The sequence below is a fragment of the Ictalurus furcatus genome, chromosome 14 (assembly GCF_023375685.1).
Source record: "Ictalurus furcatus strain D&B chromosome 14, Billie_1.0, whole genome shotgun sequence".
Classification (NCBI taxonomy): domain Eukaryota; kingdom Metazoa; phylum Chordata; class Actinopteri; order Siluriformes; family Ictaluridae; genus Ictalurus; species Ictalurus furcatus.
Genome location: NC_071268.1, coordinates 22,686,108 through 22,738,397, shown reverse-complemented (window position 1 = coordinate 22,738,397; position 52,290 = coordinate 22,686,108). Strand labels below are relative to the sequence as shown.

At 38.2% G+C, this 52,290-nt stretch overlaps 1 protein-coding gene across 3 annotated transcripts; it reads right to left on the bottom strand.

Annotated features, from left to right (window-relative positions):
• Positions 1-16,557: 16,557 nt before the first annotated feature.
• fbln1 (fibulin 1) lies at positions 16,558-46,619 on the bottom strand. Of its 3 annotated transcripts, none has more exons than XM_053641793.1 (17): positions 46,375-46,606; positions 43,025-43,136; positions 41,511-41,643; positions 40,252-40,396; positions 39,748-39,798; positions 39,498-39,593; positions 38,754-38,891; positions 38,447-38,584; positions 37,348-37,491; positions 37,002-37,127; positions 36,079-36,204; positions 35,708-35,827; positions 35,499-35,630; positions 35,077-35,200; positions 31,064-31,206; positions 30,782-30,919; positions 16,558-18,777 (listed from the first exon to the last, which is right to left on the bottom strand). In XM_053641793.1, the coding sequence occupies exons 1-17, from the start codon at positions 46,427-46,429 to the stop codon at positions 18,638-18,640; spliced, it is 2,061 nt and encodes a 686-aa protein (XP_053497768.1). In that variant the 5' UTR covers positions 46,430-46,606; the 3' UTR covers positions 16,558-18,637. The 3 variants fall into 3 exon arrangements, with proteins under 3 accessions (XP_053497768.1, XP_053497767.1, XP_053497769.1); XM_053641792.1 differs by having other exon boundaries at positions 31,064-31,209; positions 46,375-46,604; XM_053641794.1 differs by lacking the exons at positions 16,558-18,777; positions 30,782-30,919; positions 31,064-31,206 and adding an exon at positions 34,056-34,525 and having other exon boundaries at positions 46,375-46,619.
• Positions 46,620-52,290: the final 5,671 nt, after the last annotated feature.

Here is a 52,290-nt window from a genome sequence, read left to right as displayed (position 1 = left end):
AGCTTCTCCTTTCTAAACATGGCTTAAAATCCACACCATTGCCCCACACACACACCCGTGAGCTTGGTAGAAGCAGAAAAAATTGACAAGGAGGTACATGCTACATGCTTTTTTTTTACCCTGGTGTGTCTATGCCTCGTTGAGAAGTCTTGTTGATTGTGTCATTCTTTTTCGTGCCCTGTTTTCCTAATATCTTGGATTCTCATGCATTCCAGTTTTGACACCTGCTTGTGTTATCTTTGTTTACATGAACTGTTTGCCTGTGACAAATAAAAGGGATTTTGGCAGGGGATTTGCAATGTTGCACCCCTTCTTGCGGTGCTCCACTCGCATTGGTTGCATTCAGAAGTAACTGAGTGCAATTTTTTTTAAATGTCTTAGGCCCAACCAAAACAGCAATACACCAGAATTATTACATTTGCATCTGCAGAAAAACAGAACTCTATGTGTGTAACTTTCTCAAAGACATAAAGAGCTCTATTATGGTAGACTTAGCATTTACCATTGATAAAGCTGTGAATGCAGAAAATAAGAATACCTAAATAAGGGTGCTATTTGTTAATACTACTACTACTACTACTACTACTAATAATAATAATAATAATAATAATAATCATCATCATCATCATCAAAACATTAATACATTCCATTTCATCACACCTAACTATCAGGGCAGGTGTTTCAACACCATGTATACAGTGTCCACCATTAATATTGGCACCCTTGGTAAATATGAGCAAAGAAGGCTGTGAAAAAAATAGCTCTGCTCTCATTGATCTCAAACAATTGCAAACAAAATACAGGATTATTGAAAAATATATATATATATATATATATCTTTGTTAACTATAGGTGTGCTACAATTATTGACACCCTTTAAGTCAATAGTTTGTGCTACCTCCCTTTGCCAAGATAACAGCTTAGAGTCTTCTCCTGATGAGGTTGGAGAATATAGGGCAAGGGATGTGAGACCGTTCCTCCATACAGAATCTCCCCAGATCCTTCAAATTTTGAGGTCCATGCTGGTGATCTCTCCTCTTCAGTTCACGCCGCAGGTTTTCTATGGGGTTCATGTCAGGGGACTGGGATGGCCATTGCAAGACCTTGATTTTTTTGTCAGTAAACCATTTTTGTGTTGTTTTTGATGTATGTTTTGGATCATTGTCCTGCTGGAAGATCCGACCACAGCCCATGTTAAGCTTTCTGGCAGAGGCAGTCAGGTTTTCATTTAATATCTGTTGATATTTGATAGAGTCCATGACGCCATGTATCCTAACAAAATGTCCAGGTCCTCTGGCAGTAAAACAGCCCCAAAACGTTAAAAAGCCACCATATTACACTCTCCGTTTGCACCAAAACCACCTCTGGTGTTTATTGCCAAAAAGCTCTATTTTGGTTTCATCTGACCATAGAACCCGATCCCATTTGAAGTTCCAGTAGTGTCTGGCAAACTGAGGATGCTCAAGTTTGTTTCTGGATGAGAGTATAGGCTTTTATCTTAAAATGTTCCAAACAACTTGTGGTGATGTAGAACTAACTTCTGCAGTATTGCAAGTAATGCCCTGATGGTGGAAATGGGCATTTTCAATGCTTGTGCTATTTTCTTATAGCCACTTCCCATTTTGTAAAGCTCGACAACCTTTTGCTGCATATCGCACCTATATTCCTTGGTCTTACTTATTGTTATGAATGACTAAGGGTATTTTGGCCTAAATTTTCACAGCCTTCTTTGCTCATATTTACCAAGGGTGCCAATATTAGTGGAGGGCTCTGTACCTTCTTTGTGCACATCTAGTGTGAACACTCAGGCAGTTAGTACCTTGCACTCGTTGAAAGTATCTAGCACTCGGGCAGTTAGTATCTAGCACTCGTTGAAAGTATCTAGCACTTGTTGGAATTATCTAGCACTCGGGCAGTTAGTATCTAGCACTCGTTGAAAGTATCTAGCACTTGTTAGAATTATCTAGCACTCGGGCAGTTAGTATCTAGCACTCGTTGGAAGTATCTAGCACTCGGGCAGTTAGTATCTAGCACTCAGGCAGTTAGTATCTAGCACTCATGCAGTTAGTACCTTGCACTCGTTGAAAGTATCTAGCACTCGGGCAGTTAGTATCTAGCACTCGTTGAAAGTATCTAGCACTCATTCAGTTAGTACCCTGCACTCGCTGAAAGTATCTAGCACTCGGGCAGTTAGTATCTAGCACTCGCTGAAAGTATCTAGCACTCGGGCCATTAGTATCTAACACTCGTTGAAAGTATCTAGCACTCACGCAGTTAGTATCTAGCACTCGTTGAAAGTATCTAGCACTCGGGCAGTTAGTATCTAGCACTCGCTGAAAGTATCTAGCACTCGGGCAGTTAGTATCTAGCACTCGCTGAAAGTATCTAGCACTCGGGCAGTTAGTATATAGCACTCGTTGGAAGTATCTAGCACTCGGGCAGTTAGTATCTAGCACTCGTTGAAAGTATCTAGCACTCGGGCAGTTAGTATCTATCACTCATTGGAAGTATCTAGGAGAAGGTGAATGTGCGCCAAACAAAGAAAAAGTCTTTAATGGCTGACGCCGCAAAGTGTGCTAAAATAGTTGATTTATTTAAGCAGTCTGCAGGTGGTGATGAGGACAGTGGTAAAGAGGTAGAAACATCAAAGTGGAGTGAGCAGAGAGCAGGTGCTTCGTCATGCTTACATGCTATTTGCTGTGAACTAGCTAAACGAACTATCGAAAGACCAAAATATTTTTGTTAACCTTGGGGTTTCAATGCTTATGCTAGAGTTCCACAGTGCTGCAGGTTTGACCATTTCCAAACCTTAACTAGTCAGACACAGTGCAGAAATGTTTAGAAAAGTTTATTCTAAATCTGTGTATATAAAAAAAAAATGGTCATCAACTTTGAATGTAAATTACATTTACATTACATTATTTAAATTACTCAAATGGGTAAAATAAACATGTAAATTTGATAATTTTCTCCTAGACTACTCATTAGGTTAATTCAACTTTAATTTTTGCTTTCTTTACACACAAACACGGAGAGGAAAACAATTAGAAAAAAATTGTTTAACCGCTTTACATATTAGCTTAACACAAACAATACAAATGAACAGATTATGTTTTTTGCTTGACAGCAAATTCCAAGGCTGCTTTTTGTTGCCAGTCCTCCCCTGCTAGATGTGCACACATGACAGGAAGACTGAAAGTAAGTGCTTTAAACATTTTAAATGTAAGTTAATTCTTATATGGCACTTAATTTTTTTTTATTTTGCACCTGTTTTTTTTGTTTGTTTGTTTGTTTGTTTGTTTGTTTTTTAATAGGAGCCAATGGCTCCTTAATAGATTTTTTTTGTCTGGATCCCTGCGTTTGACATAACACAATATAAACAGCTGTATGCCTATAGTTCTGGTTCTCTCTTGCCAGTAGTGATTCACATGAGCAACAAATTTATTTATTTTATTAAAACAAATCCAAATATTGAACATGTTTTTAAGCTCTAAAATAAGCTCTAATTAAAAAGTAATTTAGACCATATTGCATTTCTCTTGACTTTATTTATATATGTGACCTTGAAGTAATCCAAAAGTAATCAGATTACAATAATTTCATATTGTGATACTTGGATTATGTTACTGAGAAAATTTTTTATGAAGTAATTTGTAACTGTAAAGGAATAAATTTTTAAAGTAAACCTCCTAACCCTGGTGGTATGATATGGCCCGACTTGAAGCAGAGGGACATTACCACCCTGAAGTGGATTATTCTTACATAACAGCACAGACCAAAGTGTGTTATACCACTTATATCAAAGCAACTTGCCAACAATTACAATTTCTATTGAATTAATGAACAATTTATTAATGCGGCAGGAAACTGACAGAGAAATGTCCTTATTATTCATGGTGTTGTTGTAGATAGTGGTTCACCCCTCTTGATTTTGTGACATTACTATATGTTCATAAGGTCACTGGGTCATTACCAGGTTTCTTTGATCGGGAGCATGAAGAAATACTTCTTTGTAAATTAAATTGTTTGTTGTTTAATTTGTTGTTGATCCACTGCACATCAGAAGATGAATTTGATTTCCTCTTGGAATCTCCTTGGCTGTTTCTCCTAACTGTGAGAGGGGCACATACTACAGAATTCATTGCTGAGAATATCATACAAGCTTGAACATATCACAGCATAAGCCATTGTTCTGTCCATAGAATGGCCTAATCATTGCCTGTTGTGTTGCTTAGCAACCAAAGTTTACCGTGAATAGATTACACTGTGTGGCAGACAAATTGGTGATTGTGAATATTACTTATAATACTTTTTATATGTCATAATAATAATTATTATTAAACACTGGATTTTATCATATTGGTTATGTCACCATTTTATTTAAAAAAAAAAAAAAAAAAAAAAAAAAAGGCAATAAGCCGTGTGCTACAGTGATTTTATCATGGGAAGGGATTTAGGATTCCTGGATTTAGGTTCATACACACAGTTCAAACCAGAACATTATGATGGTTACTATTGCTTCAATGGCCCCTGGATCAGCTAATAAAGATGGTATCCCAAAGTAATCTCTCTTGTGGCAAATATCTGTCTTGGATTAATTAAATTAATGGTCATGGTTCTATTAAATTAAAACTTGCTTATGTCTACAAATTTAACTCATTGATCTAAAATAATTGGAACTGGAAAATGTATCTTGTTTACTTATGTTGTCTGAAACATAACCAAAAAAGATAAATAAACCAAAGAAAAAAAACTACATGCACTACAATCTAAATGATACCCTCTCACATTGAAACTCATCCCTCCATAGGTATTCTTAAGCTGATGAAGTTCCCACCTGCTCACTTTTAATGTGTATAAATTAATCACTTCCTATGCTTGGTATCACCTATGCTAAGCACACCGAGTGCTTGGTGTGGATCTTCAAATAAAAAAAAAAAGAAAAGTGAAAATGTAGGAGCAAAATGGAGGAAAAAGTGGTGGGCTGGATGGCCAAACAGACCAGAGCAGGATTGTCTTGTGCTTTGGCTCTTATGTTACAATACTAATTTGTTTTGTCTGTAGTTGTTCCTCGTTGTTTGTATGAGGTAATGCTCCAACTCCTGAGGTTTTCACATTCCTGAAAACCAAAAGTATGCCTACTTGGTGTACCTCAAGAAGAAGTATTCCTTAACTTTATTTCTAAAGGTCACCACATTTAAATATCTTTCAGATCCTGTTATCATCTTGACAACAAAACATAGGGAGACCTCAAGAACCATACTCCAGTGAGTTCCATTGTTAACCCAAGTTCATTTGGACGGGTTATATATGGTTAATGTATAAACATGAATTTATAGGCTGTTTTGAAGCCAGAAAAATAAACTGCCTGTATTAAGTTTAACTGACCTGTTTAGATATGACCATAAGCTGATTTAGTGTTCCAAAAAAGTTATTATTTAGGAGGTGAAATATTATAATTTAAACATTTAATGGATGATTACCACATTCCCAAATAAATGGATAGCAGTTTATCTGTCAGTATAGATGTCATTAGAGCCCATTAAGGGAAACCATCCATTCTTGTCAACTGTCAGAATGTACGATTAATGCTTCAACAATTTTCTCAACTTACACACTTGATCAAAATTCCTGGCACAGAATATAGTGCAAAAGTCTGTTTACATGGCCATAATAATAGAACAGAATGGATATATTATATCTCATACATAATATGTGTGGTACTGACTTGGATTGGTTTCATAGGAAAGATATTAGCTGTTCTGTTTTTCTTTCAAACAATGCACCACCAAAATGCTGAGGACACACAGTTACTTAGCTGTGTTCTGGGAACATAAAGTATTACCCTAAACATTTGGTCTAAGATTTATGGGGACATCTCACAGAAAAACCCTGAGTTTGCTTGGGTTTCCTCTGGGGTCTCTAGTTTTCTCCCACAGTCCAAAAGCATGCAGAAAGGTGGATAGGCTATGCTAAATTGCCCCCTAGGTGTTAGAGTTTGTGAATAGTGCCCTACGATGAAATGGGGCTCCATCCAGGATGAATTCTCCCACCCCATGCCCAGGATCACATGGATTGGCTTTGAACCCATTGTAACCCTGACCATAATAAAGTAGTTAATGAAGATGAATAAATGAATGAATGATAAATAGTTTGTCAAATTTACAAATTGTTACAAACAGTAATAAACTGTAAGCAACCAGATCTATGTAATCATTTCTTTGGGCAGTAGAGTCCACCAATTACAGCTTATTTTAAAAGCTAATTTTTTTTTTCTGTAGGGGAAAACAAATAAAACACAGATGTAATTCCATCAGTGGCATTTCTGTCAAACTGGAGATAACATCTGTTTTCTTTGACTTAGAGGTATACAATGCCACTAGTGAGCTGAACACTTCTACACTAATGGATTGCAACAAAAGAGTATTATGCCCTCACATATTGTATTGCCAAGAGAGAGACAATGGCACTGCTGAAACACTGTTGAGGGGGAGCAGGTGTCTAGGTATGATTTGTTTCTCTTTGAGTGGTCTGTTAAAAGTCTAAGCCAGTGCAGAGAGTATATTTTAGCTCTGTGCTTTGGTTTTAGCTACAGTATATGTATATATCTTTTTAGTTATTTTAATACAAAATGTTTGAAGCTATCAGAATATTTGAAGTGATGAAAGTTCACAGAGTATTGGGATGGAGGAACAGCTGTGGGATACTAAAACTGTGGATCCCAGATACTGTATCTTGCTCAAGACCTCTGACCAGAAGGACTGGATATGTGGACACATAAGAAAATGATTCAGTGGTTCAGTAAATATGATAAAAACAAATCTGTGATTTTTACTCAAAAATGTAAACTATAAGAATTACTTAAATACTTTAAGTTCTGTACTAAACCAATTCAAGCAAATATGTGGCTAAAACCCACATATTTTGTTGAGTTACATTTTATTATTTTGCAAGTGCAAAACTAGAAAAAAAGAAGCAATGTTTACTTGAACTGATTGTATACTAATTTAGGGGGCATGTTTTATTTATTTATTTTATTTGTTTGTTTTTTGTTTTTCTATATGCTTGAGTTTTCAGTATTTCTTTATTTGGTGTTGGTTTTATAGCCTAAGGTTATTGTATTAGGAAATGTTTTTAAAGATCAGGTTTTTTTGGTAAGGGTTTCTTGCTTCACCCTCTTTCCATTTCTCAGTCAAGTGTAGGTTTTGTATTTGTGCAGGCAAGTTAGTTAAGAAGTCATGTTGTTTTTTGGCAGCTAAGTCTTTATGAAGGCTGATGTAAATGCATAAACCCATGGGGGTATTATTTCTAGTTGGAATTATTGGGTGTTATTGGCCATTATTTAATAATAATGATAAACGATTTGCAAAATTGATGTAATTCATATTGATTTAAAAGTTAACAATTAAAACCATACAGTAACGTTTATGTGTGGTGGTAAAGTGACTATGTAAAATCTTATATTGTATTAATGAGACTTAGGGTTAGATGTGCATATACAAAAAAAGCACAGCACAAAACAGAATTTTATGCAGTCAAATGTAAATGTGCTTGCATTGTTCCTATAATTAACACTCAATTTAAAGTACTTATGCTAATGCTCAACTTGTGCTCTCCTTTCCTACCTCAGATCTGTTTCTGCACAGATCTCAGTAAGTCTGATGGACATCTTGCCATGGATGGCAGCTCATCACCTGAAGCTAAATCCTGGCAGCTGCTGCTGACTGAATTGTAGTATATCCCTTGTGATGCATCCCCATGTCAAGATCATGTGATCTCCTTGGAGAACTTTTGGATCACACCATCTGACAATGCACACAATTAACCACCAATTACACAGATCTAAGCACAGTATTCTGCAGAAAAGAGATAAATTATTTACATTGTACATGAATTTACTTGACATTTATTGTTTCATTACAGCAGTTGAATATTTATTTTTTCTTCCAATGAAAAGACATCCCAGTAGGTAGATTGGCTATGTTAATTAGCCACAGGATGTTAATGACTGGCATTGTATCCAGAGTGTATTGCTGCCTTATACCAAGTGTTCCTGGAGTAGGCTTCAGATACACTGCAACCCTGACCAGGATGAAAAGGTGAGGGTCCATTTACCTGCTTTATGACAGAATTTTCTGAGCTGAGACTGCTGTTGCTGCTGTCAGAAATCACATCAGTAAAAAAAGCATAAATTGGGTAATAGAATTAAATACATTTTAAATCAATGATTAAATCTATATTTAGAAATACCTTTGAACTCTAACTATGTAATTTTCTTACTCATTATTTAATTTTGTCTAACACCCTGAAATGCCTTTCCATTTCTTTGTTCCCATTTCTCCTAACATTTCCAGTGGTGCTTAGGGTTTTATAATTTGGCCATGTCAGAAACAAAAGCAAAATTATGGGTCTGGTTTGGCTTGGTGTGAGGGGAGTGACCCTGGCATGTGGTTGCCTGAGCCAGACCAGGGAGAGGTGAGGTGGGGAACGGAATTTGTGTGCATCTACTAAGTATTTGAAGAAAGCCCAACCACAGCAAAATTTAATGTGTTATTAACAGAAGGCTGATCTAAACTGGTTTAGGCAAGGAAATGGAATAAAGCCATATCTCTTAAAAGCATCTCACATTTATCTCCTTGGACACAAAGATTAAAGGAGTAAATATAAGAAAATGTGTTAAGAAAACCAACAATCTTACAGGCCAAAATTAGATATTTGCATCCTCTGCCCTAGAACAAGTAATTAAAGGGGTGGCATTTTCTAAAGCTATATGATAACACATAAAATAAGGTTCCTTAATAACCCAGTAACTATGCAATAGAAAATCCAAAGAATGCACTAACTGCAAAATTAAATAATGTGTTGTGCTTTATTACTAAATAATGTACATAAAAAGGAATTGTTTGTTCCCTCTGTAGTTAAAAAAAAAAGGAAGAAGAACAAGAAAAACAATGTTGCCAATTTGGGGAGTCCAAGGGTGTGCTTCTCTTTGGTCCACGGTCAATGGATGCCTTGGGGAGGACGGTTCCCAATTTTTAACCAGTTTATATAAAAAGGACTTCAAACTATAAGAATCCAGGCCTGTGTTTGTGTCTTGATCCACCCTATCCAGACATCATCTGACATTATGTCTTAAATATTACTGCTTGTTGGACCTGACAAAAGACCTAAATGTCTGGCACCAATAAATTAAATGTTGTTTTCATAGGCTGTAGATCATACAACTTTCATCAGATACAGAAGAATATTATTGAGAAGGCTTAATAGCTAAACTGCATATATCTTGGTATATCTAAGTTTATGGTTAGTACTTACATAATCACTTAACCATGCTATGAGGCATCCCTCAGGATGTCATCAACTTGTACAGTCTGTGAGACAAAACCAGCCTGCGCTCAGTTGTGGTGAAAAGGGGCTGGTCTGAGTTTCTTTCTACTGAAACAAAAAGAGCTAGAAGTTTAGGCATACATGATTTTCCAGCCACAGAACAAAGGCTGCATACCAAAAGAACTGTCCTGGAATTTGAGAAATACCAAAAAGTCTGAATTGTGTTAGGGGACTCGCCTACATGAATAAACAGATGTTGAAAAACAGACCTTGTGTTTAATTGAAATTGCAGAGGTTTCTTCTAGACATGAGAATTAAGAATAGTTATAAACGATCTGAAAGGCTAAATCAATATTCTCATGTGTTAGGGTCCTTATTTTAAAGTAGAGGTCTGATATCAGTATAGCACATATATAGAACAAAAAAGGCATAACAATACTGCTATCAGTTCCCTTGCCTGGCCAATAAAATACCAATAGTCAATACCTCATTAAAAAATATTACTTTGCACATTGTTCAAAAACAGTAGTCCTTAATTGTCACGTCCACATTACCCCATTGCCATATCGCAGCATGTTAGGAAGTTGGGATCAGAGTGCATGGTCAGCCATCAATCAGCACCCCAGGAGGATAGAGAGTTAAGGGCTTTGATCAAGAGCCCAACGGTGGTGACTTGGTGGTGGGGCTTGACCCCCAGAGCTTCTGATCAGTAAGCTGGTGCCTTAACTGTTGAACCACCACTTTCCCACAACCATAAATTCCCCCTGAGGTACCTGTTGATGAAGCAAAACATCATCTTCATGTACTGTTTCCACTGCTGAAAGAACAAATAGACATCATTTAGAAGGTGTCATTATTTATTCTTGGAGACCTGCTTCATGAGCCAAATGATGCCATCTCACTTTCAGACCTTGCAAGCAGAGCATTAATATTATGTGGTCTTATCACTCTTCTACTGATACCACTATATCTATAGTAAAACTGTGATATTGTGGGAGTATAACTAGAATGGGCTCTCTACTCCTGCTTTCTCTACAATATCAGGCACAATTGAGAAATATAATTTCCATTACTATTGCAAGGCTGATAAACCACTGTAAAATTACATATGGCCAGCTAAAGCATTTAAGTATGCTGCCGATCCCACAGGATCGCAAAGGCTTCCTACTCCAGTGTTCACTCTACTTCTCAGGCCAAGGAGTTCCTGAGTGCACCAAGATTGCCCAGTTTGTCAACTTACTGACTAGTACACTAGCATGGTCAGTGCTAGCATGGACAACAGCTGTATAGTCCCAAGCTGACTATATACACATGGCTTCATACAAGCACTTCCTTCAGCTCTTCCAAAAGGTATTTGATCACTCTCATGAGGTCAAGGAGATTGGTGAGAGACTCCTTAGTAGGAGAGCCTAAGCACTACTGAATATGCATTGACCTTTCCACATTAGCCACTGGAACCGGCTGGAATGAACCAGCTCTTAAGGCAGAGTATTGTCAAGGGCTCAACACCGATATCCTCGCTGAGTTGGCCTAGTGGGATGACCAAGTCACCCTCAATTTTCTTACGGACATGTCTATTCATCTCTGTGTCATGCTTTGGAACCAGGGAAGAATCAAAGCCACAACCATCCTGATTCCTGAAATCCACCCCACAGAACCCACACAACTTGGCTAAGCCAAGCTAACCCATATGGAACAGCCATATGGGGGCCATCCCCCACTGCACCAAACCCATAACCCTCCATGTCAGCGCCATGCACCAGGAACAGACCTCAGTCCTCATCACAGTCACTAACAAGTTCCCCATGGTGCTCAGGTTCTCCTGGATGCAGACCCATGACCTTCAATTTTCCTGGAAGGAGGAGATCACACACTGGTCATTGCATTGTCATGAGAAGTGTCTCCAAGTTCCTTTGATCTGTATTGCCTCCACAACCATTGAAATCCCAGAGTCTCACTCCCAAGTGGAAATTCCCCATGAATACCATGAATTCAAGGAGGTTTTCAGCAAGGGCAAATCTAGTGGACTACCATCACACTGTCCCTATGACCGTCCCATTGAGCTTCTGGCCAGAGCCACACCACTTCATAACCATATTTACCCTTTGTCAATCAAGGAAACTCAAGTCATGAGTGATTACATCAAGGAGGCTCTTCAACAGGGATACATTGCCCCTTGATATCACCAGCATCCACCAGCTTCTATTTCATGGAGAAGAAATGGGGCTGTCTACTCCCATGTATCGACTATCAAGGCCATAACCAAGTCACAGTAAAATACTGATATCCTCTGCCTCGAGTCATGCCATATGGACACATGCATACTGTGTCATGCCATATGGGCTGTTATCAGCACCCACAGTATTTCAGTGTCTGATTAACGATGTCCTGCTAGATATTCTGGGAAAATTTGTTGACAACATCCTTACTAGATGTCACTTACATTGACGACATCTACTTCCCAGATAAAGAGACACACATCGCTCATGTCAAACAGGTGCTAGCCAAATTTCTCACCAATCAGCTCTACGTCAAAGGAGAAAAATGTGAGTTCCATGTGGCAGGAGTTGCTTTCCTGGGTTACATCATTGGACCAGAGCAGGTGCTCATGGATCAAGACAAGGTAACGGCTATTGCAAACTGGCCTGCACCGCAAACTATCAAAGAACTGCAACGTTTCCTTGGATTTGCAAACTTCCATAGGAGGTTCATCAGAGGGTTCAGCATTATAGCATTATCTCTTACAGCTCTACTGAAGAAGGCACCCAAGATTCTGCAGTGGAATTTTGCTGTAGTCCAAGTTTTTGAACACCTCAAGGCAACATTGACTTCCCTCCCCATTCTGTAGCACCGTGATCCCTCAAAGCCTTTCACAGTGGAGGTAGATGCCTCTGAGACAGGGGTGGAGGCTGTCCTCTCACAGTGGTTTGGGGAAAAGCCCAAGCTACATCTAGTGGCCTTCTTCTCTCGGAAGCTCTCCCCAGTAGAACGCAATTATGTCATCGGCAACCAGGAGCCTCAGTAGCCTGCAGTTGCTTGTTCAAAGGAGCAATTCACCCATTCGCCATCTTCATGGACCATAAAAACTTTGAGTATATCAAACAGCCAAAAGATTAAACTCATGCCAATCATGCTGGGCTCTGTTCTTCACCAGGTTCACATTCACAATCTTATATCGGCCTGGATTGAAGGTCATCAAGGCAGACACCGGACAGCCCAGCACTCACCAGACACATGGGGGTTCAATTACAATACCCAGAACACAATACTGCCTACAAACATGGCTGCCATGGTCTACAGCACCCAGAAATCACAGAGACTGTCATGTTCACGTTCACTGGCTTACTGATCACACACACCTGAACTCTCCTGAATCGCCCAATCATAGCCATACAGTATATAAGGACTCTCACACCCACCATTCATTGCGCAGTATATGCTCTGTGTTTCATACCAGTTCACACCAAGCCTTACGATTGTCGTTGTCTGTCTGGTTTTCTAATCCCATTCTGTCTTGTCTAGTCTAGTTCAAGTTGTTAATTCATTGCCTGTTTTTTGACCACGATCGTGTCTCATGTTTTGGATTATCCTGCACATTTGTTAAATAAAGCCAATGTTTACTTGCATCTGTGTCTGTATCTGCCTCAGTTAGGAATGTCATTTATTTTATTTATTTAAGTATTTACAGGTATTTTATATGTTTATTTCACAGGCACTTTAAGCATCAGTCTATTCTTCTGTAAATAGTTTTAATATAAACCACTCAAAATTTACACTATCACACTATATACGTTACATGACAAGACTTCAGAAAGATATAGGTGCTGATAAAATTTCAAGACACAATGTATGCAAGATTCACAAAAAGTAATCATTTAAACATGCACAAGATAGATAGTTTTACTGTTTGTGATTATGTCTAGAGCCCTGATTTTGTAATAACCAGAGAAGAGAAGTCCAATACTTTGAGACTTATGACACACTACTCATGGGAAAACGACTGGGTGTGTATATACCACCTCAGACAAAACAACACTATGACATGGCTGAGTGTTCTTTTCCGACAAGAAAAATTAAAACTGTAGGGTCAAAAGGTTTGGTTATGTCAATATAGCAGAGAAGGATCATGACCAGTGGGTGGATCGCCATCTCATTGCTGAAATCCTTCAGCGTCTTCTTATTTTTCACCATTTACAGTCATACTATCATTACAATATACTGATGATACGTTCTCCTTAAACAAACACCTGTTTACTATTTACTACTCTGTGTATTAGATTTTGCTAGTCACTAAGTATTTTTGTGCCATTTTTGCCTTGCATTTCAAAGCCTTTTTTTAACCAGTTTTCTTTTATTGTTTATCATATCAACTGTATATCTTTCATTTTAACCTCCCATCATCTTGTCAACATCTTGTCAAACTCAAACTATACACTTACAACTGTGTAAGGACCACCTCAGCACATCAAAATGTATCCTGTGAAATTCTAGGGTACCATTCTAGCTTTTCCAATTCAGCAGCTGCAAGAACATAAAAAGAAAGCCACTTGTTTAAATCATGAATTTTCATGAGTGTGGGCTATACCCCAGTAAACCATGCCACTATTCTTGATGGATCTAGTGTGTACTCTGGCCTGGGTTTCTGTCATGAAAATAACTAGAAGTTGGAGTTAGTTAGACTTGGAGCTGTAAGTTATGTAAACTCACGCATCTTATTCAAGCGCATTGCTTTTGGGTTAAGGTAGAACCTTGGGTTAATATTCTCACTTGAAATCCTAGAACCCTCTGTGAATCTCACTCATCACATAATTGGGAGTGTGTGTAACGTGATAAGTGATGGCAAAGGCATGCCTAGCGTTGTGTGTGTCTGCCACCTGTTGGACTGCTATACAATCAGCACTCATCCAAACTTTTTTATGTGATATGGTGTGTATGTAAGTAAATAATGTCAAATGATACTACAGTTATGTAATTTTAGTGCTGGCATAAATAATAATAAAAAAATGAAAGCACTGCACTTTAAAATCAGCATCAAACATTCTGATTGGTGTCTGTACATACCATTTTAATAGCATATTTAATCATTATGGTTCGGTCGTTGTCTAAGTTTCCAGGCATGGGCTACATAATTTACATCAGAGCATCATTTTGGCAGGAGACAGGAATATAAATCTGACATTGTGATCTTGAGGATTGTAAACAGATGATGATTAGATATTTTAAGAAATGTTGAGCCGATTAGTGAGAAATCCCTGACTCAGGACAGACTATTCACAGATGGGATTTTTGTGGAACAAGTTAATAGATGCTCAGTCCAGTAGTTCAATTAGTTTATGCTGCTAGTCCAGTCCCTCGTAAGTTGCTTTGGATAAAACCATCTTCCACACACTCATTCCTCATACATTTATCTAAAAAAAAAAAAAAATTGCAAATCGCATCTAAATTTAAATACAGTTCATAACACAAAAAAAGGTGCAATTTAATAAAGTGTTTTAATGTTTGAAGGATGTCAGTAAATGTTTGGGGGGGGGGGGGGAGACGAGCAGGCGCAACAGGGCCGCCTGTTTATGAAGCATTCTCTTCAAAGTAGCATTTTTGTGTTCAACATAATGAGCAACAATGGTTAGAAAAACCAGAGGAGAAATACCCTCACATTTTTATTAAAAGAACTCACTTATATCTTAAAACATGTGTTGCGGTGGAGGACAGGGGTTCTGGCCAGGAAAAAAGCACAGGGTAAGGACTGTGTGTGTGTGTGTGTGTGTGTGTGTGTGTGTGTATGTGAGTGTGTGCACGCACAGGCTGTGTGTGCCTGCACTGTGCAAATGTGCGCACATCGTGTGTGTGTGTGTGTGTGTGTGTGTTTTTGTGGTATATGTGTGTGTGTGTGTGTCTGTGTGTGTGTGTGTGCGTGTGTGTGTGTGTGACTGGGATGACCCTATATAGTCTGCTTGCCCAGAACTGGGCCTTCTCCCAATCGACCCTGGAAAGACTGGACTTCACCCCCCCTCATCCCTCTTTCCCGCTCTCTCTTTTCACTCTCCTTGCCATCTTTCTTTTTTCACCTCTCTCCATAGCCAAACAAACCCTCTTTCCTCCTGTGCTCTGACCACTACTCAAGCAGACACATATACATCTACATACGCATGCCCAGACCACCACGTGGCCACAACAACAGTATATCAATATACACGAGCACACACACACACACACACACACACACACACACACTTTCAACAGGTTTGCTGCCCTGCAATAATTCAGTGACAATTTGATTCCTCCTGTGGCGGCTACCAGCTACTCTACGCATAGCGGAATAAAGGCTCTACACATGCTCTCTTTTCTTCTTGCGGGGTGGGGAGTGTTCTTTCATTTTTGGTTCATTGTTCTGACACTTCTTGGGCATTTATATAGATTTGGATAATGAGAAAATGCCGTAGTTCCTGCATAATGACTAAATGTATTTAATTAAAGCTAACAACTTTGTAATAAATTATATTTGCATGGCAAAACCACCTGCCACCCCAATAAGTTAACTTTAACAAACATTTGTAACATTTAAGTTAAACCATATGCAAAAATTTATCCTCATTTACCAGCTAAAGTTTATGAGAAAACTGTATTTTCTGGAATGCTTACTTGTCGAGGACATTATGCTTCTTCATTGAAGTGCTGGTCAGCAATGTTTTTGTCCCAACCACAGTGATGATTAACCAGCCATGGTTCAGACTAGTCCCTCCATCTGCTCAAATGAGCTAGAGCTGCTTGCCTCATGTCCCCTGACATTGAGAAAAGACAGTCTCGGTTCAGTGGCCCCCGCTGGCAGGGATGTGGTCACACATAAGCTTTCTGAGCCTTCTGTACTATATGTATTTTCCAGTGCAGAATTGAACTTCATAATATGAGTTTGCATAGCATATCATGATTGCAGTCAGTTTGTGAACAACAGGATTGTGGAACTTGCGGACATTTTTGGCATTTATGCATGTCTTAAATTGACCAATGAGAAAAAAACAGAGGGCTTTTATTTGTGCAGGCAACCAAGCCAAGTTACATGGAAAGTTTGATTTAGTAATGATTTCAAACAACCCAACTAAATTATGGTCAAATCGTAAGCCTGTGTAATAATTGAATTACTCATTTATACCAAGAAAACTATTAGTATGTGGGAACATTTGGGTTTGAGTATGTTTTAGATTACGTAGCTTAGGCATATTTTAGGAAAACACCTTGAAATAACATTTGTTTTAATTATACATTCATAGTGAAACGAACAGTTGTATACAGAAGTGTACAGTTAGTGAATGAACAGTCAACTATTTGTTCATACAATAGCATTATGGGTCCACCTGCCTCAAAAACAAGCTTTAACTTCCAATGTCTCAGTCTAATTCCCCAAAACAGATGCAAAAAATGGATGCATTATGAATTTAATACTACTACTACTACTACTACTACTACTACTACTAATAATAATAATAATAATAATAATAATAATTATAGGGTGACAGTTTGATCCTGAGCTCTGGTTACTATCTGTGCAAAGTTTCACATCTTCTCCCCATATCCATGTACATATCCTCTGGTTTCTCTGGCAGTGAATTCGCTATGTTAAATTGCCCCTCGGCGTGAATGAGTTTGTGAAAGTTTGTGCATAGTGACCTGCAGTGGACTGGTGTGCCATTCAGTGTGCTGCCTTGCACTCAGTGTTCCTGGGATAGGCTCTGTATCTACAATGGTGCTTGAAAGTTTGTGAACCCTTTAGAATGTTCTACATATCTGCATAAATATGACCTAAAACATCATCAGATTTTCATACCTAAAAAGTCCTAAAAGTAGATCAAGAGAACCCAATTAAACGAAAGAGACAAAAATGTGATATTTGGTCATTTATATATTGAGGAAAATCTTAAAATATTACATATCTGTGAGTGGCAAAAATATGTGAACCTTTGCTTTCAGTATCTGATGTGACTCCCTTGTGCAGCAATAATGGCAACAAAATGTTTCCATGTAACTGTTGATCAGTCCTGCACATCGACTTGGAGGAATTTTAGCCCGTTCCTCAGTACAGAGCAGCTTCAACTCCGGGATGTTGGTGATTCTTTGGTAGAACGATTTGTGTGCTTAGGGTCGTTGTCTTGCAGCATGACCCACTTTCTCTTGAGATTCAGTTCACTTACAGATGTCCTGACATTTTCCTTGGTATAATTCAGAAATATATATAATTCAGAAATCATTGTTCCATTAATGATGTCAAACCATTCTGGCCCAGATGCAGCAAATATGTGTTGTGAAGATCAGACTTTATAGATTCCTGTTCTTTAAATTAAACATGGCACTCACTCACACTTGATTGTCATCCCACTGATTGAAAGCACGTGATTCTAATTTCACCTTCAAATTAAACTGCTAATCCCAGAGGTTTACATACTTTTGCCACTCACAAATATGTAATATTTCATTTTCCTCAATAAATAAATGAAAAAGTATACTATTTTTGTCTCATTTGTTTAACTGGGCTCTCTTTATCTTCTTTTAGGACTTTTGTAAAAAACTGATGATGTTTTAGGTCATATTTATGCAGAAATGTAGAACATTCTAAAGGGTTCACAAACTTTCAAGCACCACTGTACCTTGACCCAGACCAGGATAAAAATGGTTAATGAAAATGAATGAATGACTGAATGATAATTAATTCAACATAATGAGAAACATGAAAAAATATAATAAAAAATAGCAACCAAAAAAAAACAAAAAAAAAAAACAGCATTTTGTAAAAATGTATGTAAAAATAAGTGGTGACCATCTGAAGACTGAGTAAGACAAATTTATACAAATCTGTGACAAATGACTGGTTTGCAGACTGAGTGTGAAGAATGAGGCTATCAACAAATTCTCAACAAAGAGACGAGTTTATGCTTGTTAATGTTTAGTAGATAATCTATAAACACTGTATAGACTATCACATTTGCTTTAATTTTATCTGGTTAATCCAATATATGGTTGATGATGTTTAGATCATCTGATGATTAGCAACTCATCTCTAGTTCTTACACAATTTCAGATCCAGTCACTCTGAATCCAGTGGACTCTATTGCTATTGTTTATGACATGCTGTTGAAATATAGATATGTTATGCTGCTTCATGACAGTTTATAGACAGTCTAAACTAGATTATCAAAATAAAGGTTTACCTATTATTATTATACTCTGTATTATCTTGTGGCATGCAAGCATTTTGACAATTTTAGAGTGCATAGTTAAGGCTCAAAAATAGACATCTAAATGATAGCTAGGTGTAATCTATTTAAAACCAGAATTCAGAGACATAGATGTGAACTTTGATGATATTCCGATGAGAGATGACTCCATTTGTGACATAATTCATGGCTAGCTTCAGAACTGTGCTCAAAGGTCCAACCAGGGGCTTCACCTGTCTGACAACACCTGAGAAGAACAAAGTAAAGTCAAACATAAAGAAGATACAAGCAACTCTTTTGCAAATAAGCACTATACTGTCATTATTGATGATGATGGTGATACAATGTAAGGCCTTTTTAACCTGATAAGACATTTATGAGTCTCATTTAACTATTATAGCATTCACTGTGCTAAGGATTCTGTTATTGAATAATAATAATTCAATGAATGAGTGAATGAAACAATGAATGAATGAAACTATGTAAACAATTGTCAAGGTTTATAAGGCTTATTTCAAAAGGCATCAAGTGTCACACAATGTTTTGTCAGATTTGCTGTCAGATTAACATAATACATAATTCAATGGACAACGATTTTTGTTTACCTGAGGTTGTGTTATGATACTTATGTACTGATGCACAAATTCAAGACAACCGATTTGACAATATTTATTTCCTACATGCCCCTGCCATATGAGGGTGATGACATGACCAGTCAAACATAAAAAAAAAACACTTTAAGAGGGGAAAAATACACAACTTTACATTACTCAGTTATAGTATTATGACCATATGTTTTCATAAATATCTTTGCGAGGTTTGCATGTATTATTCTCAGACATCCCCCCCCCATTTTTTTTCAAGAACTACTGACCATCAGAACTTCAAAGCAAATATTGTAATCTTAGAATTATGACACGTGCAAAACTAATCTTTTGCTATGAAAATAACTCAAATATTACTCATATACTCATATCACTGCCAGACTTGTTTCTTTATCTTCATTCTAGTAACACAACTACCATGTAAGAGTATATTCAATAACTGTTAACAGTACACTCTGTGTTTGTTTGTTCTTTTCTTCTTTGATATTCTTACTTTGAGACAAGTCTTTCCACCAAATAGGTGGTCTAGAGAGACATCTCCTTTAGCATTTTTTGGACCCCTTTGTGCAAGGGTTGGGAGCATACTTACACTGGCTGGCAGTCTACACTGCACTTGTCTGTGTGACACTAGTGAAGTAGGCAAGACATAAGGTTCTCCACTTCCTCCCATCACAACCGAAGTGATTTAACTAAGCAGTCCATCTACAGAAAGTGGTTTGAGAACTGGGGTAAACCCTTCTGGATCCAATTTCCTTCTCTACTAAAGACAAGAAAAGTGTGACAAGAAATGTGTCAATTAAATCAGCTGTGGCCTGTAATGCAAAAGTCATTTCTGGCCACTTGCTTTATTTGATTACTAAATTTATAGCATAACAGCAGTTCCATGTAGCTGCACTGACTGATCTGACAATGTTTATGACAACCTTTTCCAAAGGCCTGTCAAGCAGTTTAACTAGCACTAGCAAGTTGTGCTGAGGCAGGTATCTGGAAACAAGAACAGGAAACAAGTAACAGTAACAGACAGAATCGTTTGTATAAATTTTAGGATGTTACACCTTCTGTTCACATGCATAGTTATATTAGATTTTGTGATACATTGGTTAACTGTTGGTAACTGTGGGTAAACTCTAAAGAATATACCATAGGGCGTGTGAACCTCACGCAAGTGGTGAGTTAAGCACATGCTTAGATAATGACTTCTTTGCCCTCTGCTCCCTCGAATCCATTCTTCCGTACACTAGGGGCTCTCTAATACAGTGCAAGACACATGTGCTGAGTGATTACATAATAGACTACAGAGTTCTAGGATTGCACAGACAGAAGTTATGCACTAATTAGTGATGAAATCACAGGTGCCTAAGAGTGGGGCAATAAACAAAAGGGGGCCCTTACTCCTCCAGAGGCTTGGGCCTCTGCCTCTATTCCCTTGACTAGGCCCCTGTGGATCTCCCCTCTTTCCTCTGAGCAACCAGGGAGTTACTACACAAGGTTTTACCTCCATGACAAGAAGTTGGCTTTGGGGTGTTTGTGTGAAGCTGGGAGAGGACTGGTTCTTATCTGGCACCTGGACTTTATCTTTCCTTTGCTCATAGTAGCACTGTAGTCAAGACCCCCATTCTCAAGTCTAAGACAAGTCCAAGACCAGAAATAGCTGAGATTGAGACTGAGTCATAAAAGGGTTGAGGCCAAGTTTCAGTCCAAATGAAAGAGAGACAGAGCAAAGATCAAGACTGAAAACCAGGGGCAAACTTATGGTGGTGGGGCTTGAACTATTGCTTTGGCCCTATACATATACACGAATCTACAACTGCTCCAACCAGAAAAATCAAGACTGCTATAACACAAAATATTAGCTACTACTGTATACAGCAGGTAATCTCTGAGCAGAGAGGGGGGGGGGGGGGGACGCATGCAATATGGAGAAAAAGAACAATGTGAGTAAGGAAATTCAGAAATTGCAAAAATGTCCAAAGGTGCACAGAGGCATAGTATAATCTAGACAATGTGCACAATAATGTATATGTATAATGTGATAATGTAAAATACAATAGCTGTTCATTACATGGGTTTAAATATGCCCAACTAGTGGATGTTGTAGAATACACTTTTAGTCGTACAACTAGTTTTAGAGCAGCTGTTCTAATAATATTCTCTATGCAATAGTTGGTTAGAATGTCTTGCAGTTCATAACGCCTGTGCAGCAAGATCCTAATGAACTCAGGTGGCTGCTAATGTCACAGTTTTCTTTTTTGCCGCAGTTTAGTGACAAACCCTAATGTTTCAGTGACACAGATACATGAAAAAAGATTTTACTAACTCTTAATCAGGAGTATCCTGACTTGTTAAATGGGTTTTGGATCTCCTTTTGATGTCACATCCAAAACATGTTGTTTTGCAATAGTTTGGCCTGCTAGTCCAAAGACCATATTTAGAAAGTGGCCAAGAGTGGCCAGCATTAATATTGTCTTTGATGGTATAACATATGAGTAGGACAGTAGGTGCACTGACCATCTAGTTATTCATATAATCTGTTCCTTTTTATGTCAAGATTGTAGTAATTTCCTGCACAGAGCGCATAATTCCCCCACAGAGACATTCTCCAACAGCTCATTCAAGTGCTTCCACAGAAAAGCGGAATACTTCCTCTCAGCTGGAGGCAGGATCTGGGCTGCAAAGACAAACACATGTTCAGTATTGGCTGAGTGAACTAAGTACACCACCATGTCTGAAGCATCTGTAGTAACATAAGTGGGCAGCTGGGTATCAAAAAGATCTACAGTTTCTAGCAACAAGTCCTATTTAATGTCCTTTTCAATGCATGCAAAGATGTTATGGAGAAGCACAGCTTCCCGATACTGCACTGCACAATCCACCAGAAGTTACACAAACTGATGCCCTTGAGTATTTGTGCCATGAGATGATTTAGTGTTTCGTCCTGACCTAAATGCCTGACCAAAAATGATATTGTTGTGGGACTGCTCCAAAGGGAAACCCCTGAGGGGAATCCTCACAAAGAGCATGGGGCCAGATATAGATTTGCCATTGTTAATCTTGGCATCACCTCCCCAGCAATAACCACACATATCCAAGATCTTGCTTCACTATGGCAGGACCCATCCACTAACATGATGTTTAAGAAGCCCTGGGATTTCAATTGGTTACCAAAATCAGTGGGTGGGTAAGCTAAGGACTTCCCACTTCCTCTACTGCTTTTGTCCCTGCAAATGGATAGTGTCAGGCAGAAGTGGATGTTTGTACATATGACCATGCCTGGTCCGGTGCCCCACCTTGCATCAGGCTTTGGTGGATCAAGGGTTGGTTGCAACCTGAATGCATTGATGTGATATTTAACTCCTTGGATACACAGAGGTAAGCAGTATATATCAGGTCAATCAGGGAAGCCTGTGGATGTCTCAGGGAGCTGGAGCAATGTTCCCATGCCTGTGATGGGACAATGGTGCTGTAAATGCCTTGGTTCTCTCAAATAATAGAAAAATAAAGGTAGGACAGGAAGTGTTCAGCTGTACTAACTGACCATTAATTATTTTCACCTGGTCAAACATATGCCTCAGTGTTTTGTTGCAGGACTGCTCCAAAAGGAATTCCCTGAGGGGAATCCTCACAGAGAGCATATGGTCAGACTTGGATCTATCATTGTTGGCCTGAGTGTCATCCTTCTAGAGAGAGCAATATATATGCCACACCTTGCTACACTATATCAGGACCCATACACTAGCATAATTTTTATGAACACCTGGTATTTCAATCAACTCATTCCCAAAATCAGCGGATGAATAGGCCAAAGACTAGCCCTTTCCCCAATTTAATGCTTTTGTCCCTGGAATTGGATAGTGACAGATGCCAATGGATATTTGTGTATATCCTCATGCCCTCTTCATTGCCCCACCTTCACATCAGGCTTTGGTATATCAAGGGTTGGTTGCAAATTGAATGCATAAATTTGATATGTAACTCCTTGGATACTCAGAAGTATGTGGCACCTCCCAGTTCAATCAGGAAAGCCTGTGGTGTATCAGGGAGCTGGACCAATGTTCCCACATCTGTGATGAGACATCAGTCTTGGAAATACCGGGGCTCCCCACCCGTCTGAGCCATACCACTTCACCTGCAGCTGCAGAGGATGGGCCACCTGCCCCATGAAACACTACCAGATGATCTTCTATGAGCTGGATGGCCTTGTCCAGTGTCACCAGCTATTTGTCTCCAGAGGAGAGCCACGTAATGAAATGCTCCAGCACCACCTGGTCCATGATTGTGCTGATATAACACCCCCCAGGGATGGACATGGACAGCCCATTGAGACTTAGGACATGCCCATGCTACCCCAGCATGCTCTAAAGTCCTAAAAGGTCTTGCATCATTTTCTAATGTACAGCAGATTCTTTGTGTATCCATACCCAATAGAAGTAGTGGAATGGTGTGCTACTTCACAGCTGACCATTGTAAATGGCAATCAAATGTTCTCCAGGATAGATGATAGAAACAGAGAAGGGAATAGTACTGGAAGTGTCACCAAATGTGGTGTTTGCATGTGTTATTGTTAGAATATAGGAAAACACAGACATGGTATGTGTGGTGTAACTGTTTGCACATGCTATGTAGACCTGGGGAGTGGGGGACACTTTAGAGTGTAACACATGAAGTCAGAGGAATGTGCATTGATGCATGTGGGCTTACACTGCTGTTATTAAAAAGCACACGGTTGAAATGATACGCTATCTCTTTATTATTCCACGTTACCAGAAACTATAACGTAACAGTATGCTGCAGCCAACTCTATTGTGTTTACTGTCTCTTTTTCTTCTCTCTGAGTAAACATTTGTTACTTCTTCTAGCTTAACTCTATCTAGTAGGTGAACATACACTGATCGGCCATAACATTAAAACCACTGACAAGTGAAGTGAATAACACTGATTATATAATTATGATGGCACCTGTCAATGGGTGGGATATATTAGGCAGCAAGATAACAGTCTGTTCTCGAAGTTTATGTGTGGGAAGCAGGGAAAATGGGCAAGTATAAGGATCTAAGTGACTTTGACAAGGTATGCAGTGGTTGATACCTACCAAAAGTGGTCCAAGGAAGTGGTGAAACAGCAACAGGGCCATGGGTCAAGGATGTGCCTGTCTGGTCCAATCCCACAGAAGAGCTACTGTAGGGCAAATTGCTGAAAAAGTTAATGCTTGCTAAGATATAAATGTGTCAGGGCACACAGTGCATCGCAGGTTGATGTGTATGGGGCTGCGTAACCGCAGACTGGTCGACGTGCCCATGCTGACCCCTGTCCACCACTGAAAGCACCTACAATGGGCACATGAGCATCAGAACTGGACCATGGAGCAATGGAAGATGATGGCCTGGTCTGATGAATCGCATTATGTGGCATCAGAATTCACTATGGGATGAAGGCAAGCCAACAGAGGTAGTGTGATGGTCTGGGCAATATTCTGCTAGGAAACCTTGGGTCCTGGCATTCAAGTAGATGTTACTTTGACACGTACCACCTACCTAAACATTGTTGCAGACTAAGTACACCCCTTCATGGCAATGTTATTCCCTAATGCCAGTGGTCTCTTTCAGCAGGATAATGTGCCCTGCCACACTGCAGAAATTGTTCAGGTATAGTTTGATGAACATGACAAAGAGTTCAAGGTGTTGACTTGGCCTCCAAATTGCCCAGATCTCAATCCGATCAAGCATCTGTAGGATGTGCTGGACAAACAAATCTTACTTAGGACAAACTTACTGGACTTAAAGGATTTGCTGCTAACGTCTTGGTGCCAGATATGACAACACACCTTCAGAGGTCTTGTGGAGCCCATGCAGGATGGGTCAGAGCAGTTTTGGTGGCACAAGGGGAACCAACACATTAATTGGGAAGGTGCTTTTAATGTTATGGCTGATAGGTGTATGCATAGCAGAACAAAGCATGCATGTACAAGTAAATACATAAGTAAATACTTTGTCATAAATATTTATAACAGTGTGCCTGCAGGTGGTATGATGGTAAATTGAATACTTTTAAAATTCTTTTAATGTCACTTCAAATTGAAATCCAGGTTTGCAATGATGATACACCAAATATAAAAGCATCCTGTTTCCAGGTATCTATAAAATAACTAATAAAAATGTTCACAGTTACTGTGCCTTTCTAATAGCAAATATAACAAGCGAGCAGCAATTACAGCAATGACTGATAGCATTTTTTATTTTTTATTTTTTTTTTTGATGAATGCCCCATTTCTGTTTTGTATGGTACTGTTGATCCTCAAAAACTGAGAAATCATCCCAGTTGCAGAGAATAGAAGAAAGAATATACAACCATTAGTCTAAATTTTAGAAGAATATTACCATAAAGGCAAGTGCTCCAGTATAAATATAAATTTCCTATATGGATCTTGTAGCATATATCATATGCAATACTTATAAAATGAATATGTGGTGTATAAATTGCATGCATGTTTCACACAAAAATTATTAAGGATTATTATTAATATAGGCTATGTTAAAGAGCTATAAGACATTTACATATATATTTAAAAAAAAAACAATGGTACTGTAATAGAATTATTGTAGAGTCTCAAATGAACAGTGTAATACTGTATCTATGAAAAAATATATATATTGCTGCTTATGAAAGTGGCTATGTAAAAACAGACAAACAAAAACTCAATCATATTTTATTTTGACAGACCTTTCTCCTATGGATTAGAAGATTCAAGTTAAGTGGATATGACAGTAGCTAATCTGCAGATACAAATCTAAAATTTCCACTTTAGCCCTCTCTAAGTAAGCCATGTCATATCATCACCATCATGATTCTGATGTTCTAACTTGTTCTTACAAGTTATCCTGAAAAGTCTCATAACACAACTTTATACCAACAAAAACAAATATCAGAAGGATAGAAGATGGCCAAAGTGACCAAAACAAACCTCAAAACCTTAAGAATGTTTTGCTTGATCAAATCAAACCGCAACAAAGATCAAACTGTGAGACTGTGGACATACTGTAAACTACATGCTTAATGTTTTGAAATGATCTCTTAGTGCTGGCAGAATAGTAAGTTCTCAAGTGATTCTCTTTCCTGCTGTGCATCAGTAACATGTGCAACTTTGGTGCATATCGTCAAAGCGACGTTTTATTATCCCTCTACCACTAGGGGGTAGAGGCCTTATGTTTTTGTGGTATCTGTCCATACATTAATGTGTCCATCCTAGATTCACAATAGCAAGAACTCAAGAACAAGTGGTTCATTGTTTGTAGAATTTAGACTGAATTATCATTGTATCAAGCAGATGAACTGATCAGATTTTGGAATTTCTTCCAACAGGGTCAAGGGTCCTTCATTTATATTTATATTTGAGTATATTCAAGACAAATTAGTAACAAGAAGGACCAGACTAGATGCTGTTGGCATTGAGTTTTATTTGTTGTGCTTGCAGCAATATTTAATATCTCCTAATGCTCAATGAATGATAAGTGTTGAGTTACATATTGTAGAAAATGCCAAAATGGTTGGTCTGAGCTAATTGATCATATTAATAAATATGAGGGTTTTTTCTTTTTTTTTGTTTGTTTGTTTTTTTATTTGTTTTTGTTTGTTTGTTTGTTTTGTTTTTGTTGTTGTTGTTGTTGTTGTTTTTAATTAAGACCAGTTAACTCAAGTTCACAGTTTATTTTTTTTCTTCAGTCATTTTCCATGAATCTATATTTTTCTTCTCAATCTACAGCAGTGTTGGGAAAGTAAACAAAGTATTTTCCACAAAGAAAAATCAGGTGAATGGCAGTAAGCATTTATCAATCCTGGTGGCTATAAAGGCTTCACTAGTGAAGGTTTACATGTAAACAGTACAATTTATGGTTTTATGGTTACACTAGCTTGGGTAAGAAGAATATGACAGGATCTGTAATGAGCAGGTTTAACACTAAGGACAAATGCAAAGTATGAGTTGCCTAACCGCAGTATTGGATAATGACATGCTAGCCAACAAGTTATCCACCAAAAGGGCATTGGAAAAAGCCCAAATGGCAAATACCACGGTTCAGTCTACAATAGAAAGTCCAGTAAGCTATCCCCAATGGGCCACCACAGAGGGTACAAAATGCCTGGGTAGGCGTGCTATGGGCAGTGTGGCCATCTTATACAAACACCCTTCAGCAACTGTAAAAGGAACATAGCTTTTGTCTTGCATATTCTGTCTAAAATGCTAGTTGCATGGTTGATTTCTCAAGCTCAATTAACAATAAATCACCATGTGCAAATGCACAAAATGAAAGTTATTTTTAGTGTTCAAACTACACATTAAATTCTACAACACATGCTCCACTGATTGAGATTGAAGCATGAATGGAAAATACAATTTGTTGTCAGTAAGATGATACTGTAGTTTGGTTATTGTCCCCTTCTCAAGTAACCCTACAACCCAGACTTCTAATGGCCAGTGTTATATCCATAATCATGCAGAACTGCAATTACTGAAAATGTTTTATTACAAATTATAAAATCGCATATTTTCAATCATAAACCTGATATTCCCTTTCTGAATGGTCGCAGAAGATAAATCTGCTGAGATGGATGCCCTGGCTCCCTGACTGAGCTCAGTCAGTGAATGATATCTGTCTGTGGAGGCTGTGGACCACCAGAGTAGAAAAACCCAAGTTTTAATTATTTATAGTAATTCTTACTCTGACAGGCACAGGAGTCTTCATGAAGTTGGCAATACTTCTCGTATACCTAATGATGCCATTTTGTGATTCATTCCCTGTTGTGTCGAATCCAAAAGACGTGTGTGTCGGCATAGTCTTTTCTAGCCTTGGTGAACCTATTGCTTTTACAATAACCAAAATTGAATCAGCTTTTCTTAGTGAATGTAGAGTTTCCACTAGAAGTCAGCCTGAGAATAGTATGACAAGGTAGGATTTACTAATGTAAGGCAAGCTGGCTTATATATAGCAAAATTTCCTGACCCCTCAGTTGTACATAATTTACTCATGGATCTCATGACAGTTGGAGACTCTTATATACTTATATACTTTTCTTTCAAAACATTCTTATTTCTTTTGTGTGTTACTTTAATAAGTGGTAGCAGTCAATGATAGACTGAAGAAATTATAAACAGACACACACACACACACACACACACACAATCCATTCAGAAAGCCTAACACGGTTACATTAAATTCCTTTGGTTTGTGTGAAGGACAGTAGCACAGACAACCTGTCTGTTGAGTCACTTCCCACCATGATGCCATTCCAATACAAAGTTATTTCATTATTTGAAGCTGAATCATACCACAGGTGCACATCCCTGTCAAGTGTTCTGAAATTTTATTTTAATTTATTTATCTTGATTATCTAATCATATTATCTATTTATGCTTTTAATCTCAATAAAAATTAATTCAGCCTGAGAACAGCCAAGCTGGATCCCCTTACGCAAAGAGACAACTGGTTTCATTTTTTCAGCAATCGTTCTTTCGGATGTTGGCCGATTCCCTAAAACCATGGCAGTCGGGGGGGACTCAAAAGTGTGCGGTTTTCTCTGCGCCTAAATTTTTGCTATGGTTATGTCACTGGTGGATCCTGCCAAAGTGTGATATGAGCACATGTGCAGAAGAAAAGGTCTGATGTAACAGTACTTTATTAGATAATATCAGAGGGGACTGTTAAGTAAAGGTGTGCATGGAAAGTCTCACATGTCCCTACGATCTGCATCCAACATACGGTTATTAAATAGTCTCATCCAATATGAAAAACATTTTGTTCATACGTACCTTAGAGGATGTAACGTACAGACAGTTTGTATGAGGATGAGGGGCCAGAAAAGTAAACTAATGGTGTTCAAAACAAACAGACAAAACTGAAGGTGCTAGCTTAATGTTTACATCATCTCATTCCTCACTTGAAAAGAGGCGTTAATTCTGATGCCTCAGCAAGGTTTAGTTTTGCAGTTTGTTCTAACTGTCCATGCCGACAGTGTTTTCACTCAGATGTGAGAGCCATGAGAAACCTTCCACAGTTCAGACAGTGATGGATGTGAGAAGAAACTGATGCACTCTCTTTTCATGTGTGTTGCTTGGCAGAAGAAAACTCCAAACAAAAACGAAAAGGACATTTCTTAGCCACATCTAGTTGTGACCAGATATTTCCAATAAGGAAATTCTAATTGACTGTAATAATGTGCCACTGCAGGAAATGAAAACTAATGGAGAACTGAAGAAAATAATTTCATAATCTCAGTTATCTTAAACAACTGAAGGATATGGGATACAAGATTTTATTTATTTATTTATTTATTTATTTATTGACAAAATGGCTTTTAAGACTTTTTGTGAACACTGGCAAATTTATTTCATATGCTATTTTCATAATTTATCCATTGTCGTTATGCTCAGACTTGTGATACCTCTGTCTTTGTCTAAGCCACTGTAGGTCTTTGGTGTAAGAAAGAGCCACAGCTTCCTTTGCATTAATGGTGAAACTCTGCATGTGGGAAAATGGGGATCTTCACAAGAAAGGCAGATGAGGTTTTTATGTGGTGGCCAACTTTGTGGCTCATGTGCCAAGCTAGACACTACAGAGGACTAGACGGAAAAGTATGTAACAATGAGCAACTGCATGAATCACACATCATGACATGATATTAGCATTCCACAGAACTATGGCTGCCTGCTGTTTGAATTACTTGCAATTATGTGCAATGTTTTGTTTGACTCTACCAACAGCATCAACATTTACCTTCTGATTTGGGGCATTTAAAGATATCGGTTATTATCGTTTAATAATGGGGTGACTCATCTATTAAAAGGAAAAACTGTTATTACTGATCAGATTGACACAATGAATGTACATATGTCTGGGCAGGTTAACGTTTTTTGAGAGCCTTCCTTGATGTATTATCATAAACCATTATTGTGAAAGCTTTAACCAGAAATTCATGTGACCTTCCTGTAACAAATAGTCACCCATATAATAGAAGATCAAGTGTCTTCTGCATTTTTACTTGTCAGTCTCACACACGTTTTCCTCAGTGTGCCTAGTTTTGTTATCCCTCCTATCATCCAGTTCAGGAAGACATTACAACAATAACATTTTGGTCCCTGAAAATGGTTTTGGGATATTTCTAAGCAGACATGAATAAACAAAGCTAGCAGTCACAGAGTCAAGTGAAGTCAGCTCTGCCACAAGAGAAAAAAAAAATGTCCATGAACTTAGTGAGTGAAAAAAGTGCCTCATTCATCTAAATGGATGAACAGAACATGAACAGCTTTTCTCTAGAGGGGCCATGTAAAAGCTGAAGTGACCACAAAAGATGCAAGAGACTCTTAAGGCCTATCATCAACTGAACCAGTGCTGGAAGAGTGGTGTCACGATCACCTAAGTGGAATAAGCATCTACATGCTGTTTCCAAGCCTCTCAGTCTTCTTGTCCCTCTCTCCCACACAGAGACACATATGCAATTGGTTTGTTTAAAAAAAAAAAAAAAGGCAGGAGAATCTTTCGTAATGCAAAATTAGGTCAGAAAACCACTTGAGGCAAATTAAATTTCCAGAGAACTGGGCCCCAGGGTTCAGCCTGTGATCATTGGGCATTGTTAAGCAGATGCCAGAGTGCCACTTACCCACAATCATGCCATGTTCAAAACGTTTAATGATGTCAAACGAGTTCTGGATGTTTCCCTCTTGAATGTCATAGACGATCTCTGGGGTATCCATATGTGGATAGTGGGATGGGGTTATGGATCTCAGGAAAACAATTTCTGGCAAGAGAAATAAGAATTAAAAGAATTTTTTTTAAAAGTCACTGAAAATGGAATGAAATCCTTGTGTCTCGACCTGAAAGTCAATGTTTTTTGGTGATAAAGAATCATATAATTCACATAAAAGTATTTGAAGTAGTGTACCTTCTGGTTTAGTGAACTCTCTAAATGTTGGCAGAGAGATGACAGTGTGTGAGACAGAGTGAACAGGGTCCAGCACACAGGTGATATCATTGGGTTGACAGGACTTTATACAACGGATGATGTCAGAGCGATCAACCCTTGGTCTGCTGAAAAGAAGAAGGAAATGTCTTCCAATGCAGTGCTTAAACCATTTGCTGATCTAGTACACATTCTTATTCTTTGTGATAATGCAATCGAGCACAGTGTTTCATCTGAACTGATGATTAAATGAACAATAATAGGGTGCCTTCCAGGGCAACTCAACTCACCACAGATCCTGATGCCCAACAGGCAAGTGAAAAGTCCACTATAAAAATATTATCTAAACAAATACAGTGCGCATTCTTAAAATGGGACTTGCATTTTAGCCAATCATGTTTTGCGGTGAGGAATCAAAATAGAATCACACAAGAGGAAAAAGACTTGGTGGTCAAGTTTCCTGTACTAGCCACTCATAGTTCTTTGCATTTCTCCTGTCAGGGTGAAGTTCTGACACTGATCTAAAGCCTGTTCAAGAAAATATTTGGTTTTGTGGAGCAGACCCAGCTTCACATCCAATAGTCTTATGCAGAATTTATGGGCAGAGGGAGTTGAGTCTTTGGAGACTCTGACTAGACGACTCCCATGTTTTAGCAGGCCTGTGCAATGGATTTACTTAAGACGTTGTTTGTGTCACAGGATAATCAGAAGCAGCTTTGGTAAAAAGCCAGAATGATGCACAGAAAAAGTGTTTTGTTGCCTCAGTATTTTCCCCATGCCATACACGTGCTTTTGCTCATGCGTTTGGCTTATTAACATTTCAAAGGAAAACATCAGCTAAAGTGATTTCTTTATTACTGTATTTACTAAGTGAGAGAATAAAACTGACCTTTCGTCAACACATGTACACTGAGAAGTTCGCAAAATATCATTATACACATGTCCCACTCTTGTTTTCTTGTTCCTGCCTTAACCCATTTACATCTGGTTAGTAATAATAATAAATAAAAAAAATAGTAACAGCTCCTTCATCCAGATACTTGTGCAGTCATATATGAGCCAATCTAATGTTTCACTGTGGTTATCAGCAATACAATTTCTCAGACAAAGAGTGTTCATAGGATTCCTTTGCCAAGTACTGTTAAATAATTTATTCTATTTGAGAACAACAGTAAGATACAATTAAATCATGTATGGTTATTTGGCCTCTAAATGAAACACCAAAGAATACACGGTGGTGTTAGGGCTGAGATTAGTTAACCTTCCATCACTGCTTTCTTTCATCGGGATGCAGAAGCTGCAGCTAAACCTCAAGGCCTGGATTGGGTTACAGGCGTTCTTTCATGCTGAGAGGGGAGAAGCCCCTGACAGAAAAAGTCAAGCCACCACTGGGCATGGACTTGTAATTAGCAATTAGCGGGTGGGTCCACGTTTTGCTTAGATCAGAGCCAAAACCACAAAATGTTCTCCTCACCCATAATAACTCGCCTTGTGCACGGCACGCACAGAAGACAACTCGTAGAACTCATGGCAAGCGTTACGACTGACCATAGACTGGATTTACAAGGACATAAAGAACTGAACTGAACTCCTACTTTTAAGTTAGCATCTAACATCAAAGCTGACATGATTCTAATTATGCTTCATAATCATACAGGAGGTGGTCTCAAGATACACTTGAGAAGGAAAACATCTCTTTTTTTATGTCAGACCCTATGGTCAAACACGAGATCCTTTTTTTCTGGTCATTATTATTTATAGTCAGCATGTTGATAAAGTCCCAACACAAACTCTGAAGCCCATCATTCTTGGTGCACAGTGGTGATGCTGCTGCACCACAAATTGTGCAGACCACCATCCAGTGCCCAGTCCCATAACTCACTGTCAGAAAGTAAGTAGCACACATCTATGCTTTTTTTTTTTTTTTTTAATCAATATTTTAAGAATGTGCTGTGCCTGACATGATTACCCAATACTCAAATTATTTTGAATGTTAATTGGATTCATGGCATTAAAATGACTGTTATATTCAAAATAGAATAGTAAATCAACATACTAAGAAAACCCCAAACTGGTAGTTATTTCAGGCACACTTGCTTGAATGTCTTTTAAATTAATTAAATTGTGAAAACATATCACTTAGACATTCTCATTTTATTATGCTGCAGAAAAAAAAAATAGAAACAGACGAAAAAATAGTACAGCATCTCCTTATGAATGGATGACAGGGGATAGCTTTGTTTTTCCAAAAGCTCCATCTAGTGGCTCTAAATTATAAACACAAAGAAAATAGAACTGTAATTTAATGACTGTCCGGATTTGAATCAAAACTGCTCATAAAATATTCACTTAGCACTGGCCAGACCAAGACACAGATTATCTACTATTAGAGAGAATTATACTATTAAGCGGATTGTCTACTGCTTATGTGTGTGTGTGTGTGTGTGTGTGTGTGTGTGTGTGTGTGTGTGTGTGTGTGTGTGTGTGTGTGTGTGTGTCAATATGTCAATACTATTTTCTGTTTGTGCCAATAATTGTAAAATGTGTTTGGAGAAATATATATTTCTTATATTACTCATTTATAATGATGCATTCTTTTTATTTCAAGACAATATATTTTATGGGTAAATTTCCCAAACTGAAGGTTAGGTGCCTCTCATAAGATCAACATAGGAAATGAGACATTTAAAGGTACTAAAGGTACTTCCAAGTAATCTTGGAAGTCGCATATGGCATACAGCCATAGGTGAGCCCAACTGTAAAACCATCCCTCTTCTGATGCGCCCCCTACTCATACAGTACATGAATATCAGATATCTATGTAAAAACCCATATAAAGTATTTTTGATTTAACCAAACCTGAGGAGACCATATCTGTTATTGATGATGCCTACATAAATTCAGCATACTACCAATAAAACCAGTAAGTGTAAGATGTTTCGAAAATCATCCACACTCATTAATTAATACATTATTGCTGTTTCAGAGTAATTGTTTACTTTAATTGTTTCTAGGTAGGAAGAATTAATGCAAAAAAAAGTTTTCTAAGGATTAGTAATCAATTTATCATCATGGAAATGGACTGAATTGCTTAGGTCTTCTTCAGTTACAAACACCCGTATTTTGGAAAGATAGGTGCTGAGATTCCCAAAGCGCCACAGTTTCATTTCCAGTAAGATTTCAAAGTCCTGCGGCACAGAAATTGGCTTCTGAACCACAATGACACCTCCGTTCTCTAGCCTCTGTGCCGCAAAGTAGCCTGCCTGGTTTCCGTCCACTATGGCCACCTGCAGATTGTCCCCAAGCACAGTGTTGGAGGGGCCCATGCGGAAGATGTTGGTGGGTACAGGGATGTTGGTGGGAAAAGTGAGGTGGTAGTAGGTTATTCTCACAGGCAAGGCCAGGCATTCACTAGTCTCATTGCAAGGCAAGCGTTCACAGCGACTGCAAAATGGGACACAGAGAGATGGAGGAAAGAAGATGAAAGAAGGAAATGTTAGGGTGATGCAGTGCTCGACATGCAGTGAAGGTAAGGAATGGCATATGTATGGTGTAAACAAAGCCATCATGATTTTCGCCCTTTCTCTTAAGGCTTCTTAGTTAATATCTACAGTGTACAGTGTAATACAGCTTGCTTTTAAATATACAGTAGTGCACCTTAAATGTCTATATGATGCGTTGTTCCCAGATTGTCTTTAAACCATCTTAATGTTTCAGAGAACACAAACCTCTTGTTTCCATCTTCTATCTTTCAAAGCTTACAAAATACAGGCTACATTAGTCAGTTGCAAACGTTAGGCATGAGGATCCATTAAGCCATTATTACTCTATTGCATGCAGTGTTTCAGTGAGAAAGAAGCCCACAGAATTGCACTGCGCCCACCCATCAAACATCTTTGTCATTTCTCCAACATTTTGTCATGTGCAGTCATCTGATGCCATTTCATAATAAATCTTGTGTTTGCTTATATTTAGTATAAATCCATGATACTTACGTTTCACTTGAGCGCCTGTAGTTGGGAGGACAATCGAAATTCAGACATTTGAATCCTCCTTGAACGTTAAAGCAACTCTCCGTCTCCGAGCAAGTGTGTGTCCCTGTCACACACTCATCAATATCTACTCATGAAAAAGACAAAAGACAATATTAATAGACTTGTAAGTCCTTACTCATGGTTGAGTTCCATGGTTGTCCAAGTTTCATTTCAGGACACATACTCATTAAACAAATAATTTTTTTGGGTAGAGACTAGCAGTGGTCTACTTGTTGGTCTAATACACATATCTCACAAAATCAGAGTAAAATGTGGTTTACAATTTGAAAAAAAAAAAAAAAATGTTAATGGCTTCCAAATGTATTATAGAGTAAAATCATCTGCAGACAATTTAGGCTTTTTTTTTATTTTATTTTTTTTACCCTGGCAGCTGCGTCCATTAGGGGCAAGCGTGTAGCCATCGGTGGGACATGTGCAGTGGAAGCTGCCTGGTGTGTTGTGGCAACGGTAGGAACAGATGTGCCCTCCAGTAGGCAAAGCACACTCATCAATATCTGAGGAAAGAGAATGCATTCCAGTTAAATTAAAACTTTTATAAAAATTTAAATGAAAATTAATTTATTGTACCTACCTTCACACGTAGATCCATCCACATCACTCAGTTGGTAGCCTCGGCGGCAGTAGCACTGGTAGGAGCCGTAAACGTTGGCACACTCTTGACTGCAGGGACTGCTCTCACACTCATTGAGGTCTGAATGTCAGCCAGCCAGAGGGTGAGAATATTCATAATTGTGCTTCTCAAGAGCTTGATTCAGTACAACTCAAACTCTAACTATTGTATTAGTTTGTAAAGCATTTGTTACAAAGCTTGCTCCTAGCAGTTTACTATTCTGATAGTTTAACTCTAAATTTACACTATTATACCTGATTTATCAAATAATCAACTTTACAAGTGTGTAATTATTAGAATCATTTTAAATCAGAGTGCTACATGAATCTTACCATTACAGTTCCTGCCATCACTGGCTAACTTGAAACCTGTGGTGCAGCTGCATTTGTAGGACCCTATGATATTGTCACACTTATGTGCACACAGGCGACCAGGATAGTGCCGGCATTCATTAATATCTGAAATCAGAGAAAAAGTATGAGAGTAAATATGTCTGTCTAATAGAATCATTTATTAAAAAATGAAGGCCCAGGGAATAAACAGTCATCTATCTGTTAGAGTTTACTGATAACCATAACACTGGAAAAAGTGTACATGAAAGCCTCGGCTCAACCATGTCCCATCTTTCATTTTAACTAGCTAGCTAAAATGTACACTATACAGCCAAAAGTTTGTGGACACCTGACTATCATACCCATATGTGCTTTTTGAACATTGCATTCCAGATAAAGTCCCCACTTTGCTGTTATAATAACCTCCACTATTCTGGGAAGACTTTCCACTAGATTTTGGAGCGTGGCTGTGGGGATTTGTGTTCATTCAGCTACAAGAGCATTAGTGAGATCAGACATTGATGTTGGGTGGGGAGGTCTGGGGTGCAGTCACTGTTCCAGTTCATCCCAAAGGTGTTCAGTGGGGTTGAGGTCAGGGCTCTGTGCAGGACACTCAAGTTCTTCCACTCCAAACTTGGCAAACCATGTCTTAATGGATTTTTCTTTGTGCACTGGGGCATTGTCATACTGAAACATATTTGGGCTCCATAATTCCAATTAAGGGACATTGTAATGCTACAGCATATAAAGACATCCTAATCAATTTGGGGAACACCCACATATGGATGTGATGGTCAGGTGTCCACCTGCTCTGACATATAGTGTTGCTCTGGAATAGAGCTAGAGATGATGTACTATAAGACTGAAACTGGAAGAGGAAACTGAATGTAAATGTAATTCATAATGTAAAATCGTGCTCTCACCCTCACAGACCCTGGTGATGCTGTTAAAGTTAAAACCAGCTTTGCATTCACAGCGGTAAGAGCCCACAAGGTTAACGCAGCTGTGACCAGCACACACATCATCTGTACCAGCACACTCATCAATATCTGAAAAGCATATGAACAACCTTACTCAACTGTTGCATCTCATGTTTGCATAGATAGATAGATATATAGATAGATAGACAGACAGATAGATAGATAGTTAAGATAGATAGATAGATAGAAAGATAGAAAGATAGATAGATAGAAAAGTCACAGGTAAAAAAGGTCAATAATTAAGATAAAACAGATAGATAGATTGATCCACTAATCTGTTTTTCCATACCCACGCAACGTGTGCCCTCAGCATTAAGGTGGTATCCACGGCCACAGTTAACAGAGTTCCTCTGGCATGTGTATGAGCCAACAGTGTTCAAACACACCTGACCAGCTGGACATGGTGCTGTCACACTCAGACACTCATTGATATCTGAGGCACAAAGAAGAATATACATTTAAGAAAATCTCTTCTTCATAATGTAGATCATACTACATGCATGGTGTTATATAAGTAATCTATGAAAGGGCACATGGATTTTTTTTATCACTGAACTAAGTGTAATTTTGTGTGCACTCAAGGATACTGCCTCATTTTGTTGTGTAATATGCATAATGATAATAAAGTTGACATTGATTTCTGTTTCTAAACTATTTAATTTATATATGGAAGATTATGTACTTGGTTACATGGTGACACCATTTGGTCACCTGCCAATTCCCACCCACCAGTCAGCTCTCCCTATCATACGCCAGTTACCAGCTGAAGAGGGGGAATGGGTGAAGCCAGCCAATAACATCTTTTCAAACTGCTGTTCATGCTGCGTCAATGGGCAGAGTAATACACTCGGAGGAAAGTGCTGTTCACCTTCTGTAGACATGAGCCTTGGATGGCACAAATGTCATTTTTGACTCAAAAGTGTTTGCTCTGTTAACTTGACAGTTACGTTTAAAAATATGGCAGATATTGTGATATAGTACATCTCTTTCATGAAACATTTAGCATATAACCAAACATCAATTTACATAGGATTTAATAGATTTGTAAATAGATGCTTGTTTGCATTAAATTATAGCCACACATGCACACATGCACACATGCATATAACACCATCAATTACTTAATGTCATTTCCAAAATAATGGGCCAAATCTGGAATTTTATGTTTACACAAATGCTTAAAATGCTGTAACTTGATGTTGACAACACTGTCTAGGATGCTGCGATGCACGTGTTTTAAGACAATGAGCAGTGGGGCCAGTGTTGTTCTGAAATCCCTGACTGTGATTTTAAACAGAATAATTATTGTATCTACATCTAATGGATCTAAATAAACATTATATCATTAAACTTTAATAAGGAGTATGTGGATTGTAGCTGCTAATTACCAATGCAGCTGCCTAGAGCATCCTGTATGAATCCCATATGGCATTGCACCTTCGGCCGGCAGCGGAATGACCCCGGCGTGTTCTGGCACTCAAACTCCAGAGGACAGTTATGAGTGTTTGTCTCACACTCATCAATATCTAAATGAAAAAGACAAGAAAACAGATATTCAGTATGTGGTTGCATGCACATTTTTAGTCATTATTTCTCCTGAGGCTGAAGAAAGGCTTGATTAACCTTTTAAATCAAACTTAACACATTTCCATTAAGAATTAGCCTTGGACTTGATGTTTAGGTGTGTTAAATGACCTTTGCAGCTGTTGTTGTCAGTGAGCTCATAGCCTGTGCCACAGCTGACCTCCCTCTGGCAGCGGTACGAGCCCTGAGTGTTAATACAGCGTTCACCAGGATTGCAGTGATGAGAGCCCAGCAAACACTCATTAATGTCTCCAAAGAGGAATCATACGGGAGAGTGTATGTGTGGGGGTCAGGGTATAAGAAGAGAAAGAAAGACAATAACGGGTCATGATCTGTGAAGCAGATATGAAAACCTTCCAAATATTTTCCAAACGTGAAATAACGTTTAAATATATGCTATATTAGGGAAAGACACTAGATTGGATATGATGATGTATAGTATTTCTGAGACATGTTTTTGAAATACATAATACAATTTTGTTATTTATATTTCAGGGTCATCGACGAAAGCAATATGTAATTTGTGATTTCTGAAGGATGTTCAACATTAGCTATCAACCACCACAAAGCTAACCTTAGAAACTGAAATAGCATCTCATATGGCCTTTACAAAATGTATTTTTGCATTTATTTTATAAAATTTTTTAAAATTGAGCAATACTGTATTTTATTTTGATACATTTTATCCACAGTATTTTGCAGATTACTCTGATACATTTACATTTAAAGTATTTTCTTCGATTCCTGAATAGATGTATATATATCCAGATGTACTGTATATAACCAACAACAAATTTATAGAATATGTAATATGTAGATCATTCATGGATAATACAATTATTTAGTCTTTTCTACCTTCACAGTTTTTCCCATCAGGTTTGAGCTTATAGCCTGCAAAGCAGGCACAGGCGTTATTTCCTAAACAGCTGTGAGCACAGTTCCCAGGTCCAACTGTGACACACACACACACACACACACACACACACACACACACACACACACACACACAAATGTTAATATTCTAATATCTATCACATCTCTTTAAAGGAGTAATAGCAGCATGATGACTGACAGGTGTCAATGAAAGGCTTGACGTCACACGTACCTTTGCAGTGTACACCTGAACCTGATTGCTCCCCAACAATACCACTGTTCTCTAGAGATATGATGACATTCATGATCATACAAATTATAATTATACAGGGTAAGAAATACTGGAGTCAAACTATTTTTTTTTTTCTTACAATAAACCTCAAGTATAGAGCATGCTGATGAGGGCCCACTAGATGGTAGCAGAATCCTTACAGATAGAGTACAGCATCTACTAAGGAGTAGTGTGGAAACACCACCATTTCTCCACAAATCAGATTGTCGGCAATTATTGGATAATGGCTCTGTCTACTTTTTCAAAAACAATAGATACATACAGATACATATACTGTTGAAATTTTAGAATACCACCCTAACTAGGACATATATGCCAGGCTTTAGTTCACAAGGCTGCAGGATGAGAACATGATAACTAAAGATCTGTTAAAACATCTTGCTTAGTACATCGGATGTTCTATAATCACTGTGTGATTGACTGAAGTGTAGTTTTTTTGCTTACCTTGTGTAGAGTTGATGCCACTTTCTGCTGATTTGCCTGTACAGCAGGATTGAAACACAGAGCCACACTGGGAGCTGAGTTTGAAGTCACAGGTCAGACCCAGCTTCTGAGCCTCCCGACCTAGTAAACAACACTCGCAACACACCTACACATAGGAGCAGGAGCACACAGAGCTTTAAAAGTGCTCTATAGAACTTATCAGGGGTATTCACTTGACAAGTTTTATCACTTTGTGAACTTGGGAGGTAAGGCACATGTAAAAAAATCTAAATTCACAGTGTCTGACTTAATCTACATGCTAAAAATGAATGCTGATAAACACAGACAGATTGTCTGGTACAGGCTGCTGGTGATATCTGGTGATTTTGTGCCAATATTCACCAGAACAAGAATGAACATGTTGCTGCAATTATGATTAGTGCAATTGGAAACATACAATGTTGGCAACAAATGAAACAAATGCTAATAAAGCACTCTATAAACTTATGTCTGATTGTTGGTTTTAGAGAACTCTTCAAATTCACCCAAGGATTAATTAATATTTGTATACCATTGTACATTAAGCTACAAAATTTAATCTAGTGTATATTAATTTGGTAATCTGATACTAAAGATAATTTTATCATGTCAGGACACAATCATTCAGCGCTCTCAGATGCAATAGTGCATGTTGTTCACACACATTAGCCACACAAGCATATTCCCCACTGCTGTGCAAATGTGCACTACTGTAGAATAATCACATTCTGAAAACCAGGTTACACATTATCATTTCAGAGCCACTTTAGAAGCATATCTAAAATACAAAATGAAATAGATCACACAGTCAGTCATGACTAAAAAAAATTTCATTGACAGGGTTAAATACAGGACAAATGAAGTAAAAAGCACCTCTCTTTCAGCACTAGCTCAGTACATTAAATACACACCCTGTAATGGCCGATTGTTAGTTATTAATCATTTAATGACTTAAAGCATTACTCCTGACAGGACTTTACTGGCCTAGTGACAACCGTTGAAAGCAGGCTGACAGATTTAAATAAATGTTCAGAAAGCTAGCACCTGCTGAACATTAAATTGCCTTCAGGCATGCAAGGTTTGTTTTTTCCAATTCTGTCATAAGTACAAGAATGGAGGCTCAAATTATTGCAAATCTCTAGTAGCATTTGTCAAATCTGGTCATCCTAAATGTAAACAGATTGGAATGCTTTTTCTCTAAATCTGGGAAAGGAGCCACACAAAAATGGTACATTCAGTACCTTAGCGGTTTTAGTCTCACAGGTGTTTCCAGATAGGAGAGCATCACAGCTGCCCTGGTCTTTGGCCATACTGATACCACTATTACAGGCGATGTCTTCCAGTACTGCTGCACAGCACTGTTCTTGGGCTATCCTATAAGAAATCAATATCATGATAAGAAATTAATATCATGAATATAATAATAGCAATATCATATTTAATATTACAACGTTGAAAATACAAAACCTATTAAAACTACTGTGGCATTAAAGTGATGTAGTAATTGTGGACCAGTGGACTCTTGGAATATGAGCCAGCAAAAGACTTTGCTTAATCACTCCTTTACTGATGCCATTTAAAACTGCAGTTCAAAAGAGCGTAATGATCTCTAGTGTACACCTTCAAACATTGCATCATTAAATAAAACAGACACATGCATTTTCCGTGAGCTGGCCCAGAAATGGTGAGAATGCATCATTTACAGTATAATGCACATGCATAAGCAAAGAGCTACTCTCTAACTTCATCTGCCTTATAGGAACCCTCTCTATTTTATTCTGCTCTCTTCTCCTGTCATCCATTGTTGAAGTGCCTTTTAAGGGCACAGAAGCTTTCCTGATTTTTTTTTCTTTTGATGTCTGAAATAATCCACAGATTTCCTGTTATTGCTCCCTTCTCTTCTCCATCGCTTCTCCATTCTTTCACCTCAGTGGTATTTCCTGGATTTGGAAATACCCCCTTGACTAAGCTCCCCATCTCCCCACCAATCCCCCTCCTAAAACCAAAACCCTGTCTCCCTTCTCACACTCTCTAATTTGAACAAATTCTCGATTCACTGGCTTGCCAAAACAAACGCATTTGCCTTTGGACGGGCAGACGGAGTAACCCTTTTGGTTTGGAAATGCGCTGAACATTTGGCAGCATTCTCTTAGTTGCACTAATGTTAAAGTTGCTACCAATCTCTCACTATCTGTCTCTGGAAAAGGGTCAGAAATAGCCTTCACTAGAAGAAGCATTTTTACAGGAACCACCAAAGACTGCTCTTTATTATTATTATTAAATTCTGAGAAGGCCCCACACTGAAATGCACTAAATGGACTCATTACTAAAATGTACTCACTTTTCTTTTCCCAGATATTACTACACAAGTATTGCTCAATAGATTATGAATTTAGAACAACCTGTGCAGATGAATATTTTCAAACCACCAGACATGCAACATTGCCAAATCCTCCTGGGGGCGTACAGGACAAGACCGGCATGTGGTTTACTATGTAACGTGACTCAGCAGACAGCTGGGAGAGAGACTCTGAGATCTTTTTCACCACTGAGAGCATGATGAGTTTCATTATCCTGGCCATCAGTATACATGCCATGACCATTTACTTCAAAATATTATAGACAAGTAATAAGAACAAATCCATAAGCAAAGGATAGTATGTGCCTTTATTTGAATGGAAAATAGAGCTCGGTTAAGCATGCTTGCAGGTGGTTGAAGGTGAATGCTGAGATAAACCAGACAGTGTATTCTAACCTGCAGGTAGTAGATTCTGAAATGAGAAGGATACGTGTGCAGTCCTGGGATTCTGTGGCCTTCTCTCTACCATCCTTACAGCAGTCATCCAGTGAGATTGGATCTGCGGTTTCTAGGGAATAGACAGTTACTCAGTTGTAAGTTATGCAAACAAAGAGAAGCTTTTATTTGGACCACTGTAGATCCACTGGACTGGATTTGCCATGACTTGCCCAGTATAAAAGATTTCAGCAGTAGGGTCAGCAGATTATATCATATAATCTTTGGTTCTCTTGTTAGAGCATCTGGGTATGGTGAATGATATCTAGAATGGTGTCAACAAATTTCCGTGTGAAAATTGAAGGAAAGCGTATCCACAGACTAAATATATAAGCTAAAAATAAGTGAAGAAAGACTTCTTTTCTGTACAGTCTAATCTATGAATTCTCTCAAAGTTTGTGTGTTCGTCTGTAAGCATTAGGTCCTTGTGCTATGTCCCTCGAAAGTATACAGGGTTGTTAGAGTTGGAATGTTATAAGGCATTTTTCTAACACTGTTTTTTATTAGTTTCGGACTGTGTAAGAATTTCACAGCAAATGATTTTTCCCCTTTAACACAGTTCCTGAGTTGTTCTGTGGATATCACTGTAAAGTTTCTAATTGTTGCATCAGAATTTTTCACTTGATTTCCTTACTATTTTATATTTATTTTTGAATGTCTGTGCTTCAGTATTGTCTGGTACACTGTGTATGATACTTATGTTTCCACAGATATTTTCCACTACACCAGATGCTGTTGAACATATTAAGAAGTTAAAGACATTTATTGATTTGCAGTCAGTCAACAATGCACTTCCTGTCTGTCTGTTCTTCTAAATTAAAGTTCAAAATATCTAAACAAGGTCTGCTCTTGTCATTTCATCAAATATATTCATTTCCCTGTGGTTTGCTTGATCGGCCAAACACAAAATACCTTTGGCAGTTGAGTCTTTTGGCCTCCCTTTGGCTTTAGCATGCAACACATTGCCAAGCTGGTTTTATGCATGAAATTCCCTTTAAATGGATCATAATTTTGGCTAAGACACCATTTTTTTCAGGTTAGAACATAGTTCAAAGAAATATTTTCACAAGATAGCTAAGTTACAAACAAGTCCCCATTTCCCCAGCTCCCTAGTCTATTTCACTCCCTATTATCAGTGAATTCTTTGGCTTGCCAGGGCCCCCTGTATCCTAAGTCCCCATTGTGATTCACATAAGCCTCCAAAACCTGCCAAGGCACAACACAGAGACAATATGCATATGCAGAGTGCTCATGAAAGACTCAGCTATTGAGAGAAAGGGATTGCTCAAGACACATAAAGATAGAAAGACATACAAAAAGAAAGCCATTTCTGGCTGATGCTAAACAATAGAGTTGTGATTAACTTTAGCTGTGCTTTCCTTTAGCTGATAAGTAAAACACCCATACTTTCTACTAAGCCTACCTTACTCAGCCTGTCAAAACCTGCTCTCCTCTCCCTCTTATAACAATACACAGTTGTGTTCAGTTACAGAGTTGTAAAAAAAAAAAAAAAAAAGAAGTCAGTGTTTTTTGTTTTATTAGTCCAGGCAATTTATCCAGGTCCAATGGCTTTCCCAGATCTCCTAATGCTCCCTCTCTTAAACCCTGAATCCCATCTTGGAACACATCAACCCTCAGAACTTAACACTTAACACAAAAACATAGTCCAGGCTTAAAGAGTCTGGTCTCTGAGAAGCAGCCCCACAGGCGCTCAGGACTCTGATCACATAACACATGTTATGGAAGAGATGGCCCTAGATGGAAAGCCAGGTACTTTGGGATCTCACTGCAAGGTAGAGCTTGGTAGAGAAAAACAATATAAATTTCAATTTGCAGCAATGGTATAGACCTGACATAAACTGCATGTACCTGTTGAGGTGTAGTCAGTCACCCATCCATGTTAGGACAGATGTTGCTTGCTACTTAGTTTTGAAGCATGTCACTTGAGGAGGAATGTCCCAAAGATTATTGTTCATTGTCCATCAACTTCATAGTCAACTAAAACATGAGTGATGACAGTACGAATTGGCTGCATCATACTTTCAGAGCATGATGTCATTAGTGCTTTTCTTGGTGTTTGAATACCTAGATTATATAGGATGAGGTCAAATTTGCTCCTGTGTATTTATATTGGTGTAGGGCTCCAATTTCACAGTTTTCCATGGAGAAACATCAATATGATGTTACATGTTGTGTGAAGTGCTATGCAGAAGCAATTAGCAGTAGCCAATGCTCAGTACTGCTAACCCCACCCCTAAGTATCATTGGGTGCTCGTCCTGAGTGGATAACAAATATAATAAAATTGTGCCTTTTGGTACTGGACCTGTGGTACTGGACCAGCAATAGATAAAGCACAGTTCAAGTTTTAAGGTGTTTTCAGACCTCTACAACTTGTACATTAAAAACAAAAATCATATCAGAAACCATTAGGGTACTAATACATACAATACATAGTGTACAAACAAATTAGCACAGGAAATTCCTGTCTATGAGAATCATGTTTTTGGGTAGCTGACTCTTTTATACTCTGTAACATAACATTAGTGTTGTTCTAATAAAGTTAGTAAGGTTCTATCTGGGTTACAGATGATTGTGGGAGATACTGTTCCTGTGATGACTGTGACTGTGTGAATACTATTTAATACTAAGGTTAAGATAACATGAATATGAATTAGAACATGGACATCCCTGCTGAGAAAAAAAAAAAAAAGAAAGAAAATATCACAGAAATTCTAATGGTTTCCACTACAAATACAGGGTTAGCTAACCATTAGCTAACAAACCATTAGCTAACCATTAAAACCATTACCATTATTGGTCCTTAATGGTATGCACTACATATAACATGCCACCAGTAGAGACCCACAGGAACCATTACAATCTTCATTAAAGTCAATGCAATTCCCATCATAACCATTAAACCCATTAAAATTTCAATGAGGGTTTGTTGTTGTTGTTGTTGTTGTTTTTCAAGCAGGGATGTTAATGAAGCAATCTTTTTCAGGTCTAATATGACATGGATCTTAACTTGGATGCTCTTTAAAGAGGTCCTCCCTAATGTGCTCTATTGTAAATACTATTTTTAAATATTGTATATGGAGCGCTGTAATCTAAAACGAGAAAAACAATCATTACTTGTTTTGAGAGCAAATGAAGTGCAGGGACGCGCGCGCGGAAAATAAAATAAAATAAAAAAAATAATAAGGGGGGGGGGTCTATAGTACCGGCAACATTGTTTGTATTAAATCTGTAACATAAAGCGGTGATGAATAGAGCTCATCGCGATCCATGACGAGGAAAGTTTACTTACCTTGACTGCGTATCACACAGCACAAAGACAAGAGGATGATCAGCCTGAGAGCCATTCTAACGCGCAATTTTTAAAACTGGTCTCCAAAGATTCACAATCGAAAGGAACCTGTATGTGGGTGTGTTAGATACAAGAAAAGAAGAAGAAAAAAAGACCGCCCAATTAGTGCGTTTAAATGCCTGTGAGGGGGCGGGTCAGTCTGCTCGAGGCGCTCAGTTTTGGTAAAGCACGGGCTTCACAATCTCAGTGACGCACGAGATTTCAAGAGACGCGGCTTCCCAAAACTATGTCTAAAACCTCAAGAGTACGACAGATTGGTGCGTCTGGTTACGCAAGAAACGCACACTAACATACTAAAGAATAAGAGTCCATGGAGAATAAGCATGGATGTAGCACATGCTCTGTCTTAAAATGATAGAAATCAGCAATTCCTGAACGCAGCGTGTGCTATAAGAGTACCTGCTATTAGGAGAGTGGACTAGAAATATAAGAGCGTTTTAAGACCAAACAGCTGGGATTGGAAATTGTTTTAAAGGGGCGCTTACGTGAAACATCTGGATCGCTTTGGTGGTGAGCTGTCTGCTGCGGTTGCGTCCAGACGCTGCAATATGAGACCCAAAAAAAAAAGTTATGACTAGAACTAAAACTAGTGTTTGTTAGGTGAATGCAGAAGAATGGTTGCTTTTTGTAATATTTATGGTGCTTCACTGCAGACAGGACTTGGCTCGCGTCATTACGCGCAGCGATATTTCAAGCAGCCGACACTCTCCACTGGAGACACGGTTTGATTTTATAGAGTCCTTCCAGCAGTCGCAGCTTCAATACTTTTGGTTTCGGGGAACCAAATGGCTGCCCTTTTACTTTGCTGAACGAGCTTATGACGCTCACTCACACATTAAATTTCCGCTGGGAAGCCTCCTGTTTCCCTACTCAAAAGACTAATTTCCTGAAATTAGTAATTATGAGCAAAAAAAATAATTGTCAGACAGCCCAAACATTTCCGTGCCAGTTGACGCTGTCTGTAGTTATAATCATGGCTAGATCCAGAGAGGTAAACTACTACAATCAAAGCCACATGTGCTCTCCAAGAAGAAGCCACTCTGTAGGTCACAACGTCTGTGTGTGTGTGTGTGTGTGTGTGTGTGTGTGAGAGAGAGAGAGAGAGAGAGAGAGAGAGAGAGAGAGAGAGAGAGACTGAAAGAAAGAGAGAGAGAGAAAGAGACAGAGAGAGAGAAAGAGACAGAGCGAGAGAGAGAGAGACAGACAGAAAGAGAGAGAGAGAGAAAGAGACAGAGAGAGAAAGAGAGAGAGAGATAGATAGACAGACAGAAAGAGAGAGAGAGAGAGAGAGAGAGAGAGAGAAAGAGACAGAGCGAGAGAGAGAGAGAGACAGACAGAAAGAGAGAGAGAGAGAGAGAGAGAGAGAGATGGCCATGAGCACGCAGTTGCTGGATGTGTCCGTGTCAGTGGCCGCACATATTATTCAGCCTCGAAAAGCAATTGAAGATATAGTTTTATATTATTTTTATTTACACTGTATAAAGCATTGTATGCAGTATGATACAATTATTCATCCTTTGAACCTTTTTAAACCCTGTGATAAGAGTGTAAAGCATTGTTTATCTTTGTCATTCGCTTTAAATAATACATTTGTGCCCATCTCAGAACTTTAATAACAAAAGAGTATAAACTTTTAGCGAAAGTGTAAGCATTGGAGCTGTTGTTAATGGGTTTTTCTCTTCCTGCCTAGAAATTGTGTATGTGTGAGGTAAACGTTGACGGCAGACAACACTCCTCATAAGGCTGTTAAAAATCCCATAAAAATGACCTGTAATCAGGAGCAGACTTAAAGTTTAGCTTTCCATCTTGATATCTAACTTTATACCTAAGCTAGAATTTATGCATCTGTCTCTCAGTTAGAATGTTCTACTTGGTATCTTGGGGTTTTTTTCTCTCCCTTTTCCCCTTTTTCTTGAGGGTTTAACAAGAAACAGCAGAAAGCAATCTCACTGCTGTCAGGCAAAGGAAATTACCGGTACAGAGGGCATTTTAAATGACCATAATCTTCCAGAGGGCATTGATTTTCTTTTGAACTCGAAGTAGCTCCATCCTGTCATGTGTGTGTTACTCAGCAGTGGGCCACTAACGACAAGCATCTTTTCAGAATGGCCCCTAATAGGGCCTTTACCCACTGATGCCTAAATTTAAGCCCCATAGACCTACACAACTGTCTCAGGTTACCTACAAACTCAGTATTAACTAGTATGTGTTGTTGTTGTTGTTGTTTTTTTTTTTTAAAAAAAGAAACATATACTTGTATAATTATTATGATGGTCAAACTGCTGTCCACAACTACAATGAAATTTGGATTTTATTTTTTAAAATGTCTGTACATTAGTGAGAATAACAAATAAACCAAACATGCAAATAATAGTTAAATGTGATATGGTAGGGCCTGGCATAGCATGGAAAATTCATCATGTGATGGTTATACAAGGATAATATAGAAATGGCACAGACTACCGAAGTTACAATGCAAGCATTAAACTAATTGGATAAGATGTCTTAAAATAATGAAGAATTGAAATATCAATGTTGAAAAAGAGAATGTAGAAGATATTGGTATAGACCCAAATACCTAAAAGTCTCCATAAATAAGGGAAATTAACACTTTTTTTTTTTTTTTAAGCAAAATGCAACTTCATTTACAAAAATCCTATACTTGATTGCCATGTCTTTGTAATTGAGCCATCTCTCCCACTCATGATGAACTTATAGATAACAGTGACATTAGTGGGGTCATGATTTAGGACTTGACAGGAAAAGTCATCTCTGGAAAAAGTATTTTCGATTGCTCTTCCAAACTGTCTCCTGTTCTTCCCAGTGTGGTAAATATCCTTGTCTGACAAAGACAAGACTCTGTTAACACCATTTGGTAATAATCAAACTTGGACAGTGCCATGATCCTCCACTTTCCATGCCTTGATCTTGAATTATTATTCATTTCATTCACTCACTCATTCATAAGAAACTTTATTTGGGTGATGGATGCAGTGGGTCCAGAACATATTCCACGGAACACTGAATGCAGGGAATGAAAATACCCTGCATCACACACACACATACACACACACACACACACACACACGTAGGGGAAATTTAGCCTTACGTACTGCCATTTTTTGGGATCCGGGAGGTGAACTGTACTGAGCAGAAACTTATAAAATCTCAAGGAGAACATCTGAAACTACATTGGTTAGTTTATCGTAGACTTTTACTGTAGAATTGTATATCTAGGCACTTTAAAGCACATTAATGTAAATTCAGCACAAGTTTATAAATGCAGAAAAGAATACAAATATTTTTGATGTCTTATCACCATGCCTGTGTAAGTATCTGTGCTTTTGGCAGGAGTAACTCTGCAGTTAAGGCTTGGAGGTAGTGATCCAAAATTGTAAGTTCAATTCCCAGGACTGCCAGGAAGACTATTAGCCCTCATCTGCTTGGACTACATATATTCTTTCACAATTGTAAATCACTTTGGATAAATGTAAATTACTTTGCATAAAAAAGAATTTAATACAAATCTTATTTTGTATTTGTATAGGAAAGAAATTATTCCTTTCTGAATAATTAAATACATCTAAAGAAATGCATATATTTGAGCAAATATAGACTGTTTGAACACAGCAAACCACTTTCCTTCTGCTACACAGAACAGCTTTTGCACAGTTTCATTCTATGAGCTATGTGCCAGGTTTAAGGTAGGAGATGTATAGAAAACTTCAGAATATTCTCGTACTATACTTCCAAAATGTATCAAGAATTCTCAGCAATAATAACCGTGATTAAAATTATTCAATGCCTAAAAGGATAACAGTTTCCAGATCTTCATCAAATCACAACTTCATCTATTTCCAGATTTCCTTCACAATGCAAATAACAAATATAGTGTGTTGTTCCAAATGAAAATAGTTTAAAACTAACTACTGATGTAATGCAGATGCTGTTTCAAATTGGCCTTGTGTAAAGTATAACACGAATGTAACTTATAATTTTTTTTTTTAAAGCTACAACAGCTTGCTTGAATCAGGATAATGCCAATGACCTCATGTATTCATTTGTTTCTTAAATCCAAACACCAGAATGTTCTGTATTGTTTCTTATCCACAGTAAACCAAAGCTAGCAAGATCCAGACAAAAACACCAGACTCAGACTCTAGCAACCCTAAGAGCCTCTACAACTGGGAGGAAGCCTAGACTAAACAACTTAATTAAGTACATGTCAAGACGTCAGCACACACTCCTCTTTGCTAATGCACATGACCAGCTGCACTTACACTATAATTTCTTAGAGTTTTGTAAGTGTCTGGTAAATGGCTCTAACTGATCCTCACATGGTAAAATGCATTGTGCCCAGGGTTGGATGGCTTGCAACTCCATTTGGGACAGATCCATCTGCTGTCAATGCCTGCTATAAATCCCATCTGGTCCTTCCATACGCACTTCCTCACCTGTGGCAGGACTCCTGGGGATATATGTGGTTCATTTGGAGGGTTGTAAACCTCCTGGGGCAAGGGACCCCAGTATGCAAAACAATGTCACCCAGTTGTGATTGAAAGCATGAGGCATGCATGGAAATGTGGGTTTAACTTTCACATTTGCAGCTGAAGCTGGCTCGGAGCACAGGATCAGATGTGAGAAGGGGGAAGATCTCTAAAGTCGTCTGGCATTGGAACAACAGGAATGTTTCCCACCAAATGGCCTAAGAAAAGCTATCAGGTTTTTAGCTAAACGTGTTTGCTTTACCATTTCTGAATGTTAAAACTGTGATGCTGCACTGTTAAATGGTGCATTATTGATGAAGAGTTGACAGTCCTGCTGGAAAATCTAGCTTTGATCAGCTTGGATCCTGGACTGGTTAAGCTGACCAGCCTGCATTATATGTTTACAGCTGGCTGAACTGATACTCCAGCCTGGTAAAGCTAGTTATAAGCTGGTGTATAAGCTTGGTGAAACTAGGAAAAGCATGGTTAAACTGGTTTACCAGCTTAGTTGTTGTGACTTGTAGAAGATATTTAAAACAATTAATTAAAAACAATTATAATATATTTTTTCCCTCAATTTTCCTTTTCATCTCACTTGATTCACATCCAATTCAACATTGTAATTTACTTCCAGATTTTGGTCTTTTCAGGTCCTGTTACACTTCTTAAATAATATTTTTATTGGGATAGACTAGTTGACTAACATAATCGCCAGTCACCACTGTGGGATATTGACTATTTGTCAGTGAAGAAAAAAAACTACGACGCAAACAGTAAAAAAAATGGCAAAGAATATTTAATTATTAGTCCTGAAAATATTTCAGATAAGAAGAAATCAATTCTACAGTCAACTGGACAAGACTGGCATGATGCTGATGCCTGATCCCTCTGCACTATTTCTACAGTTGTTCCATTTCATTCTATTTGTGTGTTTTAGTAATAGCATTCCCTTATTTAAGTTATTTATTCCAGAAAGAAGAGAGCATTACCATCCCTTTTGTTTTCATGCTTTCAAAGGTTCAACTGAAGTTTAACTGAACTTGGCATGAAACCCCTTTTTTCCCTTTTGGTCTGGCCTCCTGACTCATTATAAAATAACCCTTTATGTTGCATGTAAAATCAGTCTGTTTGTTTCTTGTATTCATTAAAAAGAAAATGCAAACTGTCAAGTGTTTAAATGACACATTTACTTATATTTTTGATGGCCAATTGAAAATGTTCCTGCACACAGTGCTTTATGTTGCAAATAAACAACAGAAGCAGCAGCACCACTGCCCTGAGAGGCTTAAGCAGTGCATTACAGTCTACGCAGATGGATACTCTTATATGCTCTTAAATTGTAACTTCTTTTTTTGTTGGATAAGCAAAC

What these genes read in the sequence shown, in the direction of transcription:
- fbln1 (XM_053641792.1), bottom strand. Translation starts at nt 46,429, where the DNA reads ATGGCTCTCAGGCTGATCATCCTCTTGTCTTTGTGCTGTGTGATACGC. An exon ending in TGAGGGCACACGTTGCGTGG is followed by an intron (nt 37,128 to 37,347) that starts GTATGGAAAAAC and finishes TATGCTTTTCAG; the next exon opens with ATATTGATGAGTGTGCTGGT. An exon ending in CATCACCAGGGTCTGTGAGG is followed by an intron (nt 36,205 to 37,001) that starts GTGAGAGCACGA and finishes CTCTGATTTCAG; the next exon opens with ATATTAATGAATGCCGGCAC.